Source organism: Impatiens glandulifera, chromosome 1 (genome assembly GCF_907164915.1).
Source record: "Impatiens glandulifera chromosome 1, dImpGla2.1, whole genome shotgun sequence".
Lineage (NCBI taxonomy): Eukaryota > Viridiplantae > Streptophyta > Magnoliopsida > Ericales > Balsaminaceae > Impatiens > Impatiens glandulifera.
This window is the reverse complement of record NC_061862.1, coordinates 26,633,378-26,705,466: the sequence shown is the minus strand read 5'-3', so window position 1 is coordinate 26,705,466 and position 72,089 is coordinate 26,633,378. Positions and strand designations below refer to the sequence as shown.

The following is a 72,089-nucleotide window of genomic DNA, read 5'->3' as shown; positions in this document are numbered from 1 at the left end:
AAACTCAAGGGGCATCATATAGAGTATCATATAGAGTGACCCATTGTCTTCATTTTTGTTCATATTTTTCATAGAAGCTCTTGTTAGAATTTAAAAGAACATTTATATATTTAAATGGATATATATGGTCATTGATTATAATAAGTCAATATTATGTGATCTAAGAATGTTTGGGATTTGACTTAAGAACGTTATTGTTATGAATGTTAAATTGTAGATACCTTGCGGTATTTCTAATTTGATGAGGGCCAGATTAGAAATTAGCGTAATGAGACAGTTATGACGGTTATGGTCCCCAAAAGGCAGAAGAAATTATAAAAGGAGGTTGGTTGATAAATAAATAAGAACGAGCTTATTTTTATCACACACTCTCTCTCTCTGAATCCCCATCATCGCAAAAATAAGGCTAAAGGATTTCTGGCTCTTTTAAAGACCATCTTATCTATTCATGTCTAAAGATCCAGGTATATATATTCCGCTTTTGTCTTTCATATCTCAGGAACAATTGGTATTATAGTTTATGATTTAAGTTTATTATGGAATTATTTTAATTAATTCCAACAATTGGTATCAGAAAGACTTATTCTTATACATGAATTTATTCTTCTTGTCATGAATTTGGGGGAAAATAAATCATCGTTTCATAATTTTGAAGTTTGTTGTATAAAGAAACCCTAATTAGTAAACCCTAAATTGAAGTTCTGCAATCATAAGTTGAAAGTTAACGGTTTAACAATCAATTTGAAATGTATGATGAATACTTTTTTGGGAAATAATATTATTTCAATTCCTATTTTAAAGAAATAATTTTATTTCATTATCTTTTATTAAAAGAAAATTCGGTAAAATATTTTTTTGTGGGAAAATAATATTATTTCAATTCCTATTTTAAATTTTAAAGAAATAATTTTATTTCATTATCTTTTATTAAAAGAAAATTCGGTAAAATATATTTTTTGGAAATAATATTATTTTAATTCCTATTTATTTTAAAAAGGAAATAATTATATTTTATTATCTTCTATTAAAAAGAAAATTCGGTAATATATTTTATTTTTGGGAAAATAATATTATTATTGAGTAATTAGTAAATAATATTATATAATTATTTTATTGGAAAATATTTTTTTGATTTAAGGATTTTTTTAAGAAATAATATCCGGATAAAATAATATTATTCAATTTAGGATTTTTTAAGAAATAATATTATTTAATTATTTTATAATAAAATAAAATTAAAAAAAAAATAAATTTTTGATTTTATTTTAACACAGTTAAGTTTCTAAATAATATTATTATTTATTTACTTAAATTAATATAAGAAAGAGTCGAACTCTTTTAATTTTATTTAGGTTTTAATCTTATTTAATAATTCAGCGGATTGTTCTTTATTTAAATTAAATAAGTTAAGTTATGACGTCACCAAAGTGACCTCTCTAATTTAGTTTGTTTAAGTTCGAATTTTGAATGTTTGTAATGGTGAATTTTAATGTGACTAAATAATCGGCTCAAAGAAAGGTTACTAGTTGATCGAAGTTCACAATTACTTGTGATAATAAGCACGTAACAATTATAAAGTTTTTTACATGAGAATATCAAATCATTCCAAAGAAAGGTTTGTAATTTTTCATGTATTATTGTTAGTGTTTGATTATTGCAACAAAATATCACTAGAAATTAAATTTTATTGTCCAAAGACTTGAATTTAATGGTGCACTAGATATTTTGGATGGGATTTGCTGATTATTTTAAATTTGATTGAAAATTAAAGAATTGATCATGTTAGTTACAGTTTAAATTATGTTTTCAGCTAATGTTGAAAATATTTATGTCAACTTAAGTTAAGTCCCAGTCCTTAATGGCTCTAACTTTAAGGATTGGAAGGAGACCATTTAGATAGTTCTCGGTTGCATGGACATGGACCTTGCGATATGGACAGAGCAACCCACTACTCCTTCGGTTATTAGCTCTCCTAAAGAGAAGGCTAAATTTGAGAAATGAGAACGCTCTAACCGCATGAGTCTTATGATCATAAAGCGTATAATTTCGGAGGTGTTCAGGAGTGTTGTGTCTAAAGACACCACCAATGCTAAAGATTACCTTGCAGAAATTGAAAAGCGCTTTGTTAATAGCGATAAGGCTGAAACAAGAACTATTTTTAAGAGCTTGATTTCAATGAAGTATAAGGGCAATGGTAATATAAGGGAGTACATCATAGAGATGTCTAATCTTGCATCAAAACTTAAGGCACTAAAGCTTGATTTGCATGAGGATTTACTTGTGCATCTCATTCTGATTTCTCTTCCGGTTCAATTTAACCACTTTAAGGTCAGTTTTAACTTTCAGAAAGAAACGTGGAACTTGAATGAACTAATTTCTAATTGTGTTCAAGAGGAAGAGATTAAAGCAAGAAAGAACGGAATGTGCTCATCTGGCAAGCACCTCTAGGGATAATCGAAAGAAAAGGAAGAATGTTGATGTTGCTCAGGGTCCAAATGAAAAGAAAAAGGTTAACAATGACTGTTTCTTTTGTAATAAGGTTGGACATCTAAAGAAGAATTGTACTAAATATCGTGCATGGCGCGAAAAGAAAGGTACATTTCTTAATTTAGTTTATTCTGAAGTTAATTTAGCATCAGTACCTTTAAATACTTGGTGGTTAGACTCCGGTGCTACTACTAACATCAGTATTTCAATACAGGGTTTCCTGAGCTACCAAAAGCCAAGTGATGATGAAAGACGTATCTTTATGGGCGATGGAAAATCGATAGAAGTTGAAGCAATTGAACACTTTAGATTGTTGCTTAGTTCTAGTTTCTATTTGGACTTAAAGGATAATTTTATTATTCAAAAAAAGGCCCAAACATTGGATGTGTTCAAGTCATTTAAGGTTGAAGTTGAAAATAAATCAACTCAACAAAAAGATAAAGAAAGTTAAATCCGATCGTGGCGGTGAATACTACGGTCGGTATGATGGTTTAGGTGAACAACGTTTAGGGCCTTTGGCTAAATACCTAGAGGAGTGTGGTATCGTTCCTCAGTACACCATGTCGGGCTCTCCAAGCGTGAATGGTGTAGCAGAAAGACGAAACCGTACTATACAGGATATGGTGAGGAGTATGGTTAGCCATTCATCATTACCAAATTCACTCTGGGTGAAGCACTAAAGACTACAGCATACATTTTGAATAGAGTACCAACAAAAGCAATGACTAAAACCCCTTATGAGCTTTGGTTAGGGAGAAAACCCAGTCTAAAACATTTTCATGTTTGGGGATGTCCAGTAGAGGCAAAGCCTTATAAGCCTCATATGGATAAATTGGACCCCAAAACAGTTAGTAGTTACTTTATTGGCTATTCTGAACGATCAAGGGGCTATAATTTTTATGATCCCAACTTAAAGTCAATTTTCGAGACAGAAACAACTGTATTCTTTGAGGATGTTGAGTTTGGGGTGAAGAATCAAATAAAGGATTTTGTCTTTCAAGAAGAGTCAACTTCTAATTTGGTTAAGAAGGAGTTGACTCATATTCCGATTTGTATGGACAATGATCAAGATTCTCATCTGATCATTGATAATATTGAAATAATTCCAGAAAATCAAGACAATGTTGATCTCCCAGAGGTACAAACTCAACAACCTCAAGAAGAAAGTATTATTGAGGAACAAGTGCCATTACGACGATCCACAAGAGTAAGGAGAAGTACTATGTCGGATGAATATGTATTTCTTCAAGAACATGAGGATAATCTTGGAATTATGGAAGATGATCCAATAAGCTTTCATCAAGCCATAGATAGTTCTAATTCAGCAAAGTGGATTGATGCAATGAATGAAGAGTATAAATCTATGCAAGACAATAAAGTTTGGGAACTTGTCCCATTACTAGAAGGGGTGAAGCTTGTTGGTTGTAAATGGATTTTTAAAACCAATTGGGATTCTAAAGGTAATGTGGAAAAGTATAAAGCACGTCTTGTGGCTAACGGTTTTACTCAAAAATACGGGATTGATTATAAAGAGACTTTTTCTCCGGTTTTAACTAAAGACTCTTTTAGAACAATCATGGCACTCGTTGCACATTTTGATATGGAGCTACATCAGATGAATGTAAAGACAACATTTCTCAATGGAAAAATTGATGAAACAATTTATATGGTGCAACCAGAAAACTTTGTGTTAGGATATTCAAGGAATATGGTTTGCAAATTAAAGAAATCCATCTATGGGCTCAAACAAGCATCTTGTCATTGGTACCATAAATTTCATGAGGTAATTCTTTCATTTTGTTTTGGAGGGAATTTAATTGATGATTGTGTGTATCACAAATTCAGTGAGAGTAAACATATATATTTAATTTTATATGTTGATGACATTTTGCTTGTCTCAAATGATATACGCTTATTGCACCAAACTAAGACTTTTCTGTCGAGAAATTTCGAGATGAAAGATCTTGGTGAGGCCTCATTTGTATTAGGGATCCAAATACATCGAGATTGTTCTCGAGGAATTCTTGGATTGTCACAGATGAGCTATATCGATAAAGTACTTAAAAGATATGGCATGCAAAATAGGAAATTCCCCAGTCGCTAAGGGAGACAAATTTAGTCTTCAACAATGCCCTAAAGAAAATTTGAAATTCAAGAAATGCAAAAGATTCCATATGCTTCGGCAGTTGGAAGTCTAATGTATGCTCAAGTTTGTACGCGTCCAGATATTGCGTACATAGTTGGCGTATAAGGAAGATATTTGAGCAACCTAGGTTTGGATCACTGGAAGGCAACTAAAAGGGTTATGATATATTTAAAGAGAACTAGAAGTTACATGCTCACATATCAGAGGTCAGATGATCTTGAGATCATTGGGTATTCTGACTCTGATTTTGCGGGATGCCAAGATAGTTTAAGATCTACTTCGGGCTATGTATTCTTGTTGGTTGGCGGAGCGATCCATTGGAAGAGTTCCAAATAGAGACTTACAACTTCCTCCACCATGGCAACAAAGTTTGTAGCATGTTATGAGGTATCAAATCAAGAAATATGGCTAAAGAATTTTGTCACTGAGCTGCATATTTTGAAAGGGATTAAAAGACCCCTTAGGTTATTTTGTGACAATAATTCAACTATGTTATATTCGAATAACAATAGGAGCTCGACTAAGTAAAAACATATCAATATAAAGTTCCTAGTTGTGAAGGAAAGGGTACAAAGTGGTCAAATTTCTATAGAACACTTGGGTACAAACTCCGTGATAGCTGATCCCTTGACAAAGGGTCTGCCTCCTAATGTCTTTCATGAACACACTACTAACATGGGTATTTTAGATATGGATGATCTCTAGGTTAAGTGGGAGTTTGTAAATTTATATTTATGTAATTTAGTTTTTGATCAGATAATGTATTGTACTGTTTATTGCATTTTGTACAATAAAGTTAAAGTTTGATCTCACTAAAGTTAAGGTAGGACCAGTTGAAAATTGACATGAATAGATCACCTTGCATGTAATTTTGCATGCCACAAATTCATGATTAATCTATGTCATTTAGTCATATTGATATTTGTGACCATTGAAGGTTTAGTTGTGATTGATACAACGAAGACCGCCTTGATCCTTGTTAATATGATTAATGGTTGAGATTGTTAATATTCTCGAAATTGATGACAATACTGTGTACAATAAGGATATATTATTCATTTTTTAAATATATATGTCCAGTGGGAGATTGTATGAATTTAAAGGAACATTTATATATTTAAATGGATATATATGGTCATTGATTATAATAAGTCAATATTATGTGATCTAAGGATGTTTGGGATTTAACTTATGAACGTTATTGTTATTAATGTTAAATTGTGGATACCTTGCGTTATTTCTAATTTGATGAGGGACAAATTAGAAATTATCATAATGAGGCAGTTATGACGGTTATGGTCCCCCAAAGGCAGAAGAAATTATAAAAGGGAGGTTGATGATAAAAAAATAAGAACGAACTTATTTTTATCACACGCTCTCTTTTTTTGAATCATCATCATCGGAGAAATAAGGCTAAAGGATTTATGCCCCTTTTAAAGAGCAACTCAACTAATAATGTCTAAGGATCCAGGTATATATATTCCACTTTTGTCTTTCATATCTCAGGAACAAGAATAAAGATCTAGGGTATTATAGTTTATGATTTAAGTTTATTATGGAATTATTTTAATTAATTCCAACAGTTCTTTCTAAAATGATTGTATTCTCAAACTAAATTAATCTAATTATAGGATTGGATTGTGGGAAATAAGAACTTATTTTTTCATTATTCACTTTATAACTATATGTTTTGCATGACAAATGTCACAGTAGAACTGTCAAATATCTGCGTGATATTATTTGGTTATACAGGCATGCTCTATACTAAAAATGAATCTTTGTAAGTTTAATATTTTTTTTCAATTTTAAAAACTCAAGAACATCACATAGGGTGACCATTATTTCATTTTGATAGTATTTTTCATGGAAGTTATTTCTAAAATGTTTGTGTTCTCAGATCAAATTAATATAGTTAGAGGAATGGATTGTGGGGAAATGATAACTCATTTTGTCCTTACAATCTTCTATTTTCTAATTTTACGTTGTGCATGATAAATGTCACAGCAAAAATGTCAAACATCTTCTTGATATTATTTGGTATTCAGGCATGCTCTATACTACAGATTAATCTTGGTAAGTTTAATAATTTTTTCTCAATTTTTACAAACTCAAGGGACATAAGATATGGTGACCCATTTTCTTCATTTTTGTTCTTCATTTTTCATGGAAGTTTTTTCTAAAATATTTGTGTTCGTAGAACAAATTAATCTCTTTAGAGGAGTGGATTGTGGGGAAATGATAACTCATTTTTTCCTTACTCAATCTTCTGTTTACTAACAATACGTTGTGCATGATAAATGTCACATCAAAAATGTCAAATATTTGTGTGATATTATTTGGTTATTCAGGCATTCTCTATACTGCATATGAATCTTGGTAAGTTTAATATTTTTTCTCAATTTTGAAAACTCAAGGGGCATAAGATAGGGTGACTCATTGTCTTCATTTTTGTTCATCATTTTTCATGAAAGTTCTTTCTAAAATGTTTGTGTTCGAAGAATAAATTATTCCCGTTAGAGGAGTGGATTGTGAGGAAATGATACAACTTGTTTTATTTGAAATTATTTAGACATTTCTCTTCATTAATAAAATCATCAATCAAATCTTTGTGAATGTAGTGAGCTGATGAAAGATAATTGTCAAAAATATTCAATGGAAAACATATTTGTGACATAAAAGCATAATGAATCTCCTCTCCATAATATGACCAATCCCTTATTTTAATTATGCATACATTTTTCTTTTCTTTTAATAGGCTTTTTTTATAAGAGGTAAGTGTGTCTTTGTTAAGTTAGATATTGAAAAAATATGTTGACGTGAATTGAGAATTTTTAATTGTTGACATTAATAGAATGAAAATCAGATAACTGAATTGAATGTATTAGATTATGTGTTTTGACCACCAAATTCTTTGTAATATGAATGAAATTTCTAAAAATAAATTTTGAAAACTAAAGGACATCAGATAGGGTGACCAATTGTCTTTATTTTTGTTCGTCATTTTTCTTGGAAGTTCTTTCTAAAATGTTTATGCTCGCAGAACAAATTAACCTCGTTAAAGGAGTGGAATGTGGGGAAATAGTAACTCATTTTCTTCTTACTAAATCTTCTCTTTTCTAACTCTACGTTGTGCATGATAAATGTCATAGCAGAAATTTCAAATATCTGCATGATATTATTTGGTTATACAGGCATGCTCCATAGTGCAGATCAATTCCTATCTGACCCATTGTCTTCATTTTAGTTCGTATTTTTCATGGAAGTTCTTTCTAAAATGTTATTGTTCGCAGAACAAATTAATCTCATTAGAGGAGTGTATTGTGGGGAAATGATAACTCATTTTTTCTTTACTTAATCTTCTTTTTTCTAACTATACGTTGTGCATGATAAATGTCAGAGAAAAATGTCAAATATCCGCGTGATATTATTTGGTTATTGAGGCATGCTCTTATTGCAGATGAATCTTGATAAGTTAATATTTTTCCCAATTTGAAACTCAAGGTGCATCAGGTAGGGTGACCCATTTTCTTCATTTTTTTCCGTCATTTTTCATGAAAGTTGTTGGGTCAAATTATTCTTTTTAAAATAATTTTAGAGGAATGAGTATATTCTCTGACCAATCTTATTTTGATGATATGTAACTAAAACTTAATAAGTTGAGAATGAAGCTAAGCTGTCTATTTGTGTGTATGCAGGTGCATCAAGTTATGCTAAATTTAACGTGGTCTAAGTAGGCTAAATAGACATGTTTCGAAGTTAGATGTCAATGTCTAATTCCGTTAGACGTGCAGTCTAACAGATACGTAGTTAGATGTTGGCGTCTAACACCTTTAGACAAGTCTGAAGGGATACGTAGTTAGACGTGCAGTCTAACGGATACGTAGTTAGACGTGCAGTGTAACAGATACGTAGTTAGACGTGCAGTGTAACAGATACATAGTTAGACGTGCAATGTAACAGATACGTAGTTAGACGTGCAGTCTAACAGATACGTAGTTAGACGTGCATTCTAACGGATACGTAGTTAGACGTGCAATCCAACGGATACGTAGTTAGACGTGCAATCTAACGAATACGTAGTTAGGCGTGCATTGTAACAGATACGTAGTTAGACGTGCAGTGTAATAGATACGTAGTTAGATGTGCAATCTAACAGATACATAGTTAGACGTGCAGTCTAACAGATACGTAGTTAGACGTGCAGTCTAACAGATGCGTAGTTAGACGTGCAGTCTAACTCCATTAGACTTAGTGGTCTAATGGAACACGCTATTAGACGTTGACGTCTAACTCCCTTAGACTTAGCAGTCTAATGGAGCCCGTCTAATACCTCACTTCAGCAATCGTTTGAAGTTAGCATACGTCTACCCACGATCAACTAATTGTCTGCTACTCTGCTCCACTCACTTTCGTATAGTCTGACAGCCGGCTAATTGCATCCAATGAAAGAACTCCACGTACGCATTTGTCCTTTTAACGGTTTGTCTAGTACCAGACAAGATCAGAAGAATATTTGGCGCACTACGCATTCTGTACTGCCACAATCCATGTGCATAGAGTCTACTATACTCTTGTACTATGGACGACTTTTCAATGGATGCTTGCAACGTGTCCATGCAAAAGATTCGACCATTGGTGTCCTTTTACTATTTATAGATACTCAAGGACAACGGACGAACCACTAGCATACCAGTTATCGAATTGAATTCTTCTTACTCATTATTCTTGCACTTACTGATTGTACATCATTTTTCCAAGTTCAAGAGAGAATCAAAAACACTGTCTAGCTGAGAGATATTATTGATCATATTGTAAGTTGAACAGAGTTTGTTCTGTTCAACAGAGTGTTAGTTATTCAGTAAGTTGTATTTGATTCAAAAAAGTTTAGTGAAATCCTTTCGGTTGTTGGAAGAAGGGGTGACGTATGAGAGTTAACTCCGAACATTCATAAACAACTTGTTGTGTTCTTTCCTTCTGTCTTTCATTTATCACTGGTTCAAAAGCTTCAAACCCCAAAAAAATAGTTCCGCACTTGAATCGTTTCAAGAGTTTGTGATTGTTTGTGAAGAATAGATAGTGATATTAATCCCTAAAAAGATTCATATCAATCCGTTAATCCGAAGTTGCTAAAGAATAGTCAGACTCCCGTCTCTATTGGTTGCACTGATCCTATAAAGTGATATCAAAGCTTTGTTTTCTATTCTCAAGTTATCTCCAAAAACCTAGATCATGTCTAAGGATGTCAGTTCCACCACGATTCTCATGTTTTCGAAAGAAAACTACATGGTATGGAAAAAGAGAGTTCGTGCTCATCTCTCCTCTCTTCATGATGACATGTGGAGCGTTGTCATAGATGGTCCCATCAAAATTGAAAAAGAAATATCCGAATGGACAAACGAGGATAAGAGGAAGAATAACCTCAACAACATGGCTATGGACGTTCTGTACATATCTCTTGACGACAACATATTCAACTACATCATTTCATGCGAGACCGTCAAGGAAATTTGGGACAGACTCACTCAACTGTGTGAAGGCAACGAGCATACCAAAGAGAACAAAATTATGGTTGTCACTCAGCAGTTCGACAACTTCAAAATGCGTCCTGGAGAGACTATGACTGAGTTCGACGCAAGGTTCAACAAGATTGTCACCACTCTAGCTATTCTTGGCAAGACTTACAGCAATAGAGAAGTTTCTATAAAGGTCAAGACCATGGCAATGAGGGAGTCAAAAGACCTCAATAAAACCATCGACTTGCTTGCAGATCTCAAGGCCTATGAAGTGTTTTGGCCTCTTTTTTTTTAAATATACTTCAACTAAAGCAAAATGCTTCATGTTATTGGATTGGATGACAATAAAATATTTTTTTGATAATATTTTTTTGTAGGGCCTTTTTAGAAGTATTTAAAACAAAAGCAAAAAATGCATATCGTTTCTGAAGGTTTACTCCCACTAATTTCATTCTCTTATTATTTGAAAAGTATTTATAATTCTAATTTTAATGTTTCATTAAATTTATAAATTTAACTTGTATACAACCAGGTAAATATTTCACTAGACGATCTCTAAAGGAGTTCGAGCTTTCTAAAGGAGTTCGAGCTTTCTAAAGAAGCTCTAAACGAGCTGAGCACGAACGACTCGTGAGCTCAACTAAATTGATACGAGTCGAGCTCGAGCTTTATTTTACAAGCTCAAAATGAGCTCAAGTCGAGCTCCATCCCGAATATATACTAGACGAGTCGAGCTCGAGCCTGACACTATTCGGCTCGGCTTGGCTCAATTACAGTATGACCATAATGATGATTAAGTATCTGGCATTATGACCAAGTCACTGAAGAACGATTTTTTTTAAAAAAGATTAGAAACACAATAGAAGTTGTTGAAGATGAACTAGATGAAAATAGAGTCTAGTTCATGGGAGAGTTTTGTTAACGTGCATTTTCCTTTAATTTAGTAATAGTATTTTGTTATTTTATTAATTCTTCGTTAGTGGTATTAGTTAATTAGTAGGGAGTTATATTTTGAGCTTTTTTAATTAAAAAGAGAATTTAAGTTCTAAAATGATATTAAAGTAATTTCTTAATTAGATAACAATGATATATTCTTTATTTTTCATTTTCAATTCACAAGTCTTATTATAGTGACTATGGATGGAAGGAGATTTTATCCCGGCATTTTTAATCAATGTAGATAGTAACATGATATACATACAACTTGATCATAATATAATCGAAAAACACAATCGCAGAAACAAAAAATTAAAAGATAATTAAATATAGTTCTCCAAACATCATTCCAAATCAACCCTAACATGAATGAATCTATACAAGAGAAAAATCCAAGACAAAAAAATAACACTTATACAAGAACTATTGGATAAGAAGATCGACGAAATGCGGAAGTTGTCGTTGAAGCTGCCTATAACACGATCAAATTCGTAAGAAGTAAAGAAAATTGTACTTGAAGGACTAAGAAGAAAAGAAAATAGTAAACAAAATTTGTTCAAACATAACTTATTGCAAATTCATTTTTCGAAAGCATCATATTCTGCGTTGGGCACTCATTGGACATGCGAAATATTACTCTTATTTCTCCAATCGGGCCTTATTTGATCTAAGATTATTTAGAGTGAAAAAAATATTTGATGTAAACTACATTATTTGGGTAAGATATATTATTTAATAATCTAAATATTATAAAATAAAATAATAAAACTAATAATAAAATAAAATATTATTTGAATGAATCCATTGCATTAAATAAATTATATTTATCAAATAATTGATAATATATTTTAATTAATTTATATTATAAATCAAAATCTATTTAATTATTTAGATTATAATAATATAAATTTTCTATAAAAAAATAATATTGATAAAAATAAATAAATAAATAATAATAATTAGGCTAATATATTAATTATATAACTTTGTAAACAAATAATATTACTATTAATTAAGCAAAATATCAAATAGTTCTCTATAGTAATTTATAAACTAAGGTTATAAGAAAAACAATTTATCTTAAATTGTTGTCGTGTGTGAATTGTCGTATGCGTAGTTCAAATAAAGGGATTTATTATCTTATTATCACTCGATCAATTCTCAAACTTAGTGAATAAGTAAACGTAAATGGGATAGATGCTCCATTCATCTAGTTGAATATTTTTTGCAAATAATTTTTTAAGGTAACCTTATTATTATTAATTTTAAAATAGTGGTGAAAATGTATAATTAAAATAAGAAATAACATATTTTCTAGTTGTATCTTTTATGCAAATAATTTGTTTAGGTAACTTCATTATTATTAATTTTAAAATAGTGGTAAAAATGTATAATTAAAATAAGAAATAAAATATTTTTTATTTCAATATATAGTAAGAAAATCTAATTTATAGAATTAACAAAATATACAAAATTAGCTGGCACATTTAATTTTGTTTGTAGAGTTTCCAAATCTTCAATATTTAAATCTATAAATAGATTTTCTCTAATTCATTCATACACACATCATCCCCGTGTAGATGAAATAGCGGCAAATGGTGAGGCTAACCGGGGTGAAGATTTGGGAGTTGAATGCTCAAGTTATGTAGGTTGAGAAGTTGTTGGAGGTTGAGAAGCAACGTGCAAAGATGTTAAATTAAGTTAAACAATATAGGCGGGGACCAAAGATGGTGGGAGAGATCAAATGAGGAGATGAATAATCAACAAAAACAAGTTGTTGATAACTCATCTCTTTATTTGATCTCTTCCAACATTTTTGGTTCTCCTAGTTTGCTTGACATGATTTATGATTTCATTTTCACGTTACTTCGAAACCTGTATCAACTCCTCAATAGGCATAACTTTATCATTTAATTTCCTAATATTTGATGTTCGACGACCGATAAACCTCAATCATTTGTTGGGTTTCAGAAGAAGGCCCGTTAGAGAGGATGAACCAAACAATCGACCATCTATTTCACCTACACTGAGATGAACGTAGAAGTACACTTTGTTGCTGGAGAAAATACTAGAAGTAAATCTCAGCCTCACATGGTGCGATAAGATCGCTGAATTTCTTGAAAAGCCAACTTCATTTTTTTTTTTAAGAATGTCACCTTAAGATTACTCTTGTTTTTCATTTTGACATGATGATTCTTTGACGCACTTTTTTTTTGTTTTGGTCATTATTAGATATGAATGAAACACATGAGATATAATATGTAATGAAGAGATAAAAAAATTATGTTTGTTTAGATTAAAAGGGTTTATTTATAGTTTCAAGTAAACAAAATCTGCACATTTAGTGACAATATACTAATCAAATTCTAGTTGGCTATAATTTTTATGTTTTTTTCTTGATCTAAAAATTATTATGTTTACTATAAATTATAAAATTATTAATTATATTTCTTAATTTTATTATATATTAGTGGTAAAAAATTTACAAGTTATATTAAAAATAAATATTAATGGTGTTACCTAAAATATATATTTGCATTACTAGTATAACTCTACTAACGCGTAATATTTTTTTTTTGTAATTTTTAATTATATTTAATAAAATAAAATTCGTTTATGAACAAATAATGCATAAATGAAAAAAAGTTCAAAAAATAAGAGAGAATTAAAAAAATACAATAATAGCTAAAATGTTTTTAGACAATTGTTTCATCGACAGGTTCAAAACTAGCATCTCTAACTATGATTTTTAATTTAAATTTAATGCGTTTTAAATGAAAATTAAATTCGTGAAATAATCTCTTAAAAATCAGTATTAAATTTAATGGGTTAAATTCAAACTCTATTCATATAATAATTCAGTATGTTATGATTTATAAAATGAAAGTTTTAGTTTAATAATTAATTATGTTATTATTCATAAAAATAAAAGTGTTAGTTTAATAATCTAATTTGTAATTATGTTATACAAGAATTGATCATGGCCTTAGACTACGCTAAACATGACCTTAGACTGCATTGGACATGGCCTTAGACTGCGCCGAACATGACTTTCACTTGCACTAAAATATGTTATGATTTATTAAAATGAAAATTCTAGTTTAATAATCCAATATGCTATGATTTATAAAAATGAAAGTTTAGTTTAATAATTCCAGTATGTTATTATTTGTAGAAATGAAAGTGATAGTTTAATAATCTTATTTGTATAGTTATGTTTTTTAAGACACTTGATATTAGACTGCACTGAACATAGTCTTAGATTGCGCTGAAAATGGACTTAGACTACGCTAAACATGATATTCGTTTGCACTAAAATTTTATGATTTATAGAAATGAAAGTGTTAGTTTAATAATCTAATATGTTATTATTTATAATAATGAAAGTTTAATTTAATAATCTAGTATGTTATAATTTATAGAAATAAAAATGTTAATTTAATAATCCTATTTGTAGTTATGTTTTTTTTTAAGAAACCTGGCCTTAAACTGGGTTGAACATCGTCTTAGACTATGTTTAACATGGCTTTAGATTGCATTGAACATGGCATTAACTTACACTAAACATGTTATGATTTATAGAAATAAAAGTTTTAATTTAATAATCTAGAATGTTATGATTTATAAAAATGTAAATTTTAGTTTAATAATCTAGTATGTTATTATTTATATAAATAAAAGTGTTAGTTTAATAATTCTATTTGTAGGTTTGTTTTTTTAAGAAACATGACCTTAAACTGTGTTGAACATGCTTTATACTACACTGAACATGACATTAGAATGCACTAAACATTGACTTAGACTGCGCTGAATATGACTTTCACTTGCACTAAACATGTTATTATTTATATAAATTAAAGTTTCAATTTAATAATTGAGTATGTTATAATTTATAAAAAATAAAATTTTAATTTCATAATCCAGTATTTATTATTTATAGAAATGAAAGTGTTAATTTAATAATTATATTTGTAGTTATATTTTTTAAGTAATATTACTTTAGACTACGTTGAACATGACCTTAGACTGCGCTAAACATGACCTTTGTTTGCACTAAACATGTTATGATTTATAAAAATAAAAGTTTTAGTTTAATAATTCAATATTGTTATGATTTATAAAAATTAAAATTTTAGTTTAATAATTTAATATGTTATTGTTTATATAAATAAAATTTTTAGTTTAATAATCCAATTTGTAGTTATGTTTTTTTTTAAGAAACATGACATTAGACTACACTGAAATGACCTTAAACTGCGTTGTACATTACCTTCGTTTAAACTGCGTTGTACATTACCTTCGTTTGCACTAAACATGTTATTATTTATAGAAATGAAAGTTTAGTTTAATAAACAAAATATATTAGGAAACTTATTTTCCTAGATTTTTTTGAGAATAAGTTGACCACGTGTTGATTGACTATCACAAGTTAATTTCTAGTTGTTTCATGTGTAAGAATAATTTTTACTTTTTAAATATATTTATTTTGTTTTTAAGCAATTTTTTAAAAACGGTTTAACACAAATTTATTCAGAAGTCCAAAAATTGAAACGGTTAATAATCAAAATTAGACACACCCTAGTTTTGATTGTAAGATACAAAGAAACGACCCAAAAGTTTCTGAATTGTAGTAGTCAAATCACATTACAAATACATATTATAATGAACAAAGACTATATCTATATATCCCAACCTATGTTGTCTCCATTTCCGTCTTTTTGACCATATTGCCTTTTTCTACGTCCCCTTCCTCTCTCATTCTTTATGAAGGGAGATTGAATTAAAACAGATAATGATACATGTCTGCTCTCATTGTTTAATCTTCTTTTGTATGAACCCGTACTAATATGATAAAATGTATTTTTCTTTTCTTCAGTTTTACGTGTTTAAGGATCAACAATTTTAGTTTCCTCTTTGCCTTTCTCTTCTTCTATATCTTTTCTTTCATCTTTTGTCTCTTCTTCTTCATTGTCTTTAGGTTTATCTTCTTCAACATCCCTTGTTTCATCAATTTCACAGTTTTCTTAATTATATGATTCTACCTTGCTTTATTTCTCTACATCATTTCTTTCTTCCTTTTCTGATCCCTCCTTGATTTCTTCCTCTGGCTTTTTTCTTTGCTGATTGTCTTTAACTTTCCCAATATGGTCTTTGATTCTTGATTCTTCTATTTCATTTTTCTACTTTTTTTCTTCTTGAGTTTTCAGGATTTTTTGCTCTTTCTCAATTGATTTTGCATATTTAGTGCTAACAGTTATAAAGTAATGTAAAAAGCACACCTATATAGCCTCCAATCATATGAGATTTCCATGACTGTAGGTCATAGAGCAATATTGTCTCCGCGCTTGGTTGTTTTATAAAATTATTTCTTATTTTTCCAAGAGACTTGGTTTCCTCTCACAAAACATAGACTTTTCTTTCATGTCAACTATTGTCATGTTCTTTGGCAGCGTACTTCAAGGATGTACTTCAATGTTTAATCTAGAAAATATAAGTTGCACTCCTCCTTCTGTAATTGGGTTCATATATAATGGTTTTCCCAATAAATTTACAAAGTGACTTAGGGTGTGTTTGGTAACCCTGGAAATGGCATTGGAATTGGAATTGGAGGGTCCAATTCCAATTCTTATGTTTGTTAGACACTTTAATATTAAGAATTGGAATTAGAATTCCAATAGAATTCAATAGGGTGTGTTTGATAACCCTGGAATTGGCATTGGAATTGGAATTGGAATTGACACTTTAATATTAAGAATTGGAATTGGAATTAGAATTCCAATGAAATTCAATATAGTGTAATTTGATAGTTCTCAATTCCAATCTTTTTAGGTCGGAATTGTAATTCTAAATTAACACATTTTTCACGTTTTGACATGTTTAACACTTTTTACACGTTTTTGACATGTTTAACACGTTTTTCACACATTAAACCTGATTTTAACACGTTTAACATGTTTTCATGTTTTTGGCACGTTTAACACGTTTTGGCACGTTTAACATGTTTTTGACACGTTTAATACGTTTTTCACGTCTTTGACACGTTTAACACGTTTTTGACATATTTAATACGATTTTCACGTTTTTAACACGTTTAACACGTTTTTGACACGTTTAACGCATTTTTCACATTTTGGCACATTTTGCACGTTTTGGCACATTTTTCACATATTTGGCACATTTTTGACACGTGTAACACGTTTTCATATTTTTGACACATTTAACACGTTTTTAACACATGAAATACGTTTATCATATTTTTGGCACGATAAACACGATTTTTTACTTTTTTTGACACGTTTACCACATTTTGACACATTTTTCACGTTTTGGCACATTTTGCACATTTGGCACGTTTAATAAGTTTTTCACATATTTGGCACGTTTAACACGTTTTCACATTTTTGACACATTTAACACGTTTTTAACACATTAAACATGTTTATCATGTTTTGGGCACGTTTAACACGTTTTTGATACGTTTAACATATTTCTTTACGTTTTTGACACGTTTACCACATTTTTGACATGTTTAACACATTTTTCACATTTTGACACGTTTAACAAGTTTTTCACATATTTGACACGTTTAACACGTTTTTGACATATATTCATATTTTTAACCCGTTTAAAACGTTTTTAACACATTAAACATGTTATTGATAGGTTTCACATGTTTTTTTATGTTTTTGACACATTTGATAAATTATTAACACATTTAACACGTTTTTGACACGTTTAACACGTTTTTAACATGTTTAACATATTTTTCACGTTTTGGCATGTTTAACAAGTTTTTCACTTATTTGGCACGTTTAACACAATTTTGATACGTTTAACAAGTTTTTACGTTTTTGACACGTTTAACACATTAAACACGTTAAACATATTAAAATTATCAAAAACGTGTTAAATGTGCCAAAACGTGAAAAACGTGTTAAACGTACCAAAATGTAAAAAACGTGGTAAACGTGTCAAAATTTGTTAGATGTGCGAAAAATGTGTTAAACATGCCAAAAATATGTTTAACTTATCAAAACGTGTGAAAAACGTGTTAAATGTGCCAAAACGTGAAAAACGTATTAAATATATTAAAAATGTCAAAACGTGTTAAATATGCCAAAAACGTGAAAAACGTGCCAAAACGTGAAAACATGTTAAATGTGTCAAAATGTGTAAAACGTGTGAAAAACGTGTTAAACATGCCAAAAACGTGTTTAACGTGCCGAAAATGTGAAAAACATGTGAAACATGTGAAAAACGTGTTAAACATGTCAAAAATGTGCCAAAAACGTGAAAACGTGTTAAACTTGTCAAAACTTATGAAAAACATGTTAAACGTGTTGAAAATGTCAAAACGTGTTAAACATACCAAAAACGTGAAAAAGTGTTAAACGTGTAAAATGTGTTTTAAGTGTGAAAATGTGTTAAACATGTCAAAAACGTGTTTAAACGTGTCAATAATGTATTAAACGTGTAAAAACGTGTTAAACATGTTAAACATGTCAAAAACGTGTAAACGTGTTAAACATGTCAAAAATGTGTTAAACATGTCAAAAACGTATTAAACGTGCCAAAAACGTCAAAATATATTTAAGAAGTTAATATTTTGAACCGATATTTTATTTTACAATCATAGGAATTGGAATTGAATTACAATTATATTATTTTTCCAAACATAAGAATTGGAATTGAATTACAATTCTATAATTTTTCCAAACATAGGAATTGAATTGTAATTCAATGCCAATTCTCATGGAATTGGAATTAGAATTCCAATGCCAATTCCAATTCCCCCTCATCAAACACATCCTTAGAGTTTTTGCATTGTACATGTGTGTTGGGATGTTCCAAAGCTTAAACCATATCTGGGTTCTTTCCTTTAGTTTTCTTAGCAGGTTCAATTCTTCAGATCATCTCTCTAGCTTCATATAGTTGGATCTAATATAAGTATGTCCATACTTCAAAATATCATCCAAGTTTTATCCCTTCTTCAACTGCAGAAAAATAGAGATCATGTATGTTTACAGAAACTTTCTCCAGTTTCTTATGTTCCCATTATTTCATTAAGGCTTATTTGGTGACTGAGAAGGATACTATGTTCTTCCCTCTGTAGTTTACAACCACTATATTTTCCATTCCTTAACACATTTTCCTCTACTTCAGTTGGAAATTTAATTTCAAAAGGAGAATTGAGTATCTCCACTTCTGTTTTAACATCGCCTAAGTAGATTTTTCCTTAATAAGCATGATCCAACAAATTAGACTGGACAACAAGGAGGTGGTGAAAGGCTCATTTGAGCCATCTACAGCACACAAACTTCAGAGGCTCTTCTAGGTTTAAGTCACTATCTGAAGTTGTTTTTGCATTAAACCTTAATGATTTGTTTTCATATGCTCTAACTAAAAAGTAGACACTCTTGTTTCATTAATTTTTGTTATACTTATTCTGGGCCATCTACGGCACCAAAATTGATAATTTTTCCAAACATATCATCATTAATTCAAGAATTGAGTACAACACCAACTATGGGAGAAGTTCAAGTATACTTCAACCAAATGAAATCAATAACACTGAAGTTTCTCAAAATAAGGAGGTGATTGAACCTGATAAGGTGGATGAACTTGATAATGCTATGAAAAATGAGAACAACCCATATGATACGAAGAAAAGGAAGCGTATATCTAAAGTTTGGGATGACTTATAGACGGGAAGACAAAGGCTGAATGTATTCATTGTAAACATCAGTTGACATATGGTAAGTCGAGTTCTGCGACACATTTGACTAAGCATAGTCGAAATTGTATAAGGATGATGATGAAAGAGAACGGGCAATCAAATCTAAGTATCATCACAACCTTATCGGAGACAAAAACTATTAATGTGGTGAAAAGTTTTAAATACAATCACAAAAAGATTAGGAAGATTCTTTCACGCATGATTATTGTTCATGAACTTTCATTCTCTTTCGTAGAGTATGAATTGTTTAACTTATTGATGAGGACTATTACTCCACATTATCAAAAATTAGTCGGGATATTACAATGAAAGATTTCTTAACTACTTATGAGATGGAGAAGAAAATACTTCAGCAACATTGAAGAATGTAAACAGGATAAGTGTCACTACTGATTTGTGGAAGTCTGATCATAAAGTTTCATATGTGTTTGTGACTTATTTACAAAAAGTAAGTAAATCAATATCTTATTCTCTAAAATATAATTTTATATGCAAAGGATAATTCAGAAATCTTATTATAGTGAGTGTGGATGGAAGGAGATCTTATCCAGGCATTTTCAATCAAATGTAGATAGTAACGATAATATACATACTGTAACATACAACTTGATAAGAATATAATCGAAAAACACAAACGCATGAATAGAAAATTAAAAGATAATTAAATATAGTTCTCCAAACATCATTTCAAATCAACCCTAACATGAATGAATCTATACAGAGAAAAAATCCAAGACAAAAAATAGCACTTACACGAGAACTAGTGGATAAGAAGATCGACGAAATGCGGAAGTTGTCGTTGAAGCGGCCTATAACACGATCAAATTCCTAAGAAGTAAAGAAAATTGTACTTGAAGGACTAAGAAGAAAAGAAAAATAGTAAACAAAAAATTGTTCAAACATAACTTATTGCAAATTCATTTATCGAAATCATCATATTCTGGGTTATGCACTGAAAAAAATATTTGACGTAAACTATATTATTTGGGTAAGATTTATTATTTAATAATCTAAATATTATAAAATAATTAAACTAACAATCAAAATAAAATATTATTTGAATGAATTCATTGCATTAAATAAATTATATTTATCAAATAATTGATAATATATTTTAATTAATTTATATTATAAATAAAAAACTATTTAATTATTTAGATTATAATAATATAAATTTTCTATAAAAAAAATATTATTAATAGAAATAAATAAATAATAATAATTAGGCTATTATATTAATTATATAACTTTGTAAACAAATAATATTACTATTAATTAAGCAAAATATCAAATAGTTTAGTAAATTTATAAAATAAGGCTATAAGAAAACAATTTATCTTAAATTGTTGTCGTGTGTGAATTGTCGTATGCGATAATAGTTCGAATTAAGGGACTTATTATCTTATTATCACTTTATCAATTCTCAAACTTAGCGAATAAGTAAACGTAAATGGGATAGATGCTCCATTTATCTAGTTGTTGTATCTTTTATGCAAATATTTTTTTAAGGTAACTTCATTATTATTAATTTTAAAATAGTGGTGAAAAATGTATAATTAAAATAAGAAATAAAATATTTTTTAATTGTATCTTTTATGCAAATAATTTGTTTAGGTAACTTCATTATTATTAATTTTAAAATAGTGGTGAAATGTTTAATTAAAATAAGAAATAAAATATTTTTTATTTCAATATATAGTAAAAAATCTAATTTATAGAATTAACAAAATATACAAAATTAGCTGGCACATTTAATTATTTTTTTATAGAGTTTCCAAATCTTCAATATTTAAATCTATAAATAGATTTCTCTAATTCATTCATACACACTCCATCCTAGTATAGATGAAATAGCGGCAAATGATGAAGGTTGAATGCTCAAGTTGGTTGAGAAATTGTTTTAGGTTGAGAAGCAACGTGGAAAGGTGTTAAATCAAGTCAAGCAAGACATGATTTATCTCTTTTCCACGTTACTTCACCTCCTCAACAAGAAAGCCTCGTCAGAGATGATGAACTAAACAATCGGCTGACTATTTCATCTACACTGGGATGACAGTAGAGTAACACTTTGTTCTCTTGAGAAAATATTATAAGCTCGTTAAATTTCTTGAAAATCTCACTTTTTTTTATTTAGAGAATTTTATCTTAAGATTACTCTCATTCTCTCGTTCTTTATTTTGGTCATGATGATTCTTTGATGTATTTGTTTTGGTCCCGCGATTATGTAAGGATGAAACACCTCAGATATCATATGTTAGGAAGAGATTAAATGTTTATTTTTGTTTAGATTAGAATGGTTTATTTATAGAATTAACTAAACAAAATCCGAACATTGGGCGGCGGCAATATACTAATCAAATTCTAGATAGCAATAATTTTTATTTTTATTTTTTTGATCCAAAATTTATTTTTTTTATTATAAATTATAAAATAAGTAATTATATTTCTTAATTTTATTATACATTAATGGTAAAAAAAATTACAAGTTATATTAAAAATTTATAAAAATAAAATACAATAATAACTAAAATTGTTTTAGACAATATAATTGTTTCATCGTTAGAAACTAGCATGATACTTCTAACTATGATCTTTACTCTAATTTTAACTTAAATAAGAATTGAATTCGTGAAATGATCTATTTATTAAGTTTAGTGGGTTAAATTCCAATTCATATAAGAATAGTGATTTCTAAACCAAGAATTCATGAAAATCACAAGCAAAGACTTAGAAACTTCAGATATTGGACATAGGTACACTATGAATATAATGAAGGAAAGAAATTTAATTAATGGACATCTAAATTTGTTTTTAAATTCATGAATTAAATGTTTTATTATATATTACAAAATAAAAAATATTTATATGTCCTAATTTGACTATATATTAATAGAAATATTATGACCACTTATTTTAATAATTAAATATATTATTTATATACTTTACATGTAATTAGTTGTTAAATTTTTAAAAATAATGTAATAATTATCTTTGTTTTATTTATTTTTTCACAAAATTTAGTATAAATATTTTTTGTATATAACATTGGCTCATAAATTGGTTATGGGGATAACATCATATATTCCTAATCAATTTATGAGTCAGTGTTATATATAAAAAAATTATTCCCATTTAAATTTTGTGAAAAATAAATAAAATAAATATATAATTTTTACATTATTTTTAAAATTTAACAACTAATTAAAAGTAATTAAAGTATGTAAATAATCTTTTTAAATAGAACTATAAATATTTAATTATTAAAATATAAGTGGTCATAATATTTTTATTAATGTATAGTCAAATTAGGACATATAAATATAATGTAGTAAACATTTTATTCATGAATTTAGAAACAAATTTAGATGTCCATTAATTAAATTTTTTTCATTATATTCATAATGCGCATGAAGACTTTCTTGTGATGATCATGAAGTCTTGGTTTAGAAATCACTATTCTTATATAATATAGAGTTTGAATTTAACCCTACATTTAATACTGATATTTAAGAGATAATTTCACGAATTCAATTCTTATTTAATTCTCATTTAAAACGAACGTGAAGATCATATGTAGAGGTGTCAGACTAGTTTCTAACCGGCGGATGAAACAATTGTCTAAAAACTATTTAGCTATTGTTGTATTTTATTTTATTTTTGTAATTCTTTCTTATTTTTTGAACTTTTTTCATTTATGCATTTGTTGTTGTGCATAAACTATTTTAATTTTATTAAATATAATTAAAAAATAAATTACGCAATAGTAAAGTTATACTAGTAATGCAAATAAACATTTTAGGTGACACCATTAATATTTATTTTTAATATAACTTATAAAATTGTTACCATTAATGTATAATAAAACTAAAAAATATAATTAATTATTTATAATTTATAGTACAGAAAATAATTTTTAGATCGGGAAAATAAAAATAAAAATGATAGCCAACTAGATTTTGATTAGTATATTGTCACCTAAATTGCGAATTTTGTTTACTTTAATCTATAAATAAACTCTTCAAATCTAAGTAAACATAAATTTTTTATCTCTTCATTACATATTATATCTCATGTGTTTCATCATTATCTACTTGACATGATTTATCTCCTTTGCATAACTTTATCTTTCAATTCCCTAATGTGCGATGATCGATAAGCCTCAATCATTTGTTGAGTTTCACAGGAAAGCCCGGTCGGAGAGGATGAACCAAACAATCGACCAACTATTTCATCTACACTGGGATGATGACACTTTGGTTGCTGGAGAAAATACTAGCAGGAACATCTCAGCCCCACACAGTATAAAAAAAATTATGTTTACATAGATTTGAAGAATTTATTTATAGATTAAAGTAAACAAAATTTGCAATTTAGGTGACAATATACTAATCAAATTCTAGTTGGCTATCATTTTTTTTCCTGATCTAAAAATTATTTTCTGTACTATAAATTATAAATAATTAATTATATTTTTTAGTTTTATTATACATTAATGGTAACAATTTTATAAGTTATATTAAAAATAAATATTAATGGTGTCACCTAAAATGTTTATTTGCATTACTAGTATAACTTTACTATTGCGTAATTTATTTTTTAATTATATTTAATAAAACTAAAATCGTACAACAACAAATGCATAAATGAAAAAAGTTCAAAAAATAAGAAAGAATTACAAAAATAAAATAAAATAAAACAATAGCTAAATAATTTTTAGACAATTGTTTCATCATCCGGTTGGAAACTAGTCTGATACCTTTATATATATATATGATCTTTATGTCAACTTAAATCGTTTTAAATGAGAATTAAATAAGAATTGAATTCATAAAATTATGGTGAGAGAGATCAAATGAGAGACATTTTAAGATGTTCAAGTGGATGATAATCAATCTCCTCGATCATTTGATCTCTCACACCATCTTTGGTCTCTCCCAGCTCACTTGACTTGATTTAATACATTTCCACGTTGCTTCTCAAACCTCTTGTGATTTCTCAACAAACTTGAGCATTCAATTCACTAGTTTGCCTTCACCATTTGTCGTTATTTCATCTACACAGGGATGAAGAGTGTATGAATGAATTAGAGAAAATCTATTTATAGATTTCAAATTTGAAAATTTAGAAATTCTATAAAAAAAAAAATGGGCCAACTAATTTTTGTATATTTTATTAATTCTATAAATTAGTTTTTTTTAATATATATATATATATATTGAAATTAGAAATATTTTATTTCTTATTTTTATTATACATTTCTCACCACTATTTTAAAATTAATAATAATGAAGTTACCTTAACAAGTTATTTACTCGAAATATACCACTCAGATGATTCAAGTATCTATCCGCTAAGTTAAAAAAATTATAAAGAGATAATAATGTAATAGTTCTTTTTGTTAGATCTAATGTCGCATACGACTTCGCATACGAAAACAAAATTCGATTAAGATAAATAGTTTTTTTATAATCTTAGTTTATAAATTTAGTATAGAGAACTATTTGACTTTTTTTTAATTAATAGTAATATTCTTTTTTTACAAAATTATATAATTAATATATATAGCCTAATTATTATTTATTTATTTATTTTTAATAATATTTTTTATTATTATAATCTAAATAATTAATGAGATTTTGATTTATAATATTAAATTAATAAAAATATACTATGTAATCATTTTATCCAAATAATGTAGTTTACACCAAATAATTTTTTCTCTCTAAATAATCTTATGAACAAATTGCAAAAACAACAATAATATTTTGCGTTTCCTGCGCATTATATTATTGTAAAAGTGAGAAATAAAGTTAGAGTTCTTCATATTTTCTCAATCAATTGAGTAATTCTCAGGATTCTTCATCTCAGTTTAGGTAGTCTCAGACTTTAAAAACTATTTATAGTGTATTGATTCAAAATCATACATTTTTTTTAACTAATCAGTTGTAAAGAACTCAAATTTCTACATAATATGTTATGTTTTCTTTTCTTTCTCACGTTGAAAGAAATCGATCTTCTTCAGGTGGAAGACTTGTTCTGCGAACAAACTGGACTATGAATAGAATCAGCAGTGGGTGATTCCAACACAAAAGGAGTTCCTTGTTTGATCTTTAGGATTATATAAAAAAAAACTGAAATATTTTATCTATGTAAAAGTGGTTTATTTAATGGTTTGTTGCTTTACATAAGTGTTTCCTTCTTCTGTTGATCTTTCTTGAAATTGCTTCTTAGTTTTTTTTTGGAAATTCTCATGAAGAAAGGTGGTCTTGGCCGTTCTGGTTCGCTAGTGTTCGGCTTGACCATTGTCTTGTCTTGTCTACTCTAATAGTTCAATTGCGAAGATTCTTGTTAACATTTTTTTTAAAGCTATTTGAAATAGTATATGAAATGATTCATTTTGGATAAATTCCCAATTCCAAAGTTTTAAAACAACTCATGAAGTAAGATCTTTAAAAGTAAACATAACATGACTTCAAATTTGAGGCATTGGAGAGTGGAAACATCTTGTTGAGCTCTTTAAAACAATATACAACTTGTTTTATTTGAAATATTTAGATATTTTCTCTTCATTAATAAAATCATCAATCAAATCTTTGTGAATGTAGTGAGCTGATGAAAGATAATTGTCAAAATAATTAAAAGCAAACATATTTGTGACATGAAGGCATAATGAATCTCGTCTCAATAATATGAGTTATCCCTTATTTTAATTATGCATACATTTTTCTTTTCTCGAACATTGGCTCGAGGTTTTTTTTATAAGAGATAAGTGTGTCTTTAAACGAGGGTTTTTTTTATAAGAGGTAAGTGTGTCTTAATTTGTTAAGTTAGATATTGAAAATACATATGTTCACGTGAATTGAGAATTATTAATTGATGTCATTAATAGAATGAAAATTGAATAACTGAATTGAATGTATTAGATTATGTGTTTTGACCACCAAATTTTTTGTGATTATGAATGGAAGTTCTAAAGAAATTTTGAAAACTCAAGGGGCATTAGATAGGGCGACCCATTGTCTTATTTTTGTTCGTCATTTTTCATGGAAGTTCTTTCTAAAATGTTTATGTTCGCAAAACAAATTAATCATGTTAGAGGTGGGGATTGTGGGGGAAAATGATAACTCATTTTATCCTTACTGAATCTTCTCTTTTATAACTGTACATTGTGGATGATAAATATCACAACTTAAATGCCAAACATTTGCGTGATATTATTTAGTTATTCAGGCATGCTCTATGCTGCAGATGAACCTTGGTAAGTTAAATATTTTTTTCTCAATTTTGAAAACTCAAGGGACATCACATAGGTTTTGTTCGTCATTTTTCATGGAAGTTCTTCCTAAAATGTTTGTGTTTGCATAACAAATTAATCTCATTAGAGGAGTGGATTGTGGGGGAAATGATAACTCATTTTGTCCATACTCAATCTTCTCTTCTTTAACTATACGTTGTGCATGATAAATATCACACCAGAAATGTCAAACATTTGTGTAATATTATTTGGTTATTCAGGAATGCTCTATACTGCAGATGAATCTTGGTAAGTTTAATATTTTTTTCTCAATTTTAAAAACTCAAGGGGCATCAGATAAGGTGACTCATTGTCTTCATTTTTGTTCATCATTTTTCATGGAAGTTCATTCTAAAATGTTTGTATTCACAGAACAAATTAATTTTATTAGAGGAGTAGATTGTAGGGAAATGATAACTCATTTTTGTCCTTACTCAATCTTCTCTTTTTTAACTATAGGTGGTGCATGATAAATTTCACAGCAGAAATGTCAAACATCTGCGTGATATTATTTGGTTATACAGGCATGCTCTATACTGTAGATGAATCTTGGTAAGTTTAATATTTTTTTAATTTTAAAAACTCAAGAGCATAAGATAGGGTGACCCATTGTCTTCATATTTGTTCGTATTTTTCATGGAAGTAATTTCTAAAATGTTTGTGTTCGCAGAACAAATTAATCTCGTTAGAAGAATGGATTGTGGAGAAATGATAACTCATTTTTTCCTTACTTTATCTTCTCTTTTCTAACTATATGTTGTGGATGATAAATGTCATGTAAATGTCAAACATCCGCGTGATATTATTTGATTATTCAGGCATGCTCTATACTGCATATAAATCTTGGTAAGTTTAATATTTTTCTCAATTTTGAAAACTAAAGAGGCATCAAATAAGGTGACCCATTTTCTTCATTTTTGTTCGTCATTTTATTGGAAGTTCTTTCTAAATTGTTTGTCTTTACAGAACAAATTAATCTTATTAGAGGAGTGTATTGTGGGGAAATGATAACGCATTTTGTCCTTACTCAATCTTCTCTTATCTAATTATACGTTATGTCAAACATCTGCGTGATATTATTTGGTTATTTAGGCATGCGCTATACTGCTGATATTATTTTGTTATTTAGGCATGCGCTATACTCCTAATGAATCTTGGTAAGTTTAATATTTTTCACAATTTTGAAAACTCAAAGAGCATCAGATATGGTGACCCATTGTCTTCGTTTTTCTCGTCATTTTTTATGGAAGTTCTTTCTAAATGTTTGTGTTCGCATAACAAATTAATCTCATTAAAAGAGTGGACGGTGGGGAAATGATAACTCATTTTGTCCTTACTCAATCTTCTCTTTTCTAGCTATATGTTGTGCATGATAATTGTCACAGCAAAAATGTCACATCTGCGTGATATTATTTTTTTTTCAATACTGCAGATTAATCTTGGTAAGTTTAATATTTTTTTCTCAATTTTGAACACTCAAGGGGCATCTTATAGGGTGACCCATTTTCTTCAATTTTGTTCGTCATTTTTCATGGAAGTTCTTTCTAAAATATTTATGTTTAAAGAACTAAATAATCTTGTTAGAGGAGTGGATTGTGGGGAAATGATAACTCATTTTGTCCTTACTCAATCTTCTCTTTTCTAACTATGTGTTGTGCATGATAAATGTCACAACAGAAATTTCAAAATTTTGTGTGATATTATTTGGTTATTCAGGCATGCTCTATACTACAGATGAATCTTGGTAAGTTTAATATTTTTTTCTCAATTTTAAAAACTCAAGGGGTATCAGATAAGGTGACTCATTGTCTTCATTTTTGTTCGTCATTTTTCATGGAAGTTCTTTCTAAAATGTTTGTATTCGCATAACAATTAATCTCGGTAGAGGAGTTGATTGTGTGAAAATAATAACTCATTTTATCTTTACTCAATCTTCTCTTTTTTAACTATACATTGTGCATGATAAATGCCACAAAAGATATGTCAAACATCTCTGTGATATTATTTGGTTATTCAGACATGCTCCATACTGTAGATGATTCTTGAGAAGTTTAATATTTTTTCTCAATTTTGAAAACTCAAGGGGCATGAGATAGGGTGACGCATTGTCTTCATTTTTGTTCTTCATTTTTCATGGAAGTTCTTTCTAAAATGTTTATGCTCGCGGAATAAATTAACTTCGTTAAAGGAGTGGAATGTGGGGAAATGATAACTCATTTTGTCCTTACTAAATCTTCTCTTTTCTAACTATACATTGTGCATGATAAATGTCACATCAGAAATTTCAAATATCTGCGTGATATTATTTGGTTATACAGGCATGCTCTATAGTGCAGATCAATCTGGGTAATTATAATATTTTTTTCTCAATTTTGAAAACTCATGGGGGCATCAGATAGGGTGACTTGATACATTGTCTTCATTTTAGTTCGTATTTTTCATGTAAATTCTTTCTAAAATGTTATTGTTCGCAGAACAAATTGATCTCGTTAGAGGAGTGTATTGTGGGGAAATGATAACTCGTTTTTTCCTTATTTAATCTCATTTTTTCTAATTATACGTTGTGCATGATAAATGTCAGAGCAAAACTGTCAAACATCAGCGTGATATTATTTTGTTATTGAGGCATGCTCTATACTATAGATGAATCTTGGTAAGTTTAATATTTTTTTCCCAATTTTGAAAACTCAAGGGGCGTCGGGTAGGGTGACTCATTTTATTCATTTTTGTTCGTCATTTTTCATGGAAGTTCTTTCTTAAATGTTTGTGTTTGCAGAACAAATTAATCTCATTAGATGAGTGGATTGTGGGAAATGATAACTCATTTGTCCTTACTCAATCTTCTCTTTTCTAACTATAGGTTGTTCATGATAAATGTCACAGAAAAAATGTCAAACATTTGTCTGATATTATTTAGTTATTCAGGCATGTTCTATACTAAATATGAATTTTGGTAAGTTTAATATTTTTTCTCAATTTTGAAACTCAAGAGGCATCAGATATGATGACCCATTGTCTTCATTTTTTTCAGTCATTTTCCATGTAAGTTTTTTCTAAAATATTTGTGTTCGCATAACAAATTAATCTCGTTAGAGGAGTGGATTGTGGGGAAATGATAACTCATTTTGTCCTTGCTCAATCTTCTATTTTCTAACTATACGTTGTGCTTGATAAATGTCACAACAGAAATGTCAAACGTTATTCAGACATGCTTCATATTGTAGATGAATCTTTGTAAGTTTAATATATTTTATCAATTTTGAAACTCAAGGAGCATCAGATAGAGTGACCCATTGTCTTCATTTTTGTTCATCATTTTCATGGAAGTTCTTTCTAAAATGTTTGTGTTCGCAGAACAAATTAATCTCGTTAGAGGAGTGGATTGTGGGGAATTGATAACTCATTTTTGTCCTTACTCAATCTTCTATTTTCTAACTATACGTTGTGCATGATAAATGTCACAGCAAAAATGTCAAACATCTGCGTGATATTATTTGGTTATTTAGGCATGCTCTATACTGCAGATGAATTTTGGTAAGTTTAATAATTTTTTCTCAGACTTTAGACTTTGTTTCTGCTAGGGGAAACGAATATGACATGTATTATGAGATGCAGAATTAGAACATCTTTTTATCTTAATATTCCTTTCGGTGCTAAAGTTGTTTCAAATCCTTTTAAACATATTATCTCTAAAATATAAATAAAATTACATATATCAAAGAGAAAAATTATATCGAAATGGGGTCAATTGATACTAATCAAGAGTGCATTTAACTCTATTGTCCACTTTTATGATGTTTCTCTTTCTTATTCCTACGTGTAGATTCTCTGAGTCCTTCTTTGATCATTGGTCAGCTGAGTTAAAGATAATAAGGGACTTGGGAATAAGAGACTGATAGGATGATCCATGTAAGTATGGACAAAATTAGTTTGGATGGTTCACTAAAAATAGCACCCGACCCACTAGCTGTATCATTTGTGGGACATTTTTGCTATGTGAAATTCTTTTCGTAAGCAGTGCAAATTCTCGTTAGGTGACGGTTCATCGATTAGTTTCTGGGATGATATTTGGTGCAGTGTCAAAAAATTTGTCTGGTCATTCTCCCCTTGTTTCGGTCGCAATTTGTATACAATATTTCGGTATAGGAGATATTTGACTAATGATAAAATAGTATTTCCAGTAAAATCAAATACACGATAAGAATTAATGTTAACAATGGATGATTGAAAAAAGTAAAAGGTTTGATCATAAACCAAAAGACATAAAAATGAGAATCACTTTATTAATTAAAATATTCCATTGAAAATTCAAACTACACCCTTCTTCTATAAGAGCATTGAAAATTCAAACTACACCCTTCTAAGAGCATAATACAGAAACAAATCTACTAAAACTAAATAAAATAAAAATAACAAAACTATTGGAACATAACTAGTTCAACTTATTCAACTAAATCATTCCTCTCTTAATATCCTCATTTCTTCTTAGGATTGAGAATATACATTTTTACGTCGTGAGGATTTACTTCGGCTTTAATCAAATTCTTCAAAGTTGTTGTCGTGTGCTGCATTTTACATCAAGACAAAACAAATATGAGTATAAATCGGTCGTAAGAAACGTTATATCAACACTAGAAAATTAATTAATTTCTAACCTCCCATAAATCTCGTGCTTCTACTACAGTATTTGGTCGAATACCAATATCAGACCAATATGCAGTAATTGTATCCTTTTTAGATCCTCTATTCCACAAGGCAACAACATATCTTTTACCACTTATAGGTCCTGCCCAAACCTAAAAGTAAATGTATAAAAAAATTAGTTTTGGACAAATAATATTTTTTTAATTTAGAAAACTAACATGATTTTACAGCTATAAGTAGTTAGATTAATAAATATAATTAATATGAATGTTACCTCTAAATCTCCATTTTGCACCATCTTCCTACCTTGTACACCAAGTTTATCTATAAATAAAAGTAATATTATTAGAATAGGAGAGAATAAAAATCAAGATAAAATATATTTGACTATAAATGAATTTAATATCAATGAAGTATAATTATTGTATTGTGTTTAAATAATTAAAATAATAAATATTTTATATAATTAAACTATTTTTCATACCTTGATTGACTGCAATAACTTCTGTATTGCTCAATAATGTCTTTGTATCATTGGTCATTGAACGGATATCACAACCGATTATAAGAGGAGCCTGTAGTATATCCACAATTTATATATTTATTTATTTTGAATAATTTATAATCCATTGTTTACTAATTTTTTATATTAATATTTTGCTAAAGTTTTTGTTTTACCTTTGCCATAGCCCAAATACTATAATGGGATCTATATTCTGCTGTTGTCATATTTCCATTTCCAACCTCTAACATATCAGGATCTATACAAAAAAAAATACAATTAAAAATTGAAAATAAGAAATCAAACATTAGAATGGTCAATGAATTACCATTCCACCCTCCTGGTCCAGCATATGCTGCCCATTGGTCATTTGAATCAGCATTAGCAATAACACTAGCCAAAGAACAAAGTAATTCAATTTATCAATATTTATGTTTTATTTATTGCTAAAAATTGTAATTAAATATTAAATAAAATAATGGATATGATATATGTTACCTATCAAAAGAATCTCTAATATCACTTGTGGTTCTCCAACTGTTTCCAAGAGGATGACCCCAAGTTGATACATTTTCTTGTCCCCTAATATATATCAATTTATATAATTAATAAATTATTTAATTAAAATTTTGAATTTTTATTAAAATATCATTATAAACAATTTATAAAGTCATTTAACTTACCATTCACATAATGAGAAAAATATTTTTCTTCCTGAATCCAACAAAGCTCTAGACATTATAGGGTACCTATAAATATGAATCACAAATTAATTAAAAGTATTGAAAATTAGTATAAAATGTTAAGAAATTAGAATTTAACAAAAATATTTTTAAAAAAAACAAATTAGGGTAAATGGAAATTTTTATTGTCTCAATTTATAAGTGATAACTTTAATTGAGGGATAAAAAATTTTGAATTTAATTCATAATACAAATATTATAATTTAAAAAAGTTATGCTAAATAAAATTTTAATAAATAATGCATATATAATCAATGAGTTTTATAAAAAAAACAAATATTATTTTTATAAAATACCTCTTCACAAAAAAAAAGTAATAAGAAATAATATATATAATATTAAAAATATTAACCTCTCTCTTGCAGGTGTGCCATCAGTATAACAATTGTCATACTTTACATAATCAATTCCCTATAAAATACCAAAAAAACAAATTAATATTATTTTTAAAAAATTAAATAAATAAATGAAATAAAGCCAATATAATTATGTTAATTTGATCTATACCCATTTAGCAAATGTATAAGCATCATTTTCTTCGTATCCAAGGGATCCTGGCATCTGTTTGCTACATGTAAAAGTTCTATAAAAATATAAAAATAAATTAATTAGAATTTCATATTAATTGAATTTATTGTATTATGAGAATTATTTGATAATATTTTTTACCCAGCACTAGAGTATATTCCCAACTTCAATCCTTTACTGTGTATATAATCAGCCAATGATTTCATTCCAGAAGGAAATTTAATAGCTTTAGCAACCAAGTAACCCTAAATGACCAATGTATGTTCCAAAAACAATTATTACATTATAAGATTGAAGTAAATTATTAAAATACAAAAATAAGAATAATAATGATTGAATTTAAATACTACCTCTTGATCTCTTCTTTGTTCAGCCCAACAATCATCTAAAACAAACATATATATATAAAAAAAAGTTAGTTATTAAAGTTTTTTTATTATATGAAATTTGATAAACTTACCAATATTGACATATGTATAACCGAGCTTTGAAAGTCCCGACGACACTAATGCATCAGCTAATAAAAGAAATAAAATTTATTAGAACAAAATATCTTAATAAAATGAAGTTATTTGAAAACTAATATATTTTGTCATAATCAAGTACAATAACAATCATAATTACAATTACTTTTAAAAATTATTAATTTAGAGATGTGATTGAATTAAAATGAAACTTCTTTAATTAAAAATAAATAAATAAAATGTTTTTGTAATACATTTTTAGATCAAACTACATAAAATTATTTTGATCAACTTTTACCTGTTTCCTTGATAAGTGTTTCATTCACGTCACATTGGAAACGATTCCATGTATTAAAACTGACAATCAAATGAAAAAAATGTATTAGTAGAAATCATGTATAGAAAAAAATAATTATCAAAATGAAGTGAGAGCTAAAACTCACCCCATTTGAGGAGTGCGAGACATATCGTTATCGATGAGATTTCTTCTAGCATGAGGCCACATGGCGTGATCAAACTCCGGCTCAGAAATCAATACTTTTGTCCTTGCATCGACAAATACATTAGTGATCGAAAATATTGTTAAGAACAAGATCCATAAAGATGCCATGATTTTGAAATGAAGAAATGTGATAGAATAATGCAAGTGTGATAAATGATAACTGATGATGAGCTTTTATAAGAAGAGATTAAGGATAAGTACTAAATTTTATGGAAAGAATAAGTAATAATTAATCATTTTAACTTAGTCAAATATTTAAACATCTAAATAACTATATCCTTATTTTTCTCTTGAATATTTTCAGTTTTTAAAAGTTCTTGTTTTTTTAATCTATATAATTAATTGATTATAGATGTATTTGAAAAAAAAAATAACAAGGTTAAAATAACATGTCTATTTTCTATTTCCTATAAAGTTTGTAAAAACTCATTCCTCTTATACTCTATATCTAGATAAACAAAATAATTTATTTTATTTTATTTTTATTTTGTTTATATAATTTATTACTTTATATTATAAATATGATAATATCAAATTCAACTTTATTACCAAATAAAATAAAATGTAATCAAAGTATGAAACAGAAAAGAGAATTAGTAGCTTTTGACTAAACTAATGAAAAAGACTATGTAAATTATAATGAATAAATACATTGTAGTTTTAACCACTTTTACGGAATATTTAATCAATGTGTGGTAACTATGTACAAATCACACCAAGTCAATATTAGTTAAATTGTTTTTGTTAATAATTATGGTTAATCAAGAAAATAGTATTTTATTTTAGTTGTGTGTGTACATATTACTATATGAATAGATTAATTGAGTATAATTTGGTGAATCCCTAAGATCTAATTATTATTTTATAAATGGTATAAAATATAAATGATTTTTTTTTTTAATAAGAAGTTTTTTATCTAGCTAGACTTCAAGTGAAATGAATCATGTAAATGTGGAATATTTCCATTTTAAATTTTGTAACTCTCTTTATCCAACTAACTTCTTTGAATAAATGTCAAAATAATTTGTTATGATTTATTAAGTTGGTTAACAATTAATTTTGTAAGGTATCTGCTAGTAGCATGATGTAGCAATAAATGGGTTAATTAATATTTATTATAAATTTAAGATAGAATTTGTACCTTGAGATACTTAATTACCTGAAATATTAAAATTGGTGATATATAGTTTCTAAAGAAACGTTATCATAACTAGGAATATCCTGGTTTCAGGGTAGAAAGGAAAAAAATATAAACAAAATTTTAGGACTTTAATCATTTTATAATATAATCTATTGCAAAAATAAATAAATTAGATACTATGAATTCATAAATAATAATAAAAAATTAGTCCAGACTTTTTTTTTAAAAGATCACAAGAATATGTTTATTTTATTTTTTGGAGACCCACTAACTTCCATTAAAAGTGTATATGTTGTGAAATTATAAAATACCAAAAATATAATAGGTTATAAAATTGTAATTTTTAAGATCACCACGTATAGACAGAAAATTAATTTTAAAAAAAATTTAATAACATTATGCTATGTGTCCCGACAATTACCACCTTCAAGACGATAAACATAACTCTAAACTTTAAAAATTATTTTACCCCAAGTCCATTTTGCACCATCTTACTCGTCATCCTTATTAAAGTGCATTAATCGTCATATTATTTACCATATTCTACTTCCCTTTAAGTATTTCACTTCAATCGTCTGTCACAATCTTCTCATATATATATAACAATTATTCTTTCATATAAAAAGGAAATTGCACTGAAAGAGATTTAAACATTGGTCTTTAGTATTACATATGAATGCTTTAATTATAAACCATTTTTAAATTCTTGGTTTTTAATTTTGTGTATGAATATATAAATTAATATGACCTGTGAGTTGACATGGATATTGACCTACGGATTATCCATGTCTATTTACATTCACATAAAGATCCAAATTAATGATGATGCGGGACTCAATAACCAATAATTGGTAATGTGATAAATTAAACAAACAAAATGTCATATATTTTTGCATTATGTGTATACTTGAGTATCACTGATTCATTAATGAGTGATATTAAATTTATCAAAATTTAACTCTTAACTAATATTTACTCACATATAACATTATAATTTAAAAATAAAAAATCTAAACTGTTCTCCTTAATATTGAAGAACATTTAAATAATTAGTTCTAAGTTCATCTATTAGAATGTTTCAAAAGTATTGACCATGGTTATCAGGTTATATGAAATATTTAGATCTCAAATCTGTAAATCATGATGATTTACCTCTAGAAACCTTATTGTTAATTGATGATTATGTATGAAGAGATGAAAACACTTGAAAATCTGCAAAATTTTCACTGCCAAAATCATCATTTTTATGTAATTATGTAATGTGTCAGAGTAAAACATCTATTCAATTGTGAATTTTGCTGTTGCTACTGGATTGAGTTTATTAGCATTTTCAGAGTTGTTTCCTAACCTAACCTTGTGTGTATTTTATGAGAAATTGATAGGATTCCTATCAAAGATGAAGGCTTTCTCAAAATTTTGTGTAATGTGAATTATGCTTGAACTTTTTCATTTTGATTTTTTGTCCAGATCTTTGGTTGCTTGCAGTTACTTTTACTTTGATTATATTATATTATAATTCTCCATAGATATGTTAGTTATCTATTCATTTAGATTTGGATGGTAAATTGAACTTCATTCCATTTTATTTCTAGCATTATAAAAGCAGTATCATGTTGTAAATAAACTCTTATTATTAGTTAGGTCATTGAACTAATAGAAGTCTGATTTAGTTTGCACTTACTTGTTAAGCACATCATGTATACTTCTTTTTTAAAGAATAATTAACTTACTCTGTTGCTTATCCATTCTTATAATTAGAAAAAAGAGGAAACAATTAATTATATGTTGGCCAACAGATTATCGATTAAATCCTTGTGAGTTTGTTTTGAAGTGAAAAATATGTCTTAATCTTTCTGTTTGTCGTGTGTCAATTTGTCTAGTTGAGAAATGTCATTTTGTGGGATTATCCAACATGTTTTCAAGTGAAGAGAGCTGGGAAATGTTGATTGTACGCCCTAATTTGTTATGCAGGGAGACCATCTTTCTCCTTTGATGAACAAGGTGAAGTATTATAAGTCTTCAAGAGAAAATGTCTTACATGTTGAATCTGAGGAGTGTGGCAATTATATTTTTATCTTACATGTATTTTTGCAAAGCATGCATTATATTTGTGTTACGAAACATTTACTCCTCGATCTGGCTACAAATAATTCAAGGTCGACGATGAATGCATGAATTCCTGATGAATTCAGTTGTTTAAATCTAGTATTGAAAGATGTCATGTATGTTCCATGTTGTTTCCTTTTATTATAAGTTGTTAATTTGTCAATGGTGATTTAGATATGACTAAGAGTTTCTTCGTTTATGAAAATAAACATTTTTGTGCCAACTGAAAACAACACGTTTTACAGAATTCAGTAGTAATGTGATACTAATTAATGTTGTTACAGAATATATCTTTCCTTAGGATTGATTTTTTTCTACTTTGCTAAACTATTTTACTGTCTTATGATTGAATATTCCAACTCATGTTGTTAGAATTTTTTCAAATTACTGCGCGCTCCAAATTACAATTAAATCTAAGAATATTATTTTGTAACTTAATAATAATGTTTTGACTAATCATTGATCTTTTGACTTTCTTAGAGATAATGTCATCTTCTCATCTGAAGATAATGAAATTTAACTTAATATTTTGGAAATCAAACTCAACTTACTTAAGTAAGTTGATATTTCATTTCCTTATAAATACAATATTTATAATTAATTCAATAACTTGTAAATTGTTTTATATTTTTGATAGTTTTGAACCTGATATTACGATAAAGTTGAATACGATGATAACACCTTGTTGGCAGAGAGATTCATACATTAATTGGAAAATAGTGTCAAAAGAAGTAATAAATTTATGGTGAAGTGAATTTAACGTAAGTTAATTGAATTTAGGTTACTGGCATTTGTGATAATTACCTTAATAAAAAAAAATACATTTTATTTTTCAAACAATCTAAATCATCTTGGTAAGTTATTCTATAACCAACTTCGATCAAGTTTAATAATTCATATGGTTGAATGTTTATTTTTCTTAAGATTTTTCTCCAATTATTTTTATGACAGGTGAAATTGAAATACAATCAAAATCAAATCAAAATCAAATGGCAGAGATCCGCAAAATATTCAAAAGAAAAATGTGGACGAAAAAATAATGAATGTTGTATATGATGCAAGAAAAAAGCAACACAAAGCTATGGTTTATTAACTCCGATAATTAAGAGATAATGCAAATGATTTTTGTCAGTCTCAAGTAGAAGAAGAAAATTGAAAAAGCAAAAAAAAAAATTCAGGAAACGAATTCTTAACATTTATGGCCTCCATATATTGTGGAGACTCCATAACTATTCAAATATATAATAAAGGATCGGTAAATCAGTTTTTTTTTTTAATCATTTTTTTTGTGAGAAATTTTTGTTAGATGATAAACTGCTATAATTTAGTTTCTATTTGATTAGTTAGTATGCAAAAATATGGTTGGTTATATTTTAGTCATAGTTATATATTTGTTTCTTATGCTTTATTAATTGTCAAATTGTTGAACCTGCTAAAGTATTGTATGTTTATACTCCTCGGTTTTATAATATCCGTTCAACAATCGATTATAATTATCAGTTTTCGTGTTTAAATTCCCTTCAAACATATTATGAATTGATTTGGAGGAGTCAATGGTAGGGATTTTCCCAATTTGTGGGATATTTACATGTATATAATCTTTAAAAAGAAACCATACAATTAAAAGAAGATGAAATGTTGAATATGAGTCAACAAATCACCATCTGGTGGAACAATTGTGTTGAAAATAAAATGCATTGACGAAGGAGTTATAATTCATTATGTGATTACTTTACCAATACCATTTTCTACTTTGTGAATTGAAAGGAAATAATTAATTGGTATGATGTAACTAAATGACTTTATATATTATATCTTTTTTTAGCAGCCTCGATTGTATTTTACTACTATTTATTTCAATTTGTGTAGAGTGATATGATAGACTTATATAGTTGTGTTGTTCATTATTAGTAGTACAATGCCTAAAAGCACTTATAATGCATTTGTGTGTGCAAAGATATACATGAGACCCTCAATAAATGAGTTGGAGCAAATTAGTTGGAACAGAGAATTATGAGTTAAAATCAGAGTAGAGACTAACCTTCATTTTTTTGAAAGAGTTATTTTTTTTTTGGAAAACGGTTTAACACCATTTCATTAAAAAACTCAAAAGTGGAAAGGGTCAATAATCAAAACTTGACAAATCCTAGTTTTGATTGTAAGATAACAAACAAAAGACCCAAAAGTTTTTGAATGATGGCAGTCAAATCACATTACAAAAAACAGATTGATATAAACAAAGACTACAATCTAGCTATCCCAACCTATGTTGTCTCCATATCCGCATTTTGACCATGTTGCCTTCTTCCACGTCCCAATCTTCTTGCGTTCTTCATGAAGGGAGATTGAATTGAAGTAGATGGTGATGTTTGTCGGCTCTTATTGTTTAATCTTCCTCTATATGAACTCGTACTAACATAATAAAATGTATTCTTTTTCATGATTTTAGTGTTATTTTCACTACTTTTCTCTGCTTCAGTTTTTCGTGTTTGAGAATCAACAACCTTAGTTTCCTCGTTGTTTTTCTCCTCTGTTGTATCTTTTCTTTCATCTTCTGCCACTTCCTCTTCCTTGCCTTTAGGTTTATCTTCTTCAGAATCTCATGTTTCATCAATTTCATTGATTTCTTCATTATCTGATTCGACCTTGCTTTCTTTCTCTACATCGTTACTTTCTTTCTTCTCTGATTTTTCCTTGATTTCTTCCTCTATATTTTTTCTTTGTTGATTTTCCTTAACTTCCCCAATATGCTATTTGATCATTTATTCTTCCGTTTCATTTTTTTGTTTCTCTTCATCTTGGGCTTTTAGGATTTTATGTTATTCCTCAGATGTTTTTGCACATTTAGTGCTAACATGTTGAAAAGTATTATAGAAAACACATCTGTCTGGCCTCCATTCATATGAGATTTCCATTACTTTAGACTTTCCTTTCCTATCAACTACTGTCATGTTCTTTGACAGCGTACTTCGAGGATGCACTTCAATGCTTATTCTAGCAAAGGTAAGTTGTTCTCCTCCTTGTGTAATTGGGTCCATGTATAATGGTTTCCCCAATAAACTTGCAAAATCACTTAGAGCTTTTGCAGTGTACATGTGTGATGGGATGTTCCAAAGATTAAACCATATATGGGTTGTTTCTTTTGGTTTGCTTAGCAGGTTCAATTCTTCATACCATCTCTCCAGCTTCATACAGTTTGATCCAATATAAGTATTCTCATATTTCAGAATATCATCCTAGTTTGATTCTTTCTTAAATTGCAGAAAATAGAGATCATGTATATTTGTAGAAATCTTCTCTAGTCTTTTCTCCTCTCATTGTTTTATTAAGGCTTCTTTGGTGACTGAGAATGATATTCTATTCTTTCTTATGTAGTTTCCAACCACTACATTTTATCATTCTTTAACACATTTTTCCTCTACTTTAGTTGGCAGTTTAAATTCAAATGGAGAAGTGAGTACCTCCACTTTTGTTTTAACATCGCCCAAGTAGATTTTTCCTTCATAAGCATGATCATCTACTTTCTTTCCTGCATTATTTTTCTAGACTTCGTTTACTTTCTAGCTGGAATTACTCCTGATAGTATAGGTCTTAGATTTAGGGGACTTCATCAGCTCCCTCATTGTTTCAACTGATCAGTTTACTATCTTTTCATACTCTTCCTTCTTTAGTAAATTTCACTCCTTAAGATAGTGTATATTCAATTGGACAATTGTTTGCTGCATTTTATCTTTATTGAGCACAATCTCTCCTTTCTTTGCGTGCATCAGGAGCTTTGTGATTTTATTTCTCAGTCTAAAGAGATTTGTTCTTTCATTGTAACCAACTTTCCAAATTCATTCTTTCTTCCGCTGTTTTCCTGCTACATTTTCTTCAAATTTTTTATCAGCAATTGGTTCTTGACTTTTGTTGCATTCCTTTTTTTCATGGATAATTTCTTCAGCAATCCTATCAATTTCATTTTCAGTTGCCTCCATTACACCTTCCATCACAAATTCTTTGACTTCCTTATCCTTATTGTTTTTCTTTCTTCCCATTTTAATGAAGAATATAAAACAAAAACAAAACAGAGAAATTATAGGACATGGTACACCAAAAAACCATAGCTATTATAGAACAGGGTAAACTAGAAACTCTAAAATTTAACCAAGTTTTGCATATGAATGAACGACCTAACTATTAGAGTTACCGTGTCGTTCGTGCCGTTCGTGCCGATTGTGCTAATTGTGCCGAAAGAGACCTAAAACGACTAACAACCGCAAACACAACAAGCGAAATGTGAGCTTGATATCTTGTTGATCGTGTCGATCATTTCATTCGTGCCAATTGTGTCATTCGTGTCGTTCGTGCTGATCGTGCCGTTGTGCCGATCATGCCGTTCGTGATTAGAGAATTTTATGTATAAATCTTTAAAACTTTTCTCTCTCTAGTTAAAATGATTTGGTGAAAAAATGGGACAACGGTTTAAGTATGTAGCCCGTAAACACACTTAACCATTTAACTAGACGCAGAACTTACCGCCTAACGGGCTCGAACCCAAGAACTTAGGGTTGATATCCACCTCTTATTCCTAAAAGAGTTATTGATAGAAACTATTAAGTGATATATTTTGTCAATATTTTTTTGTTAGTAACTATTGAGTGATATATTTTGTTTTTAATTGTGTTTTTTTTAATGAATTTAAACTTAATTGTTTTAAAAATAGTTAGTTATTTGTTTTAAATATTATTATTAAAGTTTTCAAATATGTAATGTATTTAGAGCGGTCATATGGGTCAACCCATGGCGGGGAGGGCCTACCCACCAAACCCATCATTTGACGGGTTGACGGCGGGTCGGCCCATCATCCCGGTGGGCTGAAAATCTTCAACCCAGGTGGGTTGCGGGTTATGCAAGTCAACCCGCAGGTTATCTCGTTACAAATAAAATAAATAAAAATCATTAGTAGTTCTAGAAAACAAGAGTTTAAGAACATGATCAAATAGTCATAATACACACCAAACAAGAGTCTTGTCTATCGCTACACATTATTGACCAGCTAGAGTCTCATAATGTTTATCCCCGCATTTATATTGTTTTTTGCATCCATTACATTCATCTTTTTCTATATTATCAATAATCTTCATTCTTAAAATAGATCCAAATATCATAATATTCCCTAGACTTTTTAGATGACCCTTCATCATCCTTAGCACGTTCAAATTCATCAACATCAAATTAATACCTTGATTTTGAGAGGAGTCCATTTCGAAAATAAATTTGTTATTTAACAGAATATTAAGTTTTAGACTTTCAGTGTGAAGCTTCTGAACTGGAACTAAGTTTGAATTCACGAACCCTTGAATACGAGAACAAAGAGAAGAAATGTGGAACAAAAAAGTAGCCGACGGCCAATGGGCGAAATATTGAATATTGACTGCTGCAGTCTAGAACCAAGTTTGAATCCACGAATCCTTGAAGGCGAGAACGAAGAGAAGAAAGGCGAAACAAATAAGTAGTCGGCGGTCGATGGGCGAAGTATTGAGTATTGACTATTGTAGTGTTGTCTGGGAGAGAAAAAAACTTGGGCTATGCGGCATATGCCTATAAGGCTATAAATCAGATTATATTTTTTTTGGCCAACCCGCGGGCCAACCCAAGCCCGACCCGCCTAGGCCCACGACCCGAGTGGGTTGGCCCGTGTATGCCCACTTCAAAATGGGTTACTAATATTTCAACCCAATCCGTCTAAATTGTTTGGCGGGCCGAGCCAACCCAAATTGACGACTCTAAATGTATTATGAGAAATAATTAGGAAAAATAAAATTTAAATATAAAATATAATGTAATATAAATTAATATATTAATTTCTGACGGATATTTATGAAAAAATTCCAATGAAAAATATCTTCGAAGTATTCGTCGGAAACTCTATTGATAAAAAAAAACATCAAGAACTTTTCGACGGATATTTCTACATAAACATCACAAACTTTCTGACGGATATTTCTACGGAAATTTTCCAATGAATAATTCGTCAAAAATATTGAAAACTCACAAACATTCGTCGCAAACTCACAAACTTTCTACAAAAAATTTCTAATAAAATAATTTGTTGAAAATATTTTCGTAAATGGCCGACAGATGGATTTTACGGAAATTTCCAATGAAATAATTTGTCGAAAATATCGTCGTAAATTTCTTATTAAAAACAATGGAAAATTTCCATTGAAGTTATACGTCAGAAAGTTTGTGATGTTTCTGCGGTAAAAACATCTTATGCGGCGAAAGATATTATGTTGGAAATATCATCATAATATGGTATTCACGAAAAAATGTCGCAAATATTTCTGACAAATTTTATATTCGTTGGAAAATTTACTAACAACTGAAATGTCTGATGTTTATTATACAAATGGAAAATATATCATTAATTATAACTTTGTTGGAAATTCGGTAGAAAATATACGCCACAAATACCAAGTTTCCTTTTATTGATAGCCTACTCATTTGAGGGTTTAAAAAGATGTTTTTATTTGAAATACAAATCAAGCTAGATCTATCATTTGAATCTAAATGTATAAACCAATTTATTATCTAGCTATTAATATTAAAATATCATGCTAATAATAATAATGCAAATGACATGGGTTTATCTACATCATCTTCTCAAGAATTCAAAATTAAATTTAATATATAATATTTGATTTAATAAGTTAAGCTTTTATTTTTATATAAATATAATAAAAAAAATATATTTATATAAAATTAACGAAGATGAAAATTATTAATGATGTTAGAGATTATTATTATTATATATATTATATTGTTATGAATGTCACATATTATTTCATTAAATTTTGTGTATAATTTAAATATAAAGTCTTTTTAGCTTATTTAGTTAGAAGTTTTACTTGTTTTTTGTTTTTGTTAGGTGGTAAGTTTGAAACATATTTATAGTATTTTTAATTTTTTTTAACCGTTTTAAGTTTATGGCGAGTCAACCCACGTTTCGACCAAAGTATATATTTATTCTCATATATATTCAAATTAACCACAGCTCTCGACCCGATAAATTCATATTAAGTATTATTATATAGAGAGATTATATTGTTATAAATGTCGCACGTTCATCAAATTTTGTGTAGAATTTAAAATATAAATTTTTATTAGCTTAGTTGGTTAAAAAAATTTAATTGTTTTGTTAGGTTGTAAGTTCGAAATATACATATAGAATTTTTAATATATTTTTAACTTGATATTTTTAACCGTTTCAAGTTTATGGGCGGGTCAACCACGATCTGACACAAGTATCCATTTACTCTCACATATATATTCAAATTAACCACTGCTCTCGATCCGATAAATTCAAATTAAGCATTATATATATATATATATATATATATATATATATATATATATATATATATATATATATATATATATATATATATAATTATTTTTCATTAAATACACTCAAATCTCTTATTTTATCTTTCTTTCTCTTGCATTTTTTTTAAAAGGAACTCAACAAATTAGATGTGAATCCAACCCATTCTTGCTTACCATTGTCACTAAAAATATATTTCTTATCAACTTCCCAAGATGAAATTACATTGATACTTTAGAAGAACAATGTGACAAAAGAATGCCTTATAGAATGTTGATCATGATTTTAGATAAAAAAAAAAAGTAAAAAGAAAGAGAGAATGCTAATTAGGAATGAATAAATTTAAGAAATTTTATCTTTACATACAATCTTATCCACATTGGACCTATTTTTTCAAACTAATGAGTGTAAAGGAGAGAATTCTAAATTTGGAGCTTCCAAATCCACATTATCTCTAGATGGCTCTCGTTTCTCGGGAAATTTGACCAAATGACCCAAATAATAGTAGTTCAAATTAGAAAAGTGATCCAAAGTTGATAATGTTTGTCAAAATAAAATTTTGGGCTTGTGAAATGTTCATATTGCCCTTAATGCACTTTATACCCCCAATTTCGGAAATCCTCATTCATTCAGTTTATTCTCTCTCCCTAAAAACCATAAACTCTTCAACACAGCATCATCATCCATAACTCTCTTTCTCTCTACTTAAATCTTAATCCCTACTTCCCATCCCCACGATTCTCCATTCAACATTAGCAGTCACCAGCAGTTTCTCCCTCGTCCTCACAACTCTCCGTTCAATATCAGCAAGCAACAGTGGTTGAAGAAGACCCACGACTCTCCATTCACATCAGCAGCTAGCAGCGGTTGAAGAAGCAAGCAACTAGCAGCGGTTGAAGAAGCAAGCAACAGTGGTTGAAGAAGACTCACGACTCTCCATTCACATCAGCCGCTAGCAGCGGTTGAAGAAGACTACCATCGCATTCTCAAATTGGTATGTTAAATGTGCATTTTGTGTTATAGTTAGTTGGTTTGATGATTTGTTAGTGACCTAATTTTGTGAAGATTAATATAGTTGTTTCTCGTCACAATTATGTATTGGTTCGTGACGCGTATAATAGAAATGGGTGGCATGTTTTTGATATATTCTTTGAATCAGATTGGAGGACGAGAAAGCATGAATATGTATACTTCCTCCCAAGGTTTGGGAGGAACTACTCATCTTCATGTTTTCTCTTCGTCCCATTTAGTTCAAAGAATTTATCAAAAACATTGACTCTCATTTCTACAATACGCGTCACGCGAAATGTATAGTCTGTGACGCGAATTGTATAATTCGCGCGACGCATATTGTAAAAAGTGGGAGGAGATAGTATTTTGTATGAATACTTTGAATTAGATGGGAGGAAGAGAAATATGAATGCATACTTCCTCTCAAACTTTGGTTGAAGGAACTACCTTTGTCCAAAAAAAGTACTCATTTTTTATTTGAAATAAATAATTTTTTTATAATGAAGTTCTCCACCTTTATGATTTGATTTTCTAACTCAAATTAGAATGAAAAATCATGTTATTGTAAATTTATTAACTGATTAATTATTGTTTGTAATATTTTGAACCATTATATTCCTAATTTTCAAAACAATATTATAAGGTCTTCATATATTTTAAAAAATATATTCTATCTTCTCATTAAAAAAATCAACCTACAAATAATTAATATTTAATCAATACCATACAAATTATAAAAAAAAAAACTAAATATTAGATTAAACCATGATATAACCAAAACAAACCATCGGGTGATAGTGAAAAGAGCCGGTCTATATATTAGACGGTTTAAAAGATCACGGATTCTAGTTATCCCTAATTAAAAGAAAATGAATTTTTTATATTGTGTTTATATATATATATATATATATATATATATATATATATATATATATATATATATATATATATATAGAGAGAGAGAGAGAGAGACAAAGTAACATATAAAATTTAAATAAAATTAACAATGTATATTAAAATCGAAAAATAAAATTAAAACATAAGATATAGAGAGAGAGAGACAAAGTAACATATAAAATTTAAATAAAATTAACAATGTATATTAAAATCGAAAAATAAAATTAAAACATAAGATAATCACACCATGTTATTAAAAAAAATTAGTAATGACAAAATATATAACAAATATTTTTGTAACTATTAAGATTAAGTAGATATTTATTATATTATATAAAATAATAATTAAAATATATATAAATATATATTAAAATATAAATAATTAAATTTATAAAAATAATATTTTAAATATATATTTTTTAATATAAATAATTAAATTTATAAACATATATATATTTAAATATATATTTTTTTTAATATAAATAATTAAATTTATAAAAATAATAATTTAAATATATATAATATGAATAATTAAATTTAAAATGTATATAATAAAAAGTTAAAATTGTAAGAAAAAAATGAAAAACTGAGTTTGAACAAAAATGTATATTGGAAACCACCTAAGTTTGTCTATTGGGTTTGATTTTTCCTAAAATTTAATGTTCATAACTTTTAATCTCATTCAGTAAAACATTTTTTATTAGTCCAAAAATCAGCTACTAAGGTTGTAAATAAATTTAAATGACTTATATTTCAATAATTTTCATTATAAACAAATAAAGTGAAAGGATAAAAGAAGAAAGAAGAATAGAATAGAAGGAAGAAGAATAGAAGAAGGAAGAAGAATAGATGAGAAGGAAGAAGAAGTACATATGAAAAATAATCCAAAATATAATTCAATAAGAATCAAAATATTCTTATTATACTTTAGTCAATTCTAATCCAATTTAAGCAAACCGTTTCTTAAATTTATGAGATATTATTATTGTTTATAGTAAGTATAAAATTAACTCATTGAGTGAAGCTATTTATACCTCCAAACATTTCCCATGAATCAGGTCCTCCATATGCGACCGCAGCAGCAACCGTCGCAACTAAACCAACCGAAATGAACATCGCAATCTCAGCACACCCGCGAATCCTTGGAAATCTTTTGGACAGTATTAGCTTGCATTGCCTTTCCGCCTCCTCCAGAGATTTGCCTTGTTCTTTCTCCATCGCTCCTTTGTTCTAAACAAACCGAAAAAAACAAAACATTTAATAAACTAAACCAATTAAATTAAGGTTTGGTTTGTTGGTTGGGTTTGATTTGATTACCTTGTTTCTGAAACTCATTAAAACTGCCTTCAAATTGTTAGAACAGGCTGGGCTCCATTCAGCATCCAGCTTTCTGAGGACGATTACACTTGCTTTAACATTGTCTAGATAAATATCATCCTGCAATAATTTATCGAGCGTTTATTAAATTCTCTGTTGTAGGCATCCGTTTTCGAATGATAGAAAAATATTTACCCATTTCTGGTAGCAGTTTGGATTCTGAGCCAAACACCAAACAGAAATATCGCTTGCTTCTTTCGATAGATCTGCAAAGTTTTGTCAACTGTTAAAAGAATAGTCCATGGATATGTAAGAATTCAATCTTGTTATTAATTATTATTACCTTCTTCTCCAACAGCAGCTAATTTCATTACCATCTCGAATAAATCTAGAATCGTTTGCTTCATCGATTTGCTCAAAGGGGAGCCAGCAAGAGCCACTTCTTTCAAGATTGGGTAAATACCAGTAAGCCTTTCAGTTGCCTAATCATAAAACATACAAATAAAATTTATCTCATTGTCCTACATTTCTTCTTCTTCTTCATGAAGATGAACAAAACATAAATAAGTAAAGAAAAGAAAAGAAAACCTTGATTCTAGCTGATGGAGGTGGAAATGTGGATCTCATCAGAATCTCTAGCGATTTAACAGACACCAAGCGTTCACCTTTCCTTGAAGCTCCATTCAGAAGAATCGGGCGAGCTTTAGGTGCCGATATGATTCTGAAAAACACAGGATTTTCATGAAATTGTTCATCATCGATCAAATAGTAAAGAATAAGTTGAATTTGTTATATGCATATACCTCTCAACCAACTGTAAGATCATGTCTCTGGATTGTGGATTGAAACCCGGCTTGTTAATCATAGGTAAAAGAAGATTTGCCCACGCATAGAGACCGACAACTAAATCACCTTGAGCAGCCTAAACTTAAGGAAGAATATTTCAGTTCCAGCAAATAACAAACTAAATTTAGCAGATTTAACCAATAAGTTACCTGAGCAATCATCCATACTGTAATTGGGAGCCTATCTTGAAGGAGAAACTTCGAATTTTCTTTCATTTTAGGAACAAGACTAGTCAAAACATCTGGTTTCTTACGCAATGCCATTGCTAGAACAACAAACATCTCAGCCTGCAAATATATATATATATATATTGGCTGAATCTTAATCTGCAAAACTTCATGATAAATGAAGATCATACTCGAAATTATCAAATCCGTACCTTAGATTTGGAAGGAGAATGATTAACTGTCTTTGAATCATCCTTGGTAGCGGATTCAGCCTGAATTTGATCGACTGACCATAAAACGAAAGAACCGAGAGCATCAACGGATCTAGAGTTAATCCAATCCATTGAAGCTATCGCTATCGGTTCTGGTATATGCACAAGAGGGATCTATATAAAATAAAAGAAGAGTGTGACCTAATTAGGTTCAATGAATCCATGAAATTGAAACGATTCACTCTACTTATCTTAATGAAATGACTGTAGATTTGAAGAAACGACTTACATCAACCATCTTCGAAACAGGAGATTCGTTCAGAATCATCTGCCATTGAAACTGAGAAACAGTTACTGATGCAAATGCACGGCTAAAATAGTCAGCAAATCGCAGTAGCTGAATATCCTGCTGAAATTCATTCGAAACCTGTTTTCAAATAATCAAATCCAAGTTCAGTATCAAGAATCAAAGAATCGAAGAAGAAGAAGAAGAAGAAGAAATCGCCATTGCTGAAAAAAAATAAGAGAATGAAAAAAAAAATAATAATATAATATAAAGAAGAGAGATAAACTGACGGTTATTTCAGCAAGGAAAGCTAGGAAATCAGATTCATCGATTTTAGCAGCAGCTTCCGCTACACTGATACTCTTCTTCTTAATCTTCTTCTTCGTTTTCTTCGTCTTAATCTGAATCGCGTCGGTTTCATCGCCGTCATTTCTAATCGCATCAACTTGAGATTGATCAACAACATCATCAACACCTTGAGCCGGTGGTTCGTCTTTAAATTTGGCTGAATAGAAGTGATCCAAAGCGGCTTTCTGAGATTCAACTAAGAGACGATGTTCCTCCGAGAGTTCATCAAATCGCAGATTCTCAGAAACTCCATTCTCAAACGCCATCGCTGATCGTTTCTTCTGGCGTTTCGGATATGAAACTACCTTCCATCCTGCCGCCAATTCGATTTCGCCTCTCTCTTCTCTTAGAATCTCTTCGATAACAGCTAAGCTTTCATCCATGGTTCAAATCGCTGATCTCTCTCTCTCTCTCTAAAACTCTGTTCTATGATCGACTAGAAACGTCGAAGTTTTGATAGAGAGAGAGTCTCTATTTATACTTGAAGCAACAAAGACAGGCAAAATGTGTTGGAATTTGATAATCCAAAGACGCAACCGCATTGCAATTTTAGTCAACCCAACTTTTACCACTTTTTCCATTTTTACATATTTACCCTTTCAATTTATCTTATTTACATCTTATACCATTCTTCATCAAATCAAAATTAACATATTTATGAAAAATAAATTAAATAAAATATACATGAATAACCCATCTTAAAGAATCCTTAAAGAAAAAAAAAGTTACAATCCCATGTCTAAAATAACACAAGATGTGATAAGTAATCAATATAGATAATATGATAAATACGACAAAAAAATCGGTCTCTTTACGCTAGAAATTTGTCGTGTTGAACGTATCGATTTAGGGTATGTCTTGATTGTTTAATGTAGGGTTATTTGAATTTTTATTAGGTCATGAAGATTAAACAAATTGATAAAAAAATGGATTATTTGAGATTATTAATATTTTTTATATTTGATATTTGAATTTTTGTAAAATAAATATTTATATGTGTAGGGGTAATATAGTATTTTTTTATATATATAAATAATTTGAATATTTTAAGAGATGATGGAATAAATAATTATTTATGGAAAAAAATAAATCATCTAAAAGTAAACAATCTCTATACAGATTACATGAATTCATTATACTAAAATAATAATTAGATTACATGTATATATTCTTTATGGATGTGTCTCAATATCTTTTTATTTAATACATTTATTATAGTACTTTTATTACTATTTGAATATTTTAAAGTTTTTCTTTTTTTGTGTATATCTTTAATAGATTATGTCAATCTACAATATGATTAAATATTTTTTAAATTTAAAATAAATCAATCTCTTGCCATGTTTTTAATTATAAAATAATATATATATATATATATATATATATATATATATATATATATATATTTTAAAATAATAAGTTAACATGATTTAAAAAACGGTCCCTCTATTTTTAAATTAATGCATTCTTAGTAAAAATAAAATATAAGATACAACTATTTTCATTTGAACAAACCATGTGAATTTGTATTGACAATATTCTAATTTTGATCTTATACATCAAAATAACATAATTAATGTATTATTAACAAATTATATGTAATCTCCTTTCAATATTGCAATATAGTTAGAATGAAATCATTTGTATTACTGCGTTTGTCGGTTTGCGTTTAATTTTGTTTTGTCATTTCTTTTTTTTCTTCTTTTTATAAAAAATTTTCATCAAAGTGTTCCATATAATGATACAAACATAGTTACATGAAAATCTCAATCAAAAGTCATCCCTCAAAGAATTCATTCAATATGAAATTGAGTTCATCGTATATTTTCGATTTCTCTTATAATCGTTTCTTATTCAAATTGGATATTACATCGATCTTGTTTAATTCAATAATTAACCAATCAAATTAAATAGAATGCATCGAGAATTGATAAAAGCTCGAACAATATAGTGATGCTTCCATGAGTGTGAAAGTTCAATTGTCGTTTCCTATAATAAATTTTAAATTTTGACGTAGATATCTAATTATCTTTTTTAATTAGACTCCAATGCTATTTTTAAAAGTTTTAAATCTTTATCCGACATATATTTTTTACGTTTAATTTTGTTTTTTCATTTCTTTTCTTCCTTTCATAATTCTTTTCATCAAAGTGTTTAATAAAATGATATAAACATAATTACATGAAAATCTCAATCAAAAGTCATTTCTCAAATAATTCATTTAAAATGTAATTGAGTTCATTAGATACATTTTCGAGTTCTCTTATAATTGTTAATCTAATTCAAATACATTGATCTTGTTCATTTCAATAATCAACCAAGCAAATTGAGTAAAATTCTTATAGAATTGAAAAAAACTGGACCATTATAGTGATATTTTCAAACGTACGAAAGTTCATTTGTCATTTCCTATAACAAATTTTTAATGATTTTACAAATAATCTAATTATCCTTCATAATTAGACTCCGGAGCTATTTTCACAAGTTTTAAATCTTTATCCGACATATAATTATTGCGTTTCATTTTGTTTTATCATTTGTTTTCTTTTTTAAAAAAAATTCATCAAAGTATTCCATATAATGGTAAAAACATAATTAAATGAAAATCTCAATCAAAAGTCATCCCTCAAATAATTTATTTAATATGCAATCGAGTTCATTATATGGATTTTCAAGTTCTCTTATAATTGTTAATCTTATTCAAATCGAATATTACATTGATCTTGTTCATTTCAATAATCAATCTAGCAAATTGAGTAGAATGATTAGAGAATTGACAAAAACTTGGCCATTATAGTGATACTTTCAAAAATGCGAAAAGTTCATTTGTCGTTTCATATAACAAATTTCAAATGATTTTACGAAGAATCTAATTATCCTTAATAATTAGATTCCGACGCTATTTTTAAAAGTTTTAAATATTTATCCGACATATCATGATTTTTGCGATTAATTTTGTTTTGTCGTTTCTTTTCTCTTTAGAATTTTCTTTCATAAAAGTGTTCCATATAATGAATCGAAAATAATTAAATGAAAATCTCATTCAAAAGTCATCCTTCAAATAATTCATTTAATATGCAATTGAGTTCCCTATATGCAATTTCTAGTTCTCTCTAATTCAAATTCAATATTACATTAATCTTGTCCATTTCAATAATCAGCCACTCAAATTGAGTAGAATGCTTAGAGAATTAGCAAAAACTCGACAATTATAGTGATGCTTCCTAAAGTGCAAAAGTTCATTTATTGTTCCCTATAACAAATTTCAAATAATTATACAAAGAATCTAATTATCCTTTTTAATTAGCACCGTTATCTCTAAAAGTTTTAAACTTTATTCAATACTATTTAATTGATTGAAAGAAACATATTGTCATTTTATTCATTTTATTCGTATTTCAAAACTTATTTAATTCATAATAAATAAATAAATTAAAAGAAAAACTAATATGACACTCATACCCACTTCAAATCAAAACGTTTTCAATAATAATAAAAAACTTTTAAAATTATTTTATAAAATATATAATTAGTTCTAGACTTTTAGTTTAAATAAGATTATAATAGTTTGGTTATAATGTAATGAATAATTGTATCTCACTCTATAAGAAGGCGGGTCAAATAATCAAATATAGTATCGGCCCAACCATGGGGGTTTGGTCTGGTATGTCATCCCTATGAGTAAGTAAGGTGCCAAATTTAGGGTATAATAATTGTTGTAAAAGTGCTACTCATCCCTACCAAAGGACCAAGATTATTTGTTTGTTATTACAATTTAAAAGACTTTTGTAATTTACATGTTCATGTCTCTAAATGATGTCCCTCAGCCTAACCAAGTGTCTTGGAAACCACTAAATAAAGTTTCTTTGCTCTTATCTTCAAAGAAAAAAAAAACTTTATAAGAGGATATGATCAAACTTAATTTCAGTCTCATCTCAATCTCAATCTCAATCTAAAAAATGATGTTATTTATAATTTATCTATATATATATATATATATATATACCAGTTAATTATAATTCAAGTTATCCCCTCTTCTAGCCTAGTGGCAACAAGAGATGGATATCCCCAGGCCTGCATGAGGTCCTAGGTTCGAGCCCGTCAGGCGGCAAGTTTTGCGCCTGATTAATTGGTTAAGTATGTTTGTGGGCTATGTATGGAACCCAGCGTTCTAAAAAAAAATGTTAGGGATAATAATAATAATATATAAATAAATAAATAACTTTGTTAATATAATTATTATATGTTTATGTTTGTGCAATTTTTATTTCTTTTTAGTAATTTCAAGTGTTCTAAGGTGTAAAGTGGGACCCGTAAATGGGTAAATACATGAAATCTGTAACGAATTCGTATGCAAAAATTCATTGTTATGTTAATATAAGGTATCTAAAATCTATTTTAAAATAAAAATAACAGCAGATGATAATTATAAAATATTAAATCGATTAAGCCTAAATTTTTTTTAAATAAAAGACTTTCTATTCATTATTATTTATATTTTTCAAATTTATATTGTAATGTTTGAGGAACTTAATTATTAAGAAATTAGTTATCGGTTTAGTAGAGATCATTTCAGTGATTTTAAAAAGCGGCCTTATTTGTTTCAGAATTTCTTCTATTATGAATGATCAGTAATTAAAAAAAAAAAATTGATAGTGTATATATTTATTTATTATAAACAATTTTCAAATTATGTAAAAACTAATTTTCTCCAAACCTAATACGTGACATTCAACCAGATCCGAAACCGGGTTCTGAAATATACTAAATTTAATAACGCTTTTCAGTTCAAACTCAGTTCCAATTCGAGTCGGCCTATAGATATCAAAATGACAAAAAAAAATGTGTTCAAATAGGAATACTGTTGTTGTATTAGCTTAAAAATCTTTTATGCCATCTCTATTTAACAGAATTACACAAAGATCGACGTCTACATCTTCTTCGTGCATGTTTAACAAATCATTTCGGTCTAAAATAACAAGCAGCCAATCCACAACACAAAACAATTAATTCATTTTTTCGTCATAAACGTGCAATTCCTCACATGTCAGCTACGGACCATTCATATGCTTCTTGTTCTGTTGCTTTTCTATCATTCATCCGCTTAAATAAATCCTTCTCGGTCCCTACAGTTATAAATAAAATGAATGATACGATCGGTCAATCATTCGATCTCAAGAGCGAAAGGGGAGATAAGAGAAAAACAGAAACTGGTTCATACCATTACTGCGGTCAACACCATCCCAATGCCTTCCAGGTCTGATACTGTATCTATTTGGTGCAGCATCTAGTCCTCTTTTAATCCAACTGTGGTTCGGAATCTCTTGGGGAATAACAAATCCTGACGATTTCATCTTCTCATCAGCTCCTAAATCTGTCAATATCGGCTGATCCCTCTGCAATTCCCCATCACAAAAAACAAATTTATAACACACTTAGATAAGCCTTTGATTCTTTTGAAAGCACCTTGTAGGAAGTTGGTATCTCACAAAATGAAAAATACGAAAACACAATTTTCTTCCATTTTAGTTATCTTAATCAAGTATATATGTAAAGATCAATTCACTAACCTTCACTAAGTGTGCCATCGGATCACCCCATCTAACTCTCTCTTTCATCATCTTCTCAAGTACCGGATCGTCCCTACAAAAATAAATAAGTTACATACAAGTGTCAAGCCAATAGATCATGCCTACAAAATTAATCAGTATCTAGTCCTACACTATACAACTTCCAGATAACAACCACCATTACTGACTTGAGCCAGTTCATATCCATAATCAATAAAATGCAAAATATTCCCTCAAAAGTTGAATTGATAGCATAGAGGAAAACTGAAGGTGTCATCAACTATTAAAAATTGAACAAGAACTTAAATGTCACCTTGTTCTTGCAAATGGTTGATCCTTTTCATGTTCTATTTCCAACAATTTTTGTTCAGCTTCCCGCTTTTGGGCCAGGCCCTTTCCCCATTCCAATTTCACCTCCTGTTAGAAAATATGAATGTAAATTAGGAAGAAAATTTGTGGAAACATCTTATTAGCATATCTCACTGCAGAAACAAACAAACAAACAAACAAACAAACAAAATCTAAAGCACATTAATGGTGCAAAGACAAACTTATGCATAATTATGTAACCTATCTTTTTAGGTCACAATTAATCCCTACATAAATATACTTAATGGAAGAAACTTCAGTAATGACTAAAAAATAATATACAAGGGATCTCCTGAACTATATGACAATGTGTCAAACTATTAGTTGCTGTTCATTACTTTTACAACTAATAAATTATCAAAGTGGTAGAGCGCAAGACTCATGTTCTCAAGGTCATAGGTTTGAGTCTACACACCCGTACAATTTACAATAAAGAACAAAAAATCATCCATAAACTAGTAAAGTAATAATAAACATCTAACATTTCTGCAATGCTAAACAAAAGTCAAAAGTAACCACCATAACAACATTATGTAATTGAAGGGAGAAAAGCCAGTCTAAAACGGTTTAATCAGAATTACAATATCAAGACCATAGAGTTTCCAATTGCAAATGATAGCAGCAATAAAAGGCAGAGAGTAAATGAACTCCAACACTAGGTTAGAAAGCCTCCAAGGATGAAAACTACATGTTTCTTATTTATGTATGAAGTTGAAAATTGTATATCTTGGGTTGAACCCAATTTAAATGAAAAGTATAAAAGATAGTATTATTGCAGCTTATAATAAGCAATGCTGAATAGTGTAATTTTTTTTTTTTTTGACATAACACATTATTCTAATGGCAAAAAGTTTGAAGTCATATATACCTTGGGCTTTTCTTCCTTTTTATCCTTTTTCTCGAATTCTTCCTTGGATATGCGCTTTCCTGGAGCAATAAGAAGTAAGAAGCATATAAGCATGTGCAAAGAATTTCGGCAAGATTCTTTGGTACAGATGAGGATCAGAGGAAACATTACCTGTCATTTTATCACGATAAACACGTTCTCCATCACGACCACTTACCATTGAGTTCATATCTTTGTACCTATAATCACATATTTTAAGAACTAAACAACTAATAAATAAACATAGATTATAGACTATAGTACTTAAATATGTGAAATGACAACTAATCATTTCCACCAATAAACCCCACCCGAACTATGCAGATCAAGTATTATAATCAATTAATAGATTATAGTATTTAAATATGTGAAAAGACAAAAGAAGATAAATAAACAGTTTCAGCCACATTTCATGCAGATCAATGATAAATAGAAATAGAAAAAATAAATATTCCAACCATTATCATTTCCACCAACAAACCCCACCGAAACATGAAGAGACCAATACAACACTTCCTTTGCACCAAATTACAACAATTAATTAGGAGATTGAATACACGATTTGGTAGACTTGAATTGTCATAGTTCCTCGAATCAAATTTCAATTCTCATTAATCATGTTGTTAGAGCGATAGAGGTCTATCATGAACCTTCATGAATAAGATTTATATGATAATTTCATCATAAAAAGTACAAAAGATTTGGTGTTTTAGCTAGTTTAGGATTGTTTTGTTGAGGAGCCAGCTGTATAAATAATCCCTAGCATGTATATAGAACCTCTCTTCGGTTGAATATTCAATATATCTGAGTTTATTCCTAGTTTATCTTTATTAAACTTACTATAATTCTTAAATTATACTTTTTCTCTCTGACTTTTTAACTCCACATCTCTTGGTCATATGGCATATGGCTAGCGAAACATCCATGCACAATATTAATCATTTTGGAAGAACCAATTATTCCTCTAGATCCCCTGTACGCTAATTTATGTGCCTGATATGAGCAATTTAAAATGAAAACAGAAAATTTAGTGATCAATCCATTACCTTTTCCAATCATCCTTCTTAGTTCTTGCATTTTCCTCTTTAATATCTTGACCACTAATCAGCCCCGTCCTTGGTTGTTGCTTAAGTGAGGATGGCTCCTTCCTTGAAGGGGAATATCCTAAACATAAAGAAACCTTAAAGCATCAAAGCTTATTCAATTGCAATGTAGTAGAAGAAAGAAACTACTAGATCCAATCATACCTTTCCTGCCTTTTCTCGGAGGGGAAAGATCTTCCCCAATAGAGGTACGAAAGTCAGGGCTGGGTGAAGAACCGCGACGAACTCGTCGAGGAGGGGAAATATCTGATAAATCAGATATCATAGTGTTTTTCTTTTCCTGAGCTGATGTTTTAGTATGGGTACGACGGGGAGGGGATAGGTCCGACTCTTGAACGGGAGAATGTTGGCGCTTCCTTTGCCTCCGTGGTGGCGAAAGGTCATCAACATCTCTCCCGGGACCACCACTAGGTTCTGGTGAAGGAGAGTCGTGCCGAGACCTCTCACGAGCACGGGCAATGTTAGAACTCTGCCTGACTACACCTGCATGTGCAGAATCTGGGGGAAAAGAACGTAACTTTTTGCCTTCAGGTTCTGGTGATGGAGAATAGTGGCGTTTCCGAAGAGGGGGGAACTCAGTAGCTTCCTTTTCACCATGTTCTGGTGAGGGTGTGTCATTCCGAGGTCTTCTTTTACGCGGTGGAGAAATATCGGAATTTTCTTCTTTTAAACTTAATTGGGTAGCAGTTTCAGATACTGAAACCCAACCACTTCCATCTTCAGAAATAGCACCAATTGCATGTTTTTCTCGAATCAGCTCTAGTCTCTTCATCCGCTTGACTTCAATATCTTCATTAACTTGGGGCCTCTCTTCAACTGCATAAATGGGTCTCAGGTATTCATAATTCCATTAGAAATTCAAATTTAAGACAAAGGTATAAGATTTTATATCAGGAAGTATATTTATTACCTTCTGATTCATCACTTTCTTCATCAAGCTTTACCTGTTTTTGCCAAACTGGGTCTGTATCAACGACAATCACTCCATTAGCTTCTTGTTGAACTTTTTTCTTCTTCTTTTTCTCTATCTTCTTTTTCTTCTTATTCGACTCATCAGGCTTATCTTCATATCTTTTCAAATATTCTTTCAGTGAAGTGGCAGAAGAAGCAACAGGTGCCATTCTCAACTTGATATCCTGATTCATATCGATTCAAAATGTTTAGAAATGTTTGAGAGTGGCAAAGTATCAATCCAATTAAAATTATAGCATCACCTAGGAATCCAGAGAAATTAAAGTACACAACAAATGCACATAAATTGTGACAGTTTACACTTAAGAAAGATGAGAATAAATCTGATTGAAATGTTAGTTTAGAACACCATAATGTTTACTGTTTAGAGAAGAGGTTTACAATATTGAATTCCAATAGGTTTGGTACCTATAAGAATTGGGAAGCGATGCTTTTATCAAAAAAATGCCTCCAATGGAAGCTCACCACTTCCAGAAAAGAAAAGAAAAAAACAGTTTCTCCAATCCCAATGTTTTCCTTCAAATCAAACACATTAACAATTCATAAATAATCAAGGTGCTATTTACTTTGACCAAGTACATCGAAACTGGATCTCATAATGACTGATAGTAGCACCACCAACATATGAAATCGCATATCACACTTGATAATGTGATTGCAGATTCACGGCACAAAGAACATCTCCTCGACAGATGTAACATACATGCATAGTCAAATTCAGACTGAACAAAGAAGTAGAAGAAAAGTATTAACTAATATACCAACATTATTAGTACATTAGAACAGAAAGGCAAAGCTGTGAATTACAGCAATTTCCTCAAATAAAAAAGTTTCCACGGTTTCAAAAACGAAAAATATAAAAGAACCGTTAAATTTCACATTGAGATATAGACAAGTTTTTGACCCATATACAAACCTAATTTTAAGCCTCTCAGAACTCCAAGAAATGAGAGAGCGAGATAGAGGAGTAGAATAGTATTTAGAAAGGGAAACACAACAGCAACCAAGGACAACGAATAACTATTTGTTCCCGTTGAATATAATAACATAGGAGGAAAATTAACATTTTGCCAAGGATAAAGAAAAAAATAGAAATAGACAGATGCTAAGCATCATACTACCTCTGTGGTGCATTAAAGGTAATAAGATTTCAAACTGGTCATTTGTAGGATTCTCCTGCTTAAACTTAAGAAGTTCTTAATTGGATGGTTTACAATTGCATACTGAAAGAAGGATTATTCAAAGGTGGAGTTATTTCAATCATTTGGGTTATCTGGATTGTAAGAAACAATCAAGTCTCAAGTGCAACCAAGATCAACCCCTTGCCAGTTTATCTAAAAGCAGTCACTTATATTTGTTTTTTCTGTTTTGCGGCCTTGGATGCTACATAAAATTCAATTAGCTATAATGTAGACTCCTAATATTTAACATTTGGAATCTGTTATTGAATTAGGGTCATTTACACACTTTAACACGACATATATATATCATAATCAGAGGCATTAACTGAAAAGGAAGATAAGCATTTGAATTTTCTCAAAAGTTATTATCCCATAAGAACCCAAATATCTTCCAAACATCTCTAGGTTTTACTTAAACTTGAGCAAAAGTATCCAGCCAATGAACTTTTACCTTACATCTATGCTAAATGTTGCACATATTCCTTTCCTACATTTAGCTCACAAAATTACGTACTTGCTAGATTTCAAAACTTCAAATCAGGAAGTAAGGGCAGGAAAATAAGTTCAAATCGCGAATCAAGAAACAGTCTTTACCTTTTTCAATCGCTTCCTCGATGCCCAGGGAAATGGACGATACAAGGTCCAGGAAGGAGGAAAAACCAGGTGCTTGTCGAACACGAAGACGAAGGTGCGACGAGGCCAGGCCTGGACGAGGGTCGGCCGAGGTTCGGACTTGAGAGAGAGAAGCTAAAAAATGGAAGACGGTGATCTGAAAATTCACAATAGCCCCTGAGCTTTTGAAGTATTATTTTAATTTACCTTAAACTTATTTTATTAAGATCCTACCTTAAATTATGGATTTTATTCATATCAAATATTCAAGTTTAAAAAAAACATTACAGTCCAAATTATAAAAAAAAAATAAAAACTTATTTTTTGAAATTTAGGCTAACATTCATCTTAACTCCTAAATTTGTTTTTGCATATAATACATTTTCCTCATTTATTATTTTATTTTAAACATATATATATTAATATATAGTCAAATTTTTTATTTTAATATTTTAATAAGTTATTTTAAATTTTATTTTTAACTTCTAAAAGTTTATAACTATTTGACTTATCATTTATAAATATTCAGGATCATAACCTTACTCTAATGTCAGTGTTTGGTACATGGTACTAGTTATATAACGGTAAAGAATATAAATTGTACGAAGTATATATTAAGAACTATAAATTATATAAGTTATTAGTGTTTGGTTAGGAATATAAAATATGTATAAATTATATAGATTTTATTATATTGTGTTTGGTTGGCTTTATTCAGTGTAAAAAATTATTTTACCCTTATATAAATTATTTTTAATTATTTTAATATTTCTATATAATTTGTATTATTAATTATATTGAAATTAATAATAAAAAGTATTTAATCATCTTATAAATATATTTTTAAAATAAATAATTTTATTATATGTTTTACATTATTTTATATATAATTTAACTTATATAATTATATAAATAAAACATATTTATATATTAATTAATATTTAATAATTATTTTTAAAATTTATGTATTATTATAAATATTTTTATATTTAAAATATATATATTAATTATTTTTATAAAATAATAATAATAATATTAATAATTTTATAAAATAATGTTTGAAATTAGAATGTATAATTATATTTAATTTCAAAAATAAATTGTATATATAAGTTGTATTAATTAATAATAATAATAATAATATTTAGTTATAGTTTATTATTATATTTTAAAATATAATAAAGAAATTAAAATTTTAATAAATTTGTATTTTTTAATTAACATGGTTAATTATACTTAAAACAATATTTTTTTTATAAGGAGATAAAAAAATATTTAATTGCACATTTATTATTATTATTATTATTTAAATTAGAAAATTAAACACATTTATAAATAAATATTAGTTATAGTTTATTATTATTATATTTTAAAATATAATAAAAAAATAATATTTTAATAATTTTATAAAATTAAAGGGTAAAAGAAGATTATAAAAATTTATAAATGCTTATACATTTTTTATAACAGGTATTGATAGCTATATTATACCATATTCACGGTATAAATTATATCTAAAATAATACTATATACATAACAATTAATAAACAAACAGTTTATTGTAATTTACTGTAGATAAATTATACTTTATCTATAGTCTATTATCTCATATCAAACATATTCAATATTTTATATATATATAATATTTAACTTTTTAAAGTTATTAACTATTTGACCAACTCGATTATCATTTTTAAATATTCATGATCATAACCTTACTCAAGATTTATAATTCAATATTTGATATATATATATATATATATATATATATATATATATATATATAACTTCTAAAATGTTTATAACTATTTGACTTAAGATCAACTCTTAACTCCATTATCATTTATAAATATTCATGATCATAACCTTCTTCAAGTATATATATATATATAGTTATAATAAATCTTACACTTTCCACAACTTAAAATGTTTTAAATAATAATTAAAATAAACTATCAATCATTAACTATTAGGGTGGTATCAAAATTTAAAACGAGAGTAACTAAATGACATCACCACACTATAATAAGTTCTTACTCATTTTCTAAATTTTAAAAGAGAACAAAAATTTAATCAAAAGTATTATTTATATATATATATATAAAACAAACATGTAAAAACCTATCACATGTTATGTTGACTTAAAATTAAATAAATATAAGTATAGTTGATCACTTTAGTGATCTATACATTTTAGTTTTAAGATTTCATAAATAGTTTTAAATATGAAAATAAACTATTTTATTTTTCAAAGGTGTTGCTTCAATTTAAAATTTGTAACAAATTCACAAAGTCAATGGGTGGTGTGAATAATTCAAGTAAAAGTTAAAACATAATCAGTTAGATATACTAATTATTCAATCCCATTTTATTTTTCTCATAAGATCACAATCATCTTGAATTAAAAGGTTGGTGTTTTATATTGAATTCCTTCTAAGAAAAGAATGATTAAAGTATAGTTATAGATGTTGTGATGTGGGCCTTATTTAAAAAATAAAATTGGAGTTTTTATTTTTTTCCAAAAAGATATTGGAAAAGTCGAAAATGCAAATTTAAATTTGGAGATATCCCAATTTGACCCCTCAACTATTTTAAACCACCTTTAACATTTACCATGCACTGGTATATTGGAATTAATTTGATTAAGAAAGTGCAGATGATGAAATTTCAGACAATATGTTGTTACATTGATTTAAGAAATCAAATCATTTGAAACATACTTTTCAAACTTAAATATTTAATAAAATAGAAATAAATAAAATGTTATTACTTGTAGCATGTAAAAAAAATAGTACAATTTAATATGTAACCCGCAAACACACTTAATCAAGCACAAAACTTGTCGTCGACGAACTCGAACCTAGTAACTTAAGATTTAATATACACCTCTTATTAACGTTAGGCTAGGCTAGAAGAGGGGATAGATGTAGAATTTATTATTCAACTCAAATAAGATATTTCATTATTATTATTATTATTTTGAATGAAGATGCATGCTAGCATAATCTCACCGTCACGTAATCTATTTTAATTTAAGGCGTTTTAAGTGGGAATGAAAAGAAAATGTGACTTTGATTTATTAGGAATCGTTCTTGCCACTTGATCTAACATAACTAAGTTATCTTTAATTTTATTTATATTTTATATAGAAGGATAAATTTTGTTTTAGAGGTCAAAATTCTTAATTTCATCTTAAATGATGACATTCTTACCAAACTTCTTAACAAATAAATTATTTTTTATTTTTTTAAATGTTTTATGTTAGGATCATTAAATAAAAAGCAATAAATTGAGTAAGTAAAACAAATAAAATAGAGCTTTCTTTGGGCCAAGCCAAGAGTAATGGACCATAGGTCATGGCCCTGAGTCATAGACGGGATTAGTGGCAGTTTGGTCACAAACTCAGGTTACTGGATGTAGGCACGGGTCTTAGTCTAGGGTCGGGGTATCGAACAAAATTTTTAATGATTTCTTTTTATTAATAAAAATTGAAAATTGAGAAATTATTAAATTTATTCTTTTCTTATGATAACGTTTAAAATTTAAATTGTTATCCATTATATTTCTAATGAAATGTACAAACTCTTTTCATGTAAATCTTTTCTCACTATCTTTACTCAAATTCAAATTATTAAGTGAAGTTCTATATCTTTTAAAATAAAAGATATATTAATTCAATGTTTAAAAAATATTTGATCTCTAAAGTTTAAGATAAAGTAATTACATTTCAAATTATAGAGATTCTAAATATGATAATATTATAATTAAATTGGTTCAATATAATAATATAATAAGACAAACACCAATAAACGCATAGTTCTTTAATATGAAATATTAAATAAATATGACAACTCATTTTTAATTAACTATTATCGTAAGTTTAAATGTGTATGAATATATTAATTGACCTTAAGCTAATAGTCATTTTTAATTAACTATTATAACAAGTTTAAATGTGTATGAATATATTAATTGACCTTAAGCTAATAGTCATTTTTAATTAACTATTATAACAAGTTTAAATGTGTACGAATATATTAATTGACCTTCACCTTAAGCTAATAGTCATACATACCAACATTCATGGACGTGCTAAGGGTATGAATGCAATTTATAGTGGTGAAAAATGAGTGCAGTACAAACTCGATAAATTAATACTCGATTATTTAATAAATTCTCTAAGATAATATTTTTGGCCGGTCCCGACTCGGAAATAGGGTGCTAAATTAATAATTCGTTAAAATTATAAGATAATACATTTTTGATAATTTCTTTAGACACCATATAAAATATCAATTAATAATTCCTTATATATAACATATTACATGAATGATTTATGAAGGTTTTTTAAAAAAATGACTCAATTGTCTTTTATTTTTTTGTTGAAATCAATTTCTCCTTGAATGTTGTCTCTAATTTTTCTTAGCATGGTAAGAACTTCTGGTGTTGTTTTCTCATAGCTCAACAAGAAATTGTTCAATGTGATTGCCACTTTAATTGCTTCGTTTCGCGAAAGTTTCTTTCAAATTGGGTTATTCATTTGATATACAGTACATGCATTGTATACAATAATTAAATGGAAGCTTAAAGGTGTTTATAAACTAAGTATTTTTACTATAAATTAATAAAATATTAATTAATATATAAATTAATAATTATTAATTTATCGATTAATTAATAATTCTTTTAATTAATAAATTTTGGTTGTCCAAGTCTATTATTTTATAGAGTTTCTACTATATTCCTATATTTTGAATGATCAAATAAAAGGGTAGTGATGGGACAGGTTAAAAATCATTCTCATTATCAATGTTTTGAATTTATTATAAAGTAATAACATTTTAAATTTTAAAGGTTCTAAATGTGATAAAATTATAATTAAATTGATTCAATATAATAAGACAAACGCAATAAACGCATGGTTCTTTAATATGAAATATTATATACACTTAATGAACATGATTAATCATATTCTATTAATAAATATGACAACTCATTTTCAATTAACTATTATAATAGGTTTAAATGTGTATGAATATATTAATTGATCTTATGTTAATACTATGTCAATATTTATGATTGTTTGATTCAAATAAGATAATATGAATATAAATATAAATATAAATGAAATTTATAGAGGTAGATGGTATGATAAATAGAAAGGTAGTGTTTGGTTATGACTATTTAATCATTAATATTTTTATTAATAATGTTTGAATTTATTATAAAAAAATTATTAATTGAAACTAATATTAAAATTTCAATCTTATTTTTTAATCTTTCAAATCTTATATAATCATATTGAATCAAACTCACTTAGGTTAAATATAAAATTTTACTTAAAAACACGTTATAACATGATATATTTTTTTAAATGTTTTTTAGTAAAATATAAATTTTATAAAATAAATTATTTTTTATATAAAACTATTATTTTCTAATTATTTTTTTCACAAAAATAAAAAATAAAAATAAAAACTTAAAATAAAAAGAATTGAACGATTCAAACTTTTTACAAAATTTATTAACATCATATATATGTAAAATTTTGTAAATATATACATATAAAATTTTGTTAATAATATATATATATATATATATATATTATATAATATATATTATAAATCACTTATTTTGTTAATAATCAACTGAAATATTTATATAATATTTTTATTTAAAATAAAATCTCATTTTATATATAATTTAAAATTATTAATCTTATTAAAATATCGAACTAAGTGATAATATAGAATACAATCTATCTTTTGAGATAATAATATTATATTAAAATCTTATGATAAAATTGATAATTTTAATTTATATATAAAATTAATAATTATAAAAATATTTCAATAGTTATTTTAAACTAAATATATTATAAAAAATATAAATAAATATTTATTAAAATTTTAAAAATTCCTTGTTTAAATTTTTTAAACATATTATACATATATATTAGAAAATATTAAAATAAAATCATAATTAAATTGTTTTATTATTTATTATTTTAAATTAAATTATTAAATTAAAATAGTAAATATATTATAAAGTATAACTAGCGAGTAAGGGATTTAGTAGTAAAAAATATTACCCTTTTAAAAATTTAGATATCTATTTATTTTATTAGTGGATTTTTATTCTGTTTTTTTTTATTTATTTCTAGATTAAGGATTAACCAGGAAATCAAAAATATCTAGAAGAGTATTCATGCTTGATAAAATAAAAATTAGATAACATAGAATCAGCCATAGGTGGGTTAATTATCAATTCACAAATGAAAAATAAAAAAAATTAATTATTTAAGAAAAAAAAAATTCTCTAAGTTTATACCTTAATTAATAAATTTAAAATCTTAGTCTAACTTTATAAATAAAATTGAACTTCATCGTCTTATGTTCTACTATCTACTATTATATAATAAAAAAAAAAGTAAATAATATATATATATATATATATATATATATATATATATATATATTTATATATTTAAAACATGCATCACATCTTGAAACAATATATTTAATTGGGTCTCATATTTAATTATGTGATGTTTATTAAGTAAGTTTTAAGATTGTATATATACCTCGTAACATGCATGTTATTAACATGCATGCATGTGAGACCCAAATTTAAATGCATATGAGACAGAACAGGTCTTTATTAATTTTGAAAGTTAGATCTAAGTTAGATCTGGAATAACTAAAATTTACCACATTATTCATCTATATATCACTCCTCTCTATTTTAGGCTATAAAATCTAGTGGAAACACTGAATATGAGAAGAAAAGGAGGTCCTTGACAAATTAATTAAAATCCAGTACTAGTGCATCGATCTATCTGAAGCTAGCTAGCTAGCCAGCCATGGAACAGTTGGTGTTGACGTCGGTGAGAAGACAGGAAGCAAAGCTTGTGGTTCCGGCTAAGCTGATCCCTCGTGTTCACTTGCAACTTTCAGACATCGACGACCAAGAAGGTCTTCGTGTTCAGATTCCCTTCATAAATTTCTATAGCGCCGGCTCCCACTTCATGCAGAGTGATAGAGTCGATCCAGTTAAGGTTATTCGTGAAGCCCTCTCCAAGGCATTGGTATTTTACTATCCATTAGCCGGTCGCCTAAGGGAAGGACCAGGGCGCAAACTTATCGTGGATTGCACCGGAGAACTAGGAATCTTGTTTGTTGAGGCCGATGCTGACGTTACGCTCAAGGAGTTAGGCGTTCCCCTTCAACCTCCGTTTCCTTACTTGGAACACCTTCTTCACGATGTTCCGGGCTCAGACGGTATACTTGGATGTCCATTGCTTTTAATTCAAGTCACGCGTTTCATGTGCGGCGGCTTCGTCGTGGCATGCCGCTTCAATCACACCATGTGCGACGGGATAGGACTGGCTCAATTCCTAACGGCTGTTGGAGAACTTGCACGAGGCCGTAGAAAACCTTCTGTACAGCCCGTATGGGAGAGAAATCTGTTGAACGCTAGAGATCCACCGCGTGTGACGTGCACTCATCGCGAATACGATGAGTTGGACGTCGACGGAGGAGCCCCACTTGAGGATTTAGTTCATCGTTCTTTCTTTTTTGGGTCCGCGGAACTAGAGGCATTGAGACAACAGCTCGGTCGACGTCGACATCGACGCTGTAAGTCATTCGACTTGATGACGGCCTGCATCTGGCGATGCCGCACCATCGCTCTCGGGTTGGAACCAAACGAGGATGTGCATGTTCTTTTTCCGGTCAATGCACGCAATAAGTATAAACCGTTCCTCCCAACCGGTTACTACGGAAACTCTATTGCGTTTCCGACTGCTATTACCACGGCGGGTATGCTATGCACACAGCCGTTGGATTACGCATTGAAGTTGGTAATGGAAGCTAAAGAGGATGTGACAGAGGAGTACATGAGGTCGATGACTGACCTCATGGTCCTGAGGGGACGACCTCCCTTCTTGGGGGCACGCTCCTTTTTCGTTTCAGACTTGAGGAGGATAGGATTTGGGGATGTCGACTTTGGTTGGGGGAAGGCTTGCTATGCTGGAATAGCGAGGTCCGGCTTTGGAGTCTTACATAGCCAAGTCATGAGGTTGTACAGCTATTATGCATCCGGTAAGAATGATAAAGACGAGGATGGATCTCTCTTCCTACTATCTCTTCCACCAACTGCCATGAAGGTATTTGAGGACCAACTGCAACTCCTACTAAATCATGGTTATCACATCCTATCAACTTTATAAACATAAAGTATATGGAATATATATATATATATATATATATATATAATCTTTCTAAATAAATAAATGGAATGAATACCCTCATTTCACATCTCAAATATATTTATATATATAATGTTTATTTTGAATTTGCTTTGATTTATATTGGATCGGTAATTTGAATAACTGAGATTAATTTGAATATATATGTGAGAATAAATGTATATTTAGGTCCGGTCGTGAGTTGACCCGCCCATAAACTTGAAACCGTTAAAATTAAAATAAAAAATGTTATATGTAAGTTTTGAACTTTCAATCTAACAAAAATAAATACAATCTTTTAACCAAGTGTGATTGAAATGTGATTTGCCAATGAATAATACCAATAACAATTGAAAGTGGTTAAAAAATATGAATCAATATTTGATTGACCAAAATGTAAGGTCACTATGTTAAATGTCCATTAAGATTGGTAGTTTGTTTTCTTAAAAATGAGAGACGTGTTTGTACGCTACTGAAATGGTTCTTTTTAGGAATCGACAAATTTTTTATTTAAAATCATCTGCTAAACACCTTCTGGTTTCGAGAAAGTGAAACCCTTCTTTTAAAAGGGTTCCGGTTTTGGAAAATCGTTAATACTACATAGTTAAGTACATTTGTTCTACCCTTAAGAGTCGTCGAACACCGTAATTAACCAACTCTATGCCTTACCTCCCACTCGAGTCTGAAGTAGGGATGAAGGGTTTGGATAGTAAGCTTAACCCGAATTCTCTCGAAAACGTTATGAAATTAAAATTTATCGATTTTGTATTATTAAATCCCTTAGCTTACCTTTCTCTCAAATCTTGTAAAAATTAGTAAGAACACCACCCTTCCGAGGGAAGTCTCACTCAAAAATGAGATGAGGAATCGAAATAGAATTCAATAATACATATTTGGCTCAATTATGAGTCATCACCTAATTTACTTATTAAAGAAATCAGGAAAGAAATAAAGAGATTCGTTTTGAAAGGTCTGGTGCTTGGTGATGTGCTGGAAATGGCCTTGGCGATATGTCCAACACACCCATCCCAAAGAACGGTCTCTACTACGTAACGGTTGGACAGTTTAAAACTGTGAACAAGTTACATTTAATTGTTTTGAAAAGTTTAATTATCTAATCAATCTTGGGAGAGGTTATAGTTTGCGAGAATCAAATGTCTCATCCAGGAAACTATGTTTTAGGATATCATATCAAATTTCAAATAATAGATAAATGACGAATAAAGCTAAAGTGAAATCATACCTTGAAGATATACTCTATAAGATGGAGAAATCCAAATTATTCCTAAAAAGATAAACAAGTGATAATTAGGATTCAATTATATAGATGAATCATCCTAAGATTTTCCTTGTAATTTTAGATTTATAGAACACTTTGACAATGAATTTTAAAGATTAAAAGTGTGTGAGGAAAACCCAAGAATGATTCAGAAAAATATAAGAAAATGTTTTATGAAAAAAAAATTATTTTAGTCAATAACATTTTTTTAGGAATTTTTAATAATTTATTTCGAATTTAATTAATTAAAAGAATTAAAATAATTAAAACAAATTAAATAAATGAAGATAAAATAAAAGAAAAGGATACGTGGAAAAATTGTGACCCTTGGATCAGATCTTAGCAAAGGAGCGGGAGAATAGGAGCTTGTTGTTCTTTAGCAAAACAGCTTTTGGAAGCTTGATCGAGGGCAATATTTTGCTTAATTCTTAACGAAATTGAGAAAAGTTAGAAGCTATGGATTCCCTATGATGCAGGCTACGAGATTTATTCAACTCCCCAACTCCAACTCACACCGTAGAATTTGTTGTTCTTCAAACAAGTCACGGTCGTAGCCTTGGTTGGGTTATCAAGAACGCATATTTTTTTAAGTTCAAAATAGATGCAGGGGTTGAATCAAAGGATTATATCAGATAGAATTGAGTAAGATCAAAGGCTATGGATTCATGGTGATACCAGCTACAAGAAGGAACCAATCCGCGACTTCAATTCACACTGAACATAGAAGATTTTTGACAAAGAAAACATAACCAGAAAATAGAATTTCTGGAAAAACTTGATGTTCTTCATTTTTTCGCCAATTTGCAGGATGAGAATTATATGAAGATATCTTCGCGAAATTTTCACCAAAATTAGTGATTCCAAATGCTATAGAACCTCATTGAACTTGTCTTCAATCCTACATAGGTCCGCGATACTAAATTTCACCGGAGGAAGATCCACGCCGATCAAATAGTAACATATCAAAAGAAAAACTCAAAAACTTGATTTCTGAGTTTGACTCCAAGATTTAGGTTTGACACTTCCAACAACTTTCATCTAAGACCTAAAATATTTATAAACCACAAATTATCATCAAGTATGGATAAAAAGTCAGGTTGTATATTATAAAATATGTGAGGAGATAAGTCAAGAGATAAAAGGTCGATTGGGGATTGGTGATCAAAGTGAGAGTAAAAGAGATTGACGATGTTAGAGATGATTGATTTGACCGAAGTGAAAGTGTAAGGTCACAGATGAGAGGTCGATTATTTGGGTGGATAAATGTGGAATGAGATTGATGGTTAGCCGAATTGAGCATAAAGAAGGTTGGGTTGTATATTGTAAAATATGTTTGGAGATGAGTTGTTTGACAAAGTGAAAATAAGGTCTTGAGATGAGAGGTAAATTGTGAATTAGTGGATAAATGTGGAATGTACTTGGTTAATTAGTCAAAGTGAAAGTAATGTAACATAATGAGATTTCAATTGGGGTGGATAAATGTAGAATGAAATATATGGTTAGCCGAAGTAAGGATAAGAAAGACGGATTGTATATTATAAAATATGTGAGAAGATGAGTTGTTTGATAAAGTGAAAGTAAGGTCTTCGAGAGAATGGAGGTCGATTGTGTGATTGGTGGGTAAATGTTGAATGAGATGATTTTTGATTAGTTGAAGTGAAATTAAGGTAAAG

General features: G+C 28.6%; 3 protein-coding genes and 1 pseudogene across 3 annotated transcripts; 1 reads left to right on the top strand and 3 right to left on the bottom strand.

Annotated features, from left to right (window-relative positions):
• Positions 1-31,588: 31,588 nt before the first annotated feature.
• On the bottom strand, positions 31,589-40,838 carry LOC124922039 (annotated as a pseudogene).
• A 7,055-nt stretch (positions 40,839-47,893) lies between these two features.
• Positions 47,894-50,653, bottom strand: LOC124920571. Its single transcript, XM_047461078.1, has 10 exons — positions 50,139-50,653; positions 49,852-49,989; positions 49,563-49,736; positions 49,333-49,470; positions 49,141-49,259; positions 48,926-49,058; positions 48,681-48,819; positions 48,533-48,603; positions 48,338-48,457; positions 47,894-48,250 (listed from the first exon to the last, which is right to left on the bottom strand). Exons 1-10 carry the CDS (start codon positions 50,577-50,579, stop codon positions 48,032-48,034), a joined length of 1,692 nt encoding a protein of 563 aa, XP_047317034.1. The 5' UTR covers positions 50,580-50,653; the 3' UTR covers positions 47,894-48,031.
• Positions 50,654-55,026: 4,373 nt separating this feature from the next.
• On the bottom strand, positions 55,027-61,025 carry LOC124921097 (BUD13 homolog). The gene is made up of 10 exons (XM_047461707.1): positions 60,872-61,025; positions 59,035-59,260; positions 58,269-58,940; positions 58,068-58,185; positions 57,154-57,221; positions 57,004-57,062; positions 56,080-56,183; positions 55,767-55,839; positions 55,418-55,592; positions 55,027-55,322 (listed from the first exon to the last, which is right to left on the bottom strand). The coding sequence occupies exons 2-10, from the start codon at positions 59,243-59,245 to the stop codon at positions 55,237-55,239; spliced, it is 1,566 nt and encodes a 521-aa protein (XP_047317663.1). The 5' UTR covers positions 59,246-59,260; positions 60,872-61,025; the 3' UTR covers positions 55,027-55,236.
• A 6,726-nt stretch (positions 61,026-67,751) lies between these two features.
• LOC124922029 (benzyl alcohol O-benzoyltransferase-like) lies at positions 67,752-69,119 on the top strand. Its single transcript, XM_047462755.1, has one exon. The coding sequence runs from the start codon at positions 67,752-67,754 to the stop codon at positions 69,117-69,119; it is 1,368 nt and encodes a 455-aa protein (XP_047318711.1).
• The last annotated feature ends 2,970 nt before the right edge of the window (positions 69,120-72,089 follow it).

Bases quoted from the DNA above. Each gene is read 5' to 3' on its own strand.
- LOC124920571 (XM_047461078.1), bottom strand. From the start codon at position 50,579: ATGGATGAAAGCTTAGCTGTTATCGAAGAGATTCTAAGAGAAGAGAGA. The intron at 49,737-49,851 runs GTAAGTCGTTTC...TATTTTATATAG, and splicing joins CTGTTTCGAAGATGGTTGAT to ATCCCTCTTGTGCATATACC. The intron at 48,251-48,337 runs GTAATCAAATCA...CGGTTTGTTTAG, and splicing joins TAATGAGTTTCAGAAACAAG to AACAAAGGAGCGATGGAGAA.
- LOC124921097 (XM_047461707.1), bottom strand. From the start codon at position 59,245: ATGGCACCTGTTGCTTCTTCTGCCACTTCACTGAAAGAATATTTGAAA. The intron at 58,941-59,034 runs GTAATAAATATA...CCATTTATGCAG, and splicing joins AGAAAGTGATGAATCAGAAG to TTGAAGAGAGGCCCCAAGTT. The intron at 55,593-55,766 runs GTTAGTGAATTG...GGGGAATTGCAG, and splicing joins CGATGGCACACTTAGTGAAG to AGGGATCAGCCGATATTGAC.
- LOC124922029 (XM_047462755.1), top strand. From the start codon at position 67,752: ATGGAACAGTTGGTGTTGACGTCGGTGAGAAGACAGGAAGCAAAGCTT.